Raw genomic sequence first — 68101 nt, forward strand, 5'->3', positions numbered from 1 at the left:
AAGCAAAAGATTTTGAAAAACGCTTCATTATGTGTGGAAGGAAAGAATCCTTTCTGCGGATGCTTGCTCACTTTTCCTTAACCAGCCTGAGACCCTATAAACAGTTTAACTGCTCTGAAGGCTTCTGTCCGCTCTCCTCAACTCTCTCCATAAGAAAAAAAAATGCTTACCCAAGGTAAATTGATACTAATTAATAGGTTTTTGGGTAAATAATTGAGAGTAAAAATGAAGCCTTCATAAAGTAGGAGTACAAGTTATTACGAAACAGAGGTATCAAAATGGAATCCCAAACCTACAAACTACTTGGAGACAAAGGCAAAAAGAAGAAAAAAAAATCATAAGCCTGTTCTGCCTTTCCACGCGGTACCCAGAGCTCCTTAGAGGCTGCTCAAAAGGACACATTGTCTGGGATGACTGAAGAAGTGGCATCTCACCCACGAGCCGCCACAAACTGGCCATCTCCGGTTTACCGGGCTAGTTTTAAAAGCATCAAAGTCTTGGGTGGGCAAGTCGAATGTCCAAAACCCCAGTGAAAGTGTAAGTTTTCACTCGCACTCATCCTGCTTGCTTTAATTCGATTAAATGCATCTGTTTACTAAGTCCTTGTAATATCTTGGATACCGAAAATTTTAAACTATTAAAACGTCACTAGGTTAAGAAAAGGGAAACTACACTCAAGTGCCCCATCCTTGTGAGGCTGGGCTTCGGCCGAAGGCTGAGCTGGGGCATAGCAGGAAGTGGCCGGCCGCATTCCCATTAGGCAAATCTTGGGAGAAATCAGGAAAAAATAACTGTATAAGGCTGATACTATAAACATCCTGGTATAGCGAGAGCCTTCCTAGGACTTATTTTTCAAATATCTGACCGCGGGCATGGTGCGGCCCACAGGCAGAGACCAAGTTCTTCCTCTAGGAAAGCTGTCCATCAGCATATTCTTCAACAAAGTCAATTCCCAGGCTTCCGTTTTGCTAATGTGAGCACGCTTTTTAATATTATTTACTTTGAATAATATAATGTGATAGCGAGTTGAAAGAGACTTTAAAAACCTGAAACCTGAAAAATACCCAATAGAATTACCTGAGTGCTATTATTTTCCTTGCATAAAGCAGAATTTGATTTCTGAATTTGCAACCAAATTATATGTAAATCCTTGCCAAGTAGAGAGAGGATAAAAAAGAGTGTGTGTTCTTGAATATTATTCTGACTCACCCAATTTCTTGTTTTACCAAATAAAAACTGGGAGGAGGAAAAAGGCATTAAATTAACTTATTACTGTGTGTGAAAGCCAGAAAAAAAAAAATCAGCTAATAAAAAGGTTAGCAAGCCGCTATGATTATACAATGATTTCAGGTGAAAATTACAAAGCTAATATCCTGGCATTTAGTCACTGCCTTCAGTAATGATACAGTTGTCAAATTTGTATTTGTGCCAATGGAACAAAAGTTGTAAGTGGCATAATGGAAGATAATCTCTTTTTCTTTGTGGCTTTTTTAATTCAATGTTTTAATCCACCCATTTAATCACACAACATATATCACATTAGTTATAATATTTATAGTGTTTAGGAAAGTAATTATATAGTGTGGTTGTTGGGTGTATTGGTTGTAGTATTTGTGTGTGTGTGTGTGAACATATCTCAAAGGTATGAAGCATTTCTAGAGTTTGCACTTGGGAATGGTTTTACATGAGAATAGTAACCAGATATTTATTTTCAAAATCCCCGTTTGGTTGTTACCAGGCTTGCTCATTATTTTGGAAAAACAAGATTTGGTATCAAAGGGGCCTGGTACTTACAGTGTTTAGATCTCTGCCTTCAGCCCTGTCTGCGAAGCATTTCTGTTGTTTTAGAGTCCCCAGCGTTGCTAAACCACAAAATGTCTTTAATATGTTTTTTATAAAGTAGTTGAACCATACAGTAAGGATGGGGAAAGGGGGAATTTATAATGGCAGTTAGTGGTTGGGTTCTTCCTTGGCGTGGCCGGAGCAGGAGGGGGTGATAGCAGGATCTGGGTGGCTTTGGGGGACTGCCCTGCACATAATCATCTCGTGGGAATGTGTCCTCTTACTCCACACGTCCTAGTCAGGGCTGGGAACTGTAATAGTGAAGAAAATTATAAAGGACAAGAGAGATTGGTTTTCTCTGCCGTATTGCTAGAACGTGGGTACGGCATTCCTGAGTCTCAGGCTGTCCTTTTCGGAGTCCTTTTCCGAGGAAGGAGGAGCACAGAATTCCTGGGCTTCCCAAGCTGGACCCCATAGTCCTGGAAGCTGGGAGGGCCACGCTGGACCTTCCTCAGGGAAAGAGTGAAACCCACCCCCTTGAGAAATCACCCCTGCTTGGGCTCTCTCGGCTTGGTGTCAGCAGCCGTGGAAAGTGAAAGTTGGTCAGGATTTCGGTGAAAAGATTAACCAGAAAACATTTCTACTCCACTTTCTAAAAGTGAATTTTCTCATGGGGGCGGTGGGGGGGGGAGCTATCCCTAGAAAGAAGAGGCCACAGTAAGATTCTAACACACAGGAAAGTAATTTTGGAAGATTTCTTAATGGATCCTGTTTTTTCCCCCTCCCCAAATCGTATGTCATACGGTGGTGGCAGTGATGTGTGTGTGTGTCTAGCACAATTTAAGGCCAAGGTCATGGGGGTCTAGAGAGCCTCCAGGGTGGGTCAGTGGGCAACAGAGGCCCTGGCCGAGCTGCTCCAGCTGCCCCAGCCCAGCCTCGCCCCATGGCCAGTGCCCCTGCCTGGGCCATCCAATCCAAGGTGGAATGAAGTTTCCTGGGAAGCAGGGCACACGAGGAACTTTTGAATTTACCAATGGCATAAAAAGTATATATATTTTTATGACAACGGGCAAGTTTCAATTGGTTGACAGAAATGGCGAGATGTGACGTCAAGGGACACTGGTTAGAATGCCAAGGCCGGCTGGGGGGGGGGCGGGGAGACAGGCACAGAGAGACACTGGGATGGGGCCCAGGAGGCCTTCTTTCTCTCGGGCCCCTGTCGCGGGCATCCGGGGACAACCAGGTCCATCTGGCTCCGAGAGAGGGCATGCCCAGGCAGGGGGATGGGGTCCGAGCACAGCGACCCCGTGTCGGCGTCCCCAAGCGCCAGAAACCACTCAGGCGCTCCTGCGGAGCAGGCAGAAAAAGCAGCTGCGGCCTTCTTGTCATTCTAACCAGTGTCCGGACCCTGGAGCCCGGCTGGTCGCGACCGCGGGAGAGGGCGCGGGAAGGAACCGCGCGGCCCGTGGGCAGCAGTGTCGTCGTCCGGCTCCAAGATAGCAAAGCTGCGGCCTAGAACTTCTCCCCGCAGCTCCTGCGCCCTGGGCCGGGGGAGCAGGAAGTTGTTTCTGCGGGGAAGGAAGAGAGCGAGGTTGGAGCCGGGCAGCAGCTCCGGGCACGGTGCCCCCGCCCATCCCATGCCTCCCCGGGCACCGTGAAGGCCCCCCCTCCACCAGGCACCTTGCGCCCCCCCCCAATCTCTGGGCACAGTGCGCTGCCCCCTCCACTTCACAGGATCCTCTGCACCCCGCCTCCCACCCCACTGGGCACCGCGGCCCTCCCGCAGCCGGGCGGGCAGTGTTGGGACGAGCCGCCGCGGGGTCCTCCTGGTGCGCGCCCTGCCCCGGGGGAAGCCCGCTGCCACCGTCGACCCCAAGCCCTGCCCCGGAGCCTCGTCTAGAACTCCACGGCGAACACTAGCCTCGCAGGGATGAGCCCGGAGACCTGGCCGCACTCCGCGGCGCGCACGGGGCTGCGGTCAGGCCAGGGGCCGTGGGTTCGCCCCGGGTCCCCAAGCCGGGCCCGAGCGTGCGCGCGCGCGCCCCGCTGCCCGCAATCATGGCAGCCGGCGCCTCGGAGCGCAGCCGCCGAGCGCGCTCCGGCAGCCGCCTCGGTGCCAGGGCGGCGGGGGCGGGCCGCGGCCGGGGCGTGCGGGCCGCCGGGCGCGAAGCAGAAGGCTGATGAGTCCCCGCGGCACGGTGCCCCCTACCCCGCGGGGGCAGGCGGCCGGGACCGCGCGGGAGGGGAGCCCCTGGGGCGGCGTGCCCGCGGGGGCGCGCACGCGGGGCTGCGGGCCCAGGCGCGGGGCCCGGGCGGCGAATCCGCTGCTCGCGCCGCCCGCCCCGCCCGCGCGCGCCGGCCCCGGGAGGAGGGTGCGCGGCGGAGGGGGGGAGTCGGGGAGGGGCCGCGCCCGGTCCTCACCCGCAGCGGGCACGGCCGGGGGCCCCGGGCGGCCTTGTTGGTATTCCGGGCACAGCCGAAGCCCTGACCTCCCCGCGGAACAGGGGCGCCCGGGAGCGCGTCACGGCCGCTGCCCCCGGGCGGTCTCCCCGGGCTGCGGGGCCGTAGGCGCCTTGCTCCCCCCCAACCCGTCCCCTCCTCTCCAGGTCCCCCGTACCCCCTCCCCCGCCCTGATCCGGCGGCGAAGGGGTGGGCAGGGAAACGCGCTCTCTGGGACAGGTGCCAACTCCGAGACAAAAGACATAAAATAGGCGGCAACGGGGGAAGCGCGGCCGGCGCGCTCGGGCGGGGACGGAGGCGCCGCGGGGGCCGCATCCTCGGTGCCGACCCGGGAAAGTTTGGGAAGTCGCCGCGGCGGCTTCGCAGCGGCGGGGGACACACGGGCCGGGCCGCCCTCCGCGCCGCGCTCGCCCTCTCTGCGCCGCTGCTGAATAATTCATGGCGCGGCCGCCGGCCATTAGCATGCACCGGGCGCGCGGCGCGTCTGTGCCCAGCCGCCGCCGCCGCATTCGGCGCCCCGGCCGCACTAGACGAGCGGCCGCGCGGAGGCTGGGCCCGCGTTGTCCCCGCGCTCGCCCGCCGGCCCGCCGGCCCGGCGGCTTTCATTGTGCCCCGGGCCCGCGCCGCCCGGCCGTCCGGTGACCGTCCGCACCCCGCAGCGCGCCCGACGGCCCGGCGCTGGAAGTTCGGGCCCGCGGAGCCCGGCCGCCCGCCCCGGGATGCACGTGAACTTGGAGAAAGTCGCGGGGCGCGCCGGCGCGGACCTCCGCTGCAGGGCGTGGGCGCCCCCGGCCCCGCGCGCTTTCGTTTTCGTCCGGGACAAAGGTCCCTCGCGGCGCAGGTCGCGGACGTGGAGATCGTGTCCTGCGGGCCACTCTGCGGGGAGGTCCGGTCGTTCAACACAGGGAAGCCGGAGCCAGGAGAAGTGGAGCAGCGCGGTCCGAGGCGCGGTGCGGGACCAGGGGAGTGGGGCCTGGCCGTGCGCTTCGCCCGCGCCGTCCCGGAGCTGTCCCACCCTGCCAAGAGTTGTGGGAGATGACACCGCTTTGCTCTCTGCCTTTTCGCCGCGTGAAGGAGAGAATCACTTGGAACCCACGACTCAGACCGATGGCCGAGGGCCTGTGCAGCCGTGGGCACGATAGCGCAGCGCCGGCTGCGTCCGGGCGCGTCCCTCCGGCAAGGGCAGAGCGCCCCTGTCTCGATTGGGTTCACTCTCGATTCTTGAGGCCGGTAAGTGCATTTCTCACTTTCGCTACTTAGTGGATATTTAAATATTAATGAAGGGATTTCTAAGAAGAGCTCTTCTGTAGGTCAGGCCTTCCACAGACCAGGGGACCCGGGAAGGAGGTTGTTCTTGAACCTGAAGCCGCACCAGCTTGCAAGAACTCCATGGCCGTCATTAAAATTCTGGAACTTGGAATTTGTGAAATACAGCTTCTGATCTCAGGTGTGTGCAGGCCATTTGCCAGAGAGAATTTTGTTGAACACATAAAATACCGTTAGCAGGCATCTTACATAGAATAGAAGGAAAAGAGAACACATCTGTTTTTAGATTAGATGTGTTCGGAAGGGTTACTTGGAAGCTACAGTCCAGCAGTGCTTCTTATTTTTTTCTGCTGGTCAGGCATTTATGGAGAGCTGGCTTAGGGCGGCCCTCGGTCAAGCACTGGCCGATTGGGCCGGTGGAGTGAAAGCCCTGTGCGTGGAAGCTGCTGTTTATGGTGGCATAAAACGAAAAACAACTCATAACTTTTCATAATAAATCCCCCTTTATAGGTGGGTCACACACGGGCCCAGCCGGCAGCCCTGGGGAATTTGTGGGGAGCAAGAAAGGGGGTGGAGGAATGCACATTTGCCGTAATTACAGGGTTTTAAGGTAACACTGAAATTAATTTCTTCCAAGTTGGGCTTCAGAGGCCAAGGCAGTCTCTGCAGGCCAGCACTATGTTCATTTTATTTTAGTTTGTTGGTTCTAGCTATTCGGGATTTTCAAATGCTTGTTTGTACTTGCGTGTACCTATCCTGTTAAAATGAAACCTGTAACTGGGGGGGATTAACCCGGTTTTTAATATGATCATATCGCAGGTGTGATTTCCCCTTTACTCTCCCCCATCTTATTGATGTGGTTTGGACAACCTTGCTGGGTGCCTTGACCACAAAATAATGGGGAGGGGGGCCTGTTTCCATAACACCCCGGAGTGTGAGCTGGCACTCGGAGGCCGTGTTTCCGGGAACGTGGACAGAGGCCTGAGTAGCCCAGGCTTGCCTCATGCCTCCCTCTCCCCGGGCTTTCTGGTTTCCAGATCTGAGGGGAGAACCCAGAGGGACAAGGAGACCACTTCAATAAGGTCTTGCCCACCTGGCAGCGAGGCTGAAAGTTTGCTTCGTACTGTAGAACTATCCTCGCCATCTTTTTTTGCTAGGCCATCCTCTGCTCCCTCGGTCCCCTGTTTTACATTTGTATTTATGACTTTATCAGAGGCAGTTAGCAGACATGAAACCCGGGGGTGGGACACTGGGGAGTGATCTCAGAAACCGGGGCGCAGCTGCGGAAGGCATGCCAGTTCGGCCGGGAGCTGCTGCTTGCCGTGGCATTGGCGGTGACGGGTTAGTAATTACGGAAAGCCCAGCTTCTGTCGGGGCCTTGCCTGTAAAATGCGGGAGACGTTTTCCCAGGTCCACAGATGACCCGTAACGTAGCACACGATGGGCAGGGATGGTGTGGCGTTCTGCAGACTGTTGGGCATCCCCCAGGATTAAAACAGACCCCGAAACAAGGGACATTGGTTGCTCCCTCTCCTCGGGCCTACGGGCCGGACGCCGGGAGCAGGGAAAGGCCTGAGCATCGAGGAGCCACCCCCAGGGCCACTCAGTGGGGGATTGCTCTTCGTCACAGCTCCAGAGACCCATCGCCTGCCCCATGTGTGCCCCGGGCAAAGGGAATGTGGCGGGGCTGAGAGTCCACTGCCAACATCGGGGCCTGCCCCGGCACCAAGACATCCTGTCCTGCCTTTGTCCTTGTCCTTAGAGCCAGCCCAGTTCCACTGGAGACTCCCGGTGGAGACCCGGGTCCCGCCAGGGGCTTCTTACTATGTTGGGATGTCTCACCCGGATCAAAATGTATTTTTGAGGACGAGGACACAAGACGAGGTTCTGAAAATGAAACTGGCGCCTGTCTGGTTTTTATCACTCTGGATTTAAGGGAAAGAATGTGCTAAGCAGGGGACAGGGTCTTACGGACCGTGGCGGGCTGGCGGGAGGATGGCCCTCGTGTTCTTGTTTTTGTTTTTAACCAGGGCCGGGCCCGGCGTGGCCCCTGGCCTGCACTGGGGCCTTGCCGTGCCCTGCCTCTGGCCACTTGAGGCCCCCGATTCTGGCCTGGGCGTCTCCAGGGTGTGGGTGAAGCTGGCCGCCCAGGTCTCACACGCCGCCTGAACAGGTGCAGACAACATCTTGCTTGGCTCCGCGGAAACAGCAGGGAGCTTTGCGGCAGGGCTGCTTTCGGGTCCCTGTGGTCACCGTGGCTGACGCCGTGCACGGGTCTCACTTGCTCCCATCCTCGCCCCGGCGTGGACGAGGCCTGACCGGAAGGCAGCCCGTGGGGCCCAGGGAGGGGCCAGAGGGCTTTGCCCACCCTGACGGGCACCCTGCCTGGGTGGGTGCTCCTTGGTGTCCGGGGAAACCGACATGTGCCCCAAGTGAGGGACGGTGCTCAGGAAGGGAAGGAGGCCCCAGAGGCCGGGCAGGAAAACATCTTAAAAGCATCACACCTGGCTGTTGTTGGGCTGGGAGGGTGTATCTGCATGTCTGGGGAGAAGAGAGAATGCCCTTGCAGAAATCCCATGAAGGGGGGGTGTCCTAGCTCACGTCCAGGCTGCTCCCATCCGGCCCCCACCCCTGGCTCACCATGGGACCCTGGGCAAGTGGCATCATGTCCTGGGACTGCACCCCAAGCTCTAGAGCAAGAATAAGAATCCCAACCTCAGAGGGTCATTCGGAAGGTTCAGACAACATTATTTCCGCAAACCACGGTTCCTGGCACGTGGCAGGGACGCCATAAATGGCTGTCGTAATTGTTTTCGTTGTAAGTAGTAATCGCCATTTTTATTGCTAGTTATTATTATATTTTTGAGTTTCTAAGAAGCAGGGAACCTAGTTTTGGTTTCATTAGAAAGGACACCTGAGAGTTTACCATCCCCACCCGCCAGGTGGTAGCGAAAGTGAACCTTGATATTTTCAACGTAGACTGTCAGGAACTTGCAAAGCCAGGGCTTCCCTTATCACAGGGACTTGGCTTAGGGACGTGCTTACGGAGGAGGTGCCCCTTCCTCGGCACCTAGGAAGTCGAGACCTCCCCAATGATGGCACCCGAGGAGCCCACCTGGGCGCTGGCCCCAGGGGGCTGACCAGGGAAAGACAAGGGCAAGACATCCTGACTCAGGGGTCCAGAGTGGCCCACCCCAGCCGCCAGCCTCCTTGCGGGCAATGCAGGTAGCAGTTGGATGGGAGGGTTTAACCACTCTGACGAGCTAATTGTTCTTTGGCCCCATACAAGCGAACGTTTACCAAAACGCTTGCTTTGGGAGAATTTTATCTCTTAGCTGATCATCCAGGAAGACCCAGCAAGATTGCCCTTTCTCAAAACATCTTGTTGGAACAAGAAAGAACCCCAGATGGCACCAGCCATGCTTTCTGATGTTATGGACCCGAGGAGGGAGAAAAAGCAACAATTGTCTCCGGGCAAAGACAATGGACCTTTTATATGAAATATTTATTTTCAGGGCTGACCAGTGTCCCGTTGGCTGGGCCAGTGGAGTGCCAGTGTCTGAGCATCACAGGTCCTGAGAACTCAGTCAGGGATGAGATTTACAGAAAAGGAAAAAAAGAAAGTCCCCTGACCTGTGGTTCTTGGGAAATTTCAGTGGGAATGTCTGGCTTTTTTTTTTTTTTTTTTTTTAATCGAGTGGAGTTTAAACTTTCACAAGTTTATTTTTTCTTCCTCTGTGATTTCTTCTGCAAGGCCACAGGGGCATGTTGGCAAGCATTGGAAAGGTAGCCAGGTTTTGGATTGTGGGCTGGATGAAGCCTCCCTCGGGCCAGGCCTGTCGGCCTTTGTCTGCTGGGAGGTCGCAGAATGGAAGTGAGACAAACTCACTTTGTCTGAGTTTAAGAAGAGGAAGGGTCTGTCCCCAGGGGGTGGGGGGAAAGCCACCAAGAGCAATTTTGGACAATATTTGTGATTCTCTGGTGTCCTTCACTCCTCCCCTAATCCCGTTCTCCGATGAACTTGGGATCTGGCCTGACTTGGGGAAGCCACACATGGTCTCTCAAACACCCTTCCGGCTGGACAAGCCTGGCGGCCCAGAGTTGTGCCGGATGGACATTTTCTGAAGAAATAGAAGGAACAGGATTTTTCTCTGAGGCCTACTCAGGAGCCAGCTCCATCTTCCCTGCTCTGTGGCTGCCGGTGGGCTGGAGCTGCCGACCCTGGTTCCTGCTCAAGGTCCAGCTTCAGTGCAGCCAGGAAGGCGCCCTGGGAAGCAAGGCCTGGATCCCAGGCTCACGTTAGGGACTCCGGGAGGAACAGATCAGGCTGGGGCACGTGATGGAAACATCGGAGAATCAGTCTTCCTGCCGTTGGGAAGGCCGTGGTGGACAATCGGCCGAGACCCCCCCCCCCCACCAGCTTAGGGGGTCCTCAGACTGGTAGGTGGAGGACAGAAGAGGGAGTGGCCCCGATCAGGGTGGACGAAGAGGGACCCCTCCCTGTCAGGCTTCCCCTTTACCCCAAAGACTTTGTTGGCAGATTATAATATCTGGCTTCAAAAGTGAGGTTTTGTTTTTAAAATTGCTGTTGCATCTTTAAAAAAAAAAAAACCCTGGAACCTCTTAGCTGTGGTCTGTTTCACCTTCTGCATTAACCCAAAAAAAAAAAAAATGCTATGAAGAGAGTTTTCTTTGGGGGGTAACCGTAACAGTCTCTGAGGCCACGAGTAGAGCTGGTAAAATTGAAATGGAAAAGACTGAAATCTCCTGACATGAGGCAGAACAACCCTAAAACACAAGCTTTTATTTACTGGGTTTTTTGTTTGTTTGTTTGTTTTAATGGAGAGGGGTTTGAAAGTAAAATGCTGCAAAGTCTCACTGTGAAATTTTGGACGGGAAACTTGTTTCAGTCCGATTCAGGACTCTTGCCTTTAGGGATGGCTCAGAATCCGTGTGGATGGATAAATGGGGCACCTCTGCAAACGGCCGGCCAGGCCCACTGTTGAATCAGTGGCTAAGAGGTTTTCTGAGTAGATATATGACCCCAGAGGTGATGGTTATTGCTAAATGAGCCTGGCAGTTGTGGTGAGAAAATGTGTGCATGGGATATACAAAGTAAAGGCCAAATTTTCTTTTTCTGTTTTTGGAGTAATAGAATTTCCCCTTAAGATGAAAAAAAAAGAATGTTGTCCCTGTTGCCCCGGTTTCTAAAGGCAGGGCTGGGTTTTTCTGTGAATCGCCCTTCCTTTAATTCTAGGATTTCAGATGGTTACGAAGAGCATTTAGCTGAAATATTTACCTGCTGATTTGGGGCTCTTAAATCTAGATTCGTCTTTCATGTGTTTAAGAGCGATATTTACATTCAAATCAGCCTTTTATAATTACATTTTAAATTATAATGAAATGATGGAGCCGGGGCTTCAGTCTTCCATATGTTTTAACAGTAAGAGACGCTCTGGTGGGTTGCATATCACATCACCAGCCCTGGGCTCCGAGCGGGCGTGAGCAGGCACCGGACACGCAGGTGCTGGCCTGCAGGGCCACATGTGTGTCCTGAGCATGTCAGGGTCCATGCATGTCACCTGCGGAGCCCTCCCCGCCCTGCCAGGAGGAGAAGGGCTTGTGGATGGGGATTCTGGCCCCGGCACTGTGGCGTGACTGCCAAACCTCACAGCATGCAGTTGCATCCGAGAAGGGCCTGGTTTGGGCCTGGCTGCCCACCCGCCCTGGCTGATGTCTTGTGTCCCGGACCCCACGCTGGCCCGCAGGCCTTGGGGCGGAGGCCTTTATCTCCTGGGCAGCCAGCTGGGCACAGCAGCGGCCACTTCTGGTCGTGGTGATTGTGTGTGTGTGTGTGTGTGTGTAGTGTGTGTGTGTGTGTGTGTGTGTAGTGTGTGTGTGTGTGTCGGGGAGGCCGGGTGAGGGATGGTGCCCACCTCCTCCTCTCAGGGCGGCCCCCAAACGGCCCCGCAGTTTTCAGTGGCTTTCCCCACGGAGCATGGGGGACCCTCTCCTCCCGGGGCCGGGCTGTTGGCAGCCGTGCCAAGCCGTTCCTGGAATGGAATTCCCAGCGTTCCTGGTCGGGCGCGTGGCATCGGAATCCTACCTGCTTTGTCTCTGGCATCAGCTGGTGAGCTAGTCACGTGGCCGTGTGCGTGAGACCAGAGCCCGAAGATCAGAGGGCTCCTCCCGGCCTCTTCCTTCTCGCTCCCCCCCACCCCCGGGCCTTGTGCTTTGGGCACGGCCGTCTCTGCACAGGCATAAAGCAGTATTAAAATAAAACGTACTCCGGGCAGCCGGGGCGCGGGGGGAGCTCCCAGCCACAGAAAGGCCCGTAAGCCGGGGAGCAACCCAGGGCCCACGAGCGAACTCCGGCCTCGGCGGCCCAGCCTCGGTCCCTCCACGCGGTCCCCTCCACCCCCAGAGCTGGCCCTGCCTGCCCGGGGACCCTGCCCACACTGGCAGCCTTGTGGCTCGCCCTGCACAGGGACAGCCTGGCGGTCATCGCCTCAGCTCCTGGCCACAGAAAGGGCCGATGGAGAGACCTGGGCGGCCTGGCCAAGCGGCCACGGCCCGTGCCTGCAGGAGAGGGCCGCCGGGTCCGAGAAATCTCCAAGTGAGAGAGCCCATGTTAGACGCTCAAGCCCACTGACCCAGGCCAGGCACGGGTCACCTTTCCTCGCTGTGGTGGAGGATTTGCCTCGGTGAAACTGGTGGATTTGTGACGGTCTGAATAGGGTGTGGTGATGGGCCTGGAGCCCGACCCTGGGCCCCTCGCCGCGGCCTGGCTGTGTGCATTTTTCATTGTGTCGTCACAGCAGCCCTGAGTGGCTGGAGCTGAGACCCCTGTCCCGCGTACTGTTGGGGAAACTGAGGCCGGGAGAGGTGGCGTGGCTTGCCCGGGGTTAGGTGGCCAGTTGGACCCAAGGCTGGGTTCAAGCCGGTGGTCCGGCTCTCAGCCTGACGGCATAACCTCCCAGGGCCTCGGCTAGAGTGGGCTCGCTCCAGGGGATCCCGGAGACCAGAGCCGGGGCGCTGGCTGCCGCCTGCCCCTCGGCCGGGCCCGGCGTGGGAACAATGTGGCCTCTATCCCCGGAGCAGCCCGGCCAGGCAGGCGCCTCGCAACATGGCGCCCAGGGCCGCGCCGCCTGTCCACGGGGAGGGCTGGCGCCCGGGCCCGGCCCGGCTCCCGGCGTCCTCCTCGGGCCGGCCGCTGAGTGGCCAGACGCTCCTGCTGCCCCCTCCCTCTCCCGCTTGGCCAGCCGCCCCCCCCCCCCTTCCCCCGGTGGTGGGTTTGGGGGTCCGGCCCACCCGCCTCTGCCACGTCTGCCATCCTCCCGGCACCCATGAGCATCTTTCAAAAATTCCCGGTGGGCGGGGCTGAGCCGTAGCGGCCGCCTCTGGCCCCCCCTCCCCGGGCAGCCAGTGCCAGATGAGAGCAGGAGACAAAAGTAGCATTTTCCTCGTCCTCCTGGGCTGGCAGCGGGGCCTCCCCAGCACCACTTGGCTCCTGGCAGCCCTGCCTCTGGGTGCCGGGGTGGCCGAGGCCCAGGCCGCGCCGGCCAGGGCCGAGGAACCGATGGACGATGGTGGCCGGAGACCAGGCGCCTGAGGGCCTGTTGGACGGGGGCTGGCACCTGGGCACGGCCTGCTGGCCAGCGGCCCCTGCCCTCCCCTGCTTGCCGCGGTGACCAGCCGGCCGGGTGAGGGACACCGTTTTCACTTCCTTGCTTTTGAGACGCTCCTCATCCTCCTGCACCTCGGGTAAGTCTCCTTCTTCCCTTCTCTCGTGCTGGAGATAAGCCGAGGGCTCTGCCATCTTGTGCTCGGTGCCTGTTACGTTTCCTTCCCTCTAATTGGTTATCCGAAATTCAAAATTCTATTTCAGACCGCCCCCAGCCCCCCACATCTTCAGTGAAGTGAGCCCTTCCAAAAACTGCAGGGAAAATGCAGCAGCCAAACCCATTTATTTTTAAGGTCCAAAGCTATAGGCTTTAGAAATCACAATAAAAATGAATGTTTGTTATTTCACAGTAGCTGCATGTTCAATTATAATCTGAACAAATGTTTCAGGAGGCATTAATAGGCACGGCCTACTCTCTCGTGCTCAGTTATGTCGGTTTTTTGGGGGGAGGTCTTATTATTATTATCATCATCATTATTATGATTTTAATTTTTGGCGACGCCAGGAGTGGCAGAGGGAAAAACACCAGAAACATCCATGCTCCTCCCAGCAAACTCCTCGGCAGGCAGGGCCAGGCTGGCACACGGGAGGGTGGATTCTGCTTTGAGAAACAGAGGCCCTTTCATTTTGTCCGGCATCTTTAATGCTGCCATGTCCACAGTTGAGCGATCCAGTTTCTTTCTCCCTTTTATTTTATTTTATTTTTTGGGAGGGGGGGAGAAAAGGAAGCTCTTTTCGGCTCTCAGCTTAGTGTGGGGAAAATCTTTTAGGTTGTTTTGGGCTTTGTATTTTAAGCACTTATTTAAGCCCGGGGGTTCCAGCTAACATTGCTGTGCCGGTTCCTAACCCCCCTGCCCACAGACGGCTTATGGGGCGCACATGGGCACGTCCACCAGACCAACCCTCGGGGGCCCTGAGTGGTCCCAGGGCCTGCCTGTGCCCTGATCTCATCCTGGTTTCGCATTTGCAGAGCTGTGGCCCAAGACATCCTGACCATCCAGGGCCTGAACCGTGGCCAGCGGGGCAGGGAGTAGAGTCCCTTGAAGACCTTTGGGTCCCTGGGCCACGCCACCGCTGCCGTCCGGGAGCTGGGTTCCGTGGCTGCCTGAGTTTCTCTGTTGGTCCCAGAACCTTTGCGTTTAAAAGGTGGGCTTTGCAGGGTTCGGCTCCGAGCTCACCTCCACCCTCTGGCAGGCTGACAAAAGCACCGCAGACACGGCCCGGTTTCCCCACGTTTGAGGGTAGCAGCCAGGGTCTTGATTTATGGAAAATGGAAAATCAGGCCCCGAAAGTTCTAAATTGCAACTAAGAGGAGAATTCCCACGTGAATACGTTTTTGTTTTCCTGATTCGGAGGCATTGGGGTCCTGTTTGTGCAGGCCTGAGCAGCTGGCTGGAGCAGACACCACCAAATATTGAAACTGAGCTCAGCGCACACGAGGAGTATCTGCGGCTGCTTTTGTTCTTAGATTCGACAGCAGTCGATCCTGGAGGATTTGGGGCTGCAGAGACAGGCGTATAGAGCAGAGATAATTAAAACATTTTCATGATTATGACAGCCACATTCTGCTGCTGCAAGCTGGAAGATCACTCCACCCAAATATTTAGCAAGCACCAAATAAAACACTGGTGACAAAATAAAAGTAATAGAAAAAAAACAGAGTGTAATAAATTCTAAAGGCAAAAGAGTCAACAGGATAGGGAGGTTGGTGGGGGGGAGAGGGGAGGAAGGTTCATCATTTTTAAAGAATTTATACTTTTAATAGCTGCCCACTCATTTTTAAAATTTTTATTATAATAAAATTATAGTTTTATTATAATTAATGTAGGTGAATAGGTCTTTAATCCTAAATCCTGAAATGATAGGCAGATTTCCTGAGCATTAACTCATCTTATTTTTGGAAAAGGTAGGGGCAAGCAGCATAAAATCAATTAATTTCCATAAATGAGCATTTTCATTCTAAATTAGTATTTTCCACCGAGATTATGTTCATCTAATGGTTTTAATGTATATGGATAACACATTTTCCAGCATACACCTTATATAGTTGAGATAGTTATATGTGATCAATTATCATCTTAGTTTTTTAACTCTGGTAATAATACTTTACCTCCCCCAAATCAGTAAAATTCCACAGAATCTTTTTTTTTTTTTTTTTAAATCAGGCAAAAATATCAGCATTCTCCATGGCACCCAGTACTCCTCAGCAGTATTTTTTTTTTTTTAAGAAAGTACCACACATAGCAGTTTTCACATCATCGCTTCTATATAAATTCCACTATAGACTGAAATTATACATTCTCACAGCACAGATGGGCTGGTCTGTCATTATGACTGCCGGGTCCTTGTTGGAACACACAGCATATTTCAATTGTGGAGTCGACAATTTCGAAGAACTGAGGTCAAAATAAACAAGTTGCATTTGTGTTTAAAAGCAGTCTTATTAAATGATCTTCTGATCCCCTGAAAAATTTGATAGCAGAGCAACCATCACCTTTATTAAAGTTTAATTTAAAATTTGGTCTTCATCTGCATCTTTGTAAGACTCCAAATGCCCTATGGCAAAGGACCTTAAATGTTTTAATTAATTACCAATTTTTATCTTTTTTGCATCATGAACAGCCTAACACTAGATTTATATTAAAAAATTATGGGGTTTGGGACTTCTGATTTTAATATCTTCATAATCTCTGTAGAAGAGACATTAAACCTTTTGTTCTATGTACTTTCATGAAATTATTTTGAGAAGCTTCTGAAAAATCAGATGATAAATATCTTGCACGGTCTCAAGGTACATTTAAGTCCAAACTAAAAAAAAAAAAAAAAATTCAACAGGTAAACTACAAACACTAGCTATAAACTTAAAAAAAATTATCTCGCAAGATAACAAAATGCAGAATTTATTGGTCCATATCAACACACGTGAGGGCAGAGCAGTTTTACAGCCACAATAATTTGCAAATGATGGTAACTGTTTATTTTGTGAATTTGCTCACGTTGTGAGGTAATCGGTTCTGAGGGTTCTTTTTCCGCCCCCTCCCTGTCTTGAAATGGTCACTTCTGCGTGTCTAAATTCTGGATTCAGGCTCTGCAGCTCTCAGCCTCCAAGGCTCTTCCTGGCCAGGAGCAGCTCGCCCAAGTGTCTGCCGTGCTGAATGAGAGAAGGGTGCTTCCCTCTGCTGTGTCCTGAATGCGCCCGACGCCCTTCCAATTGTGGAACTTCCAAAGTAGAAGTGCTTTGTTGCGGCTTGTTTATTTTAAGGAATGTACCTGTTGGCGGAGATGTTGGGGAATAATAGGAAAAGTGAAATGTTGATGAAATTTGCCAGAGCCGTTTGGGAGCTGCTCTCTGTAGCCGCTGTGCTCTCGGATTTTTTAACCATTTCATCCTTTCTGATGTTGGTCTTTGACTCTTGTCTCTGAATCAGAAATGTGTTTATTATCAGCCCCGTGAATGTGGCACTGCTCTGGGGCTCTCAAAGATGAGGCACAGTGAAGGATCCCAGCCTTCCCGGGTCAGAGCCTCAGAGCGATGGCGTCATAGTAACGACAGTGGTGGTGGCAGTGGTAGTCATGACAATACTCCACCGTGTGCTTCGCACCATGCCAGGCTTCTTCGTGTTTGGAAAAGAAGGGTGGGTGGAGGAAAGCATGAGCTCCAGAACTCATGGCTGGGGTTCAAGCTGAGTCATTTTTAGTTGCTGGCTGTGCTGATCAAGGGTGAGCCATTTCACCCCTCTGTGCCTCAGTTTTCTCATCTGTAAAACGGGGACAGCAAGTGCCCCCCACCTCACAGTAACACACATAAAACGCTTGACGCGACACTTATTTCATAGAGAGCACCCCATAAATCCTGTTCATCCTCGATTTATTTCTGAGTTTCAGAAATGCCCGCAAGGTGGGGGTCATCATCGCCATTCCTCCAGGGGAGGCACTGAGCCTTAGAGGGTCAACCAGCTGATGATGGTTGGGATGGATTCGAGCCGCCCTCCAAAGCCTGTGTGCCTTGTGCATTAAGTGATAGTGTGGACACGCATGTCTACGCGGCAGCCCGACGTGGATGGCGTGCCTTTGCCAGTATGTGTGCACCTTGACGGTACTGTAACACGTGTGCATACACACGGGTGTCCTGTGCTCCCTGGGCCACCCTGAAGATGCCTGGCCGGGCGTTCCACTGCCCGCTGGATGGGCCGGTCTCCCAGCGCTGGGTGGATAGGCACCCAGGTGCATGAAGCTGGGCCGGCTGCACTCTGGGCCTCGGCCAGGCACCCTCGTTCTCCTCGGAGAGGCAGGCCATTCCGGATGCCGGCCATTTGCAGACCCGGAGGACTGGCATCGGGCCTCCAGCCCAGGAGAGGAAATGGCGGCGGGGCAGGCCCAGGACGGGATCGGGGAAGGCGGCCGAGGGCGGGAGCGGCCGGAAGGCCTGGGGTGGGCGCGTCATCGTGCCGGCACCCTCCTCCGGTGGCAGAGCCAGCCTTCCGCGCAGGTCTGCATGTGTGTGCGCATGTGTGTGCACATGTGTGTGCCTGTGTGCGCGTGCGCCTGCGTGCCAGGCTCGGGCCCCTGAGCCGCACATCCGGGAGCCTGAGCGCGCCGTTTCCCCCACCCCAGGAACACGGCGGGGACTGGGCGCGGGGTTTGATGAGACGGCGTGAGCCCCCAGCCCACCTTTGGGCAAACAAGGCCTCGATAAGGATGGTTCTTACTGCCGGGCCTTGACGCTTCATCTTTAAAGTGGGGCGACAGCGTCGGCCTCGGGGCGCGGTCACACGCGGCAAGTGGGAGCCTGTCTGGAGGCCGGGCGGCTGGCCTGTTTCGTCCTTCGCTGTGGCCTCGAGGGAAGAGCCCGGAGGCCTGGGCGCCCAGGTGAGCTGCCTGCCCCTCTCGGCCTCGGTTTCCCCGCCCGTGAGGCAGAGGTTAAGTCCTACCCACAGGCTTCTTGTGGAGGAAAACGATGTCACCTGCCATTGACGGGAGCAGGTTTGTGGGGCCCGGGAAGAGGGTCCTGCCTCGGGTTCCTGTGACTCTCGGGGGACTCGATGGGAGGCAGAAGCTGGACCCCCAACCCCAGAAGGGAGCCGGGGTGGCTCCGGGGGTCCTGGCTGCTGCAGCGTGTGTGCAGGAACCTCTGGCCCAGTTTCCTGGGCGCCGGCCCTGCCCCGGGATTCCTGCGGTGGGTGTGCCCGCGCTTCCGGCCGCCGTGGGTGGAGGGATCCTGGGGGCAGGCGGCCAGTTCCCGCCGTCCCGCCCGCCAGAGCCTCCAACTTGTGCTGCTTCCTTCAACTCGATGGGACGAGGGGTCCCACCTGAGCCCGCCGCGCCGGGTCCAGGCCAGCAGCCCCCCACCGTGGCGGCCGAGGCCTCCAGCGGCTGCGTGGGGGACTCGGGGTGTGGAGAGGGTGCCCTCCGGCCGGCGCCTTTGTCACCGCGAACGCGCAGTAGTAAGTCGCCAGCACTTCCGAGGCTCTCGGCACCGGGTGGGTGGGTGTGCCTCGAGGGTCTCAGCTTCGGGCCTGGTGCTCCTGCCCGGCCCGTGACCAATGCCAGCGGGAGGCCCAGGGAAACAACTTCCAGGTGGTGACTCCTGGGCCCGGCAGCGTGGCAGGCCACCACGGCCCCCAGCCTCGGCGGTGCCACGAGGGACAGGCGTGTCCTGCAGTCCGTGTCCAGCTGCCAGGGGAGGGGTGAGTGAGACCGGCTGGGGCAGGACCAGTGGGGGGACCCGAGTGGCAGAAATCCCCTGCCTTGGCCCACTGGAGAGGGGCGGGGGCCGCACTTGTCTCCCCCGTGGGAGGCCAGCCGATGTCCGATGTTGCAAACAGGACTCAGCTCTCTGGGGTTGGGGGGAGCTCACCTTCATTGACCTACTAAGTGCCAGGCCCAGGGCTGAGTACTTTTTTCTGTTTTAATTTTTTCTTTATTTTTTGTCCACACCATGTGGCCTGCGGGATCTTAGCTCCCCGACCAGGGATCGAATCCGTGCCCCCTGCAGTGGAAGCACGGAGTCCTAACCACTGGACTACCAGGGAAGTCCCCAGGGCCAAGTACTTTAATCAACTCTTTTTAAACATCCATTTTTAAATTTAATCTGCCCAGTTCCATTTTGTTTCAACATCCAATCAGAGCCAGCATGTGCCAGCGCTGTTCTGGTGCTGGAATAGGGCACAAACAAGACACCCGTGTGGAAGGTGGGTGTTAACGGTTCTCTCTCTGAGAAAACCAAGGCTCAGAGAGGCCAAGGAATGTCGCCAGAGTCACACAGCTAGCAGGTGACACAGCCTGCACCCAAACCCAGGTCCGTGACTGCAGGACCCACACTCTCCCCGCCGGCCGGGGAACAGCGCGCACAGGGTCCCTCTCACAAATGCTGACCTCGGCACGTTCTCCCCACATCACCATCACCAGGAGGACCTGCCCTTTGGCGTGGAGTTCTGCCCCAAGGGAGAACCAGGATTTGCCTCCATCCATCCCCCCCTGAGGAACCATACACTGTGGTGGTTCTGGGGGCCCCCAGGACCCGTCTCTGCCTGGGTTGCTGTTTCTCTAGGATCTCGGGCCTGCCGGTTGGGCTGACGAAGCCCCCTAGCGCCCTGCTGGGCAAGGCTCCAGGCCTTTGTGCTCAGAGTGCTGGCCGGGCGAGGACAGCGCGCAGTGTGGCAGCAGGCGATGGCAAGGAGGGAGCCGTGGGTCATCCTTCCTCTCAGTGTTCCTACGGCCCAGGGTGGGAAAGTGTACGAGGTTGTAGGCCCAGGTGATCTCCGAAGCTCTACAGAGAGTTTAGCACTCAGACACCAGGAGTCAAACCTTTGGGAGATGCTGTAGAAACCCAAAACAGGCAAGACCATTTTGCACGCTTGAGCATTCTCAAAACGGTCCTTTCTGCTCTGTGCCAAATCCAGACCCTTCCGTTGTACGGGGAGCCTGCTGTGTAGACCAGGAGCCCAGGGGTTTTCTCAGGTTTTTCTCCTTGGGGCTTGTTGCAGGCACCATTCAACGTCTGAAGGACCCTGACCTCTGTCCTGTGGAGACGCACTCACCTTATCTTGGGGTCCGTGGACCGGCCGGGAGTTGGGTGTCATCGGCACCTGCTGAGTTCTGCTCCATGGCCGCGTCCCAGGGTGAGGGGGCTCCCACAGGTGAGGGCAGACCAGAGGTGTCGGGGTGCCGTGTGCAGGACAGGATAAGCTCTTGTGAAAGCGGCTTTCTGCTGGCGAACAGGCGCCCCGTCATGTGTTAAGAGACCCCGCTGTCGGTCCCCGTCTGCCCGGCCCCCTGTGTGGTACTCTGTCCCTGATCCTGCAGCTTCCTTGCATAGCAGGGTGGCCCAGCGCCCACTTGATTCTCCAGGGCACCTCTCAGAGAGGGTAGGGAGCCAGCTCTGGGCGGCCCCGGCTTGGGGTGCGGGAGGGGACTGGCGCCACCGTCCAGGGGCCAGATGGGGCAGACCTTGTGGCGCGCCGGGCCCCCAGCTGGAGGGCTAGAGCCGTGAGGGCTAGGGTCTGTCCCCAGCTCCCAGGCGCGGGGGGCGTCACTCAGCAAACATGGGCGCCCTCCAGGAGGCCCAGGCCCAGGCTGAGATGGTACAGGTGGAGAACAGAAAGTTAGTCTGGAGCAGCCAGTGCGAGTGCCCAAGGAATCCGGGAGGCCCCCAGGAGGTGGCAGACCCACGGCCCCAGGCTTGTTAGCGAATCCAGCCCCGGGCCTGCCACGTCCCAGGGCCGTGCTGCCAGGCGCCGCCCCTCCCACCGCCCCACGCCAGCCCTGCACAGGCCACATCTGCTGCAGCAGCCCTGCCAGGGCTCCGCCTCCATCCCCATGGAAACCACGGGGACTGGGGGTCCTGCTGCATTTGGCCCGCTGACTGGTTTCCATTAGAGGCAGCCTGCTTTCCTTGAGACTTGCCCCTGAAGTTCAGGGCTCCTCCCAGGGGTTTCTTCCTGCATTTACTGAGCGCCGGCCTCTCCTGTGCCAGGGCACCCAGTGGTCTAGGCCTGCCCATCCTGGCTGACATCCCTCAGTGGGGTGAGTGCCCAGAGTCCCACCCAGGGCCGTGGCTGCTCTTGATCTTAACAGGCTACAGGCTCAGACCTCGTCTCTTCTCACCCAGGACCACCAGCTGCTGAGGTGCGCACGCTGGACCTGAGTCAGGGGCCCCGGTCTCCCGTCCCAGCTGTGCCATAGAGTCACTAGGGGACCTTGAATGGGCCCCTTCCCCTCTCCTGGCCTCAGTTTACCCCTCTGTAAAATGAGAGGGTTGAAGTGTTTCTCCAGTTCCTTACAACGCCACAAAAGAAGGAGAAAGAAAATGAAGCTGCAGCAACGCCAGCTCTTCTGGAGTCTCAGTTCAGGGATTTTTGTTTTCAAAGAGGGATTTTTTTTTTTTTAAAGGAAGGAGCCATGGAATTTGACCGGAGATCAAATTTGAGAGGCCAACAGCCAGCCAGATCCCGCGGACCCACAGTGGGGAAGGCCGGGCTTGGCTGTGGGCGGCTGTGCCCGCCAGGCTCCGCTTGGCATCTGTTGGGTGCCCAGTGACCTGGCTGTGAATGCAGTGAGCAGAGGCATGCACCGTGCCCCTGACGGAATCCAGAGGGCTCTGGAAAACTACCCGAGAGGTTTCCGGAGGTCAGAAATGTGGGCAGAAAATGAGATCCAGCTTTAAAAAAAAAAAAAAAACCCAGCTGGCTCATCGTCCAGGGAGACCGGGAGCCTGTGAGAGACCTGGGGGAGCGCCGACGCTCGGTTATCTTTGAAGAGCTCGCCCAGGGCTGATCCGTGGCAGCTGCTGCAGACCCAGCCCGACGCCCTGGTGGAGGTGCCGTCTTCCCCCACTCCTCCTTTCACAGGAGAAGACGGGTGACGCTAGGGGACATTTTTGCCCAACCTGCCCAGTGGGTGCTTTGGCTCCTCCCATGAGAACCGTCAGCTCCCACTTATTGTGAAATGTCACAGGTATCGTGGGGGCTGGCTTCTGCTGGGTCCCTGCAACTGCTGTACTGGGGACACTTTCCAGCTCATGACAAGGAGCAGAACCTCAGGGGCGACAGGCCTTCATAGCAGCAGGGAGTGGTTTGCTGGGTGGTTTGGGCAGATTGCTTTCCTCCCTGGGCCTCTGTTTTCTCATCTGTAAAATGGGGGTAGTGACACTGACCTGCCAGGATAGTGTGGAAGTTAGGTGAGACTTGGGGTCAAGGCTGGATACGTGGTAGGTGATGGTGTCAGACTGCACCCACCCCACATCCCCATCGTGAATGAAGCAGGCAGCACATCCCAGGATGCCGCAGACCCACGGCGGGGCTGACCCTCACCCGGCCCGTCTCCAGGGAAAGTGGGGACAGGCTGACATTTCTCAAGGTCACCTGGAACCCGCTGCTGGAAGGCCCTGGGTAGCCAGCACGATGGATGGTGCTTCCTCTTCCTCATCTGAGCCCAGGGAGCACGAACCTCCCTGCCGGACGCCGCCTGGGTTTGCTGACAGGTTGTGGTGGCAGGAGAAGCAGCCGACGGGCCCTGGGGACATCGTCACTGCAGCTCAAAGGGTAGGCTGGTAGCATCTTCCGTTTTCTGTCCTGGGCAGGAATGGAACTTTGTCCCGGGAGCCACTGCCTCTGTGCACCCCAGCCCGGCCTCCCCAGTAAAGTAGGCCGAGGGCGTGAGCTCGGAGAAGCAGCCTGCTGCGCTGGCTGAGGTTGATTTAGACACACAGGGAGACTGGGATAATGTAGGAAATGATGGAAATTTCCCCAGGGAAAGAAGGAAGCGAAGAAAGAGGAGCTTAAGTGCCCAGATAATTATAAAGCCTGGCATGGTGATTTATGGCGGGCAGGCGGGCTCCCCTGGCCGGCAGCGCTGCCCCCTCCCGTCTCAGCCCCTTGTGCCCAGAGACCAGCAGGCGCCTCCCAGCACCCAAATTTGGCCGTGTGTCACAGGGATGGAGCCCCTCGGTGTGCTGGGCCCTGACGTCAGTTATTGGAGCGACCTCATGGAACTCTTGATGTGCCCCCCACCTGGAAAGCTGAGATCTGGGAGGCTGAGCCCCTCACGCAGCTCTAAATGGTGGCGCCCAAGCCAGACTAGCCAGTGTCCTAAACCCCAGACCCTTCCCTCTGCCCACAGCTGCGTTTGGGGCCTCAGGCCGGCAGGGCCTGGGAGGCGGCCCATTAGAAAGGTGACAGGTCAAAGCAGGGTGGCAGCTATCACTGTCGGTGCCACAGGAGGGGGACAGCCAAGACCACAGAGTTGGGCAGAAGTAAGAAGGTGCGTTTCCTGGCTTGGATCTGGGGCCGCCCTGTAACTAGATGAGAGACTCCAGGCAGGCTGCCTGGACAGTGCACCATTTTGGGCCTGACCTTGGGTGGCTTCCAGTGGGGACTTTCCTCTGCTGTGACCACACCCATCCCCCCCCCCCTAAAATTCCCAGGGGATGTCCCCACAGCTGCTGACCTGCCCAATCATCCTCGACTCCCCTCCCTGCCACACCCAGACCGTCCCAAGTCCTTCCAGTTCTGCTGTCTTTCAGCATCTCCCCGACGCCCTCCTCCACCTGCCGGATGGTGCCCGTTGTCTTGCCCACGCTGGCATGTGCCATCACAATGCAGGCCTGTGCCCCATCTCCCATCCTGCAGGCTCCCCTCCAGCTCCTGGCTGCAGTCCAGCCTCCCCTTCATGGGACTCGAGAGGCCCCCAGCAACCTGCCCTCCCCCTTCCACGGGGCTATCCCCCACCTCTCCAGACTGTGGCACAGACTCACCTCCTCTTGGAAGCCCTCCCTGCTCTCCACGTGCCCACTGCCCTACAGACCCGTTGCCCTGGGAGACTGGGCGCCTTGAGAAGGACAGGCCAAAAGCACCAGCTCGGCACAGGGCAGGCTCTTGGGGAACATTTCATGAATGAACAAAACAGAATCCAGAGACTGAAACAGAAGAAGAGAAGGCTGTGCACCAACTCCCTGAGTTCTGCACTGCACGTAAGCCATCAAGCGCGCCACTGCGGCCAGCGGGTCAAGGCGCTCGGAGAAACAAGCGGACAGAGTTTACTTTTCCACCTCCACCAGATACATTCCCTTTTAGGTCAAATCCGGGGCTTGTGAAACCACACCTTGTCACAAACGGGTGTGATGGCGCCAGATGGACAGGCCCAAGCTCTGCACCCTTATGGCCGGGAGGGTGGACTGCGGGGTAACGCGGGGCTGAGGGGAACCACGCTGCTTCCTGGGGGTTCCAGCTGGGAAGACCAGCTGGTAGCGGTGCCCATGGGGCTTGTGGGCCTCTTCCCCGAAGATCACTGGGTATGAAAGGCAGGGGTCCGTCGGCCCATCAGATGTCATCGGTGGGTCTCAGCACATTCTGTTCAGTTAGAGTAGGTATTTCCAATTCACAGATCTCCTGCCTGGTCCTGCCCCTACGTTGTCACAGCTCACAGGGGTCCTCTTCCTCCAGGGGGTGATGACAAAGTGCGGGGCCCTCTCACCTCCCCGCCCCCGGTAGTGGCCGGTTCCTTCCAGGTCAGCCCTGGGCCTGCAGCCCCTGGGTGGGACCCGCTGCAGCCCTCGTCTTCCCGTCGGTCACCTCCACGGGTTGGTGGTGAACAAGCGTGTCGGTGCCCAGCACCCTCCCAGGGGCCTGGCATCTGTCCCGCTATGGAGGGTCGGGAGCAGCTTCCATTCAGCCCTTTTCAAAGTGTACCTTGGGGAGATCACGGCTGACCAGCGTGCAGGGGCCTCGGTAGCACCCGCAGCTCTGTCGTCGGCCCGCTGCGAGGTCTTGGACCAGTCCCTCCCCCGCCTTGGACCAGTCCCTCCCCCGCCGTGAGCCGGTTTCCCCACCTGCTGCACCGTCTCTTTGATCTCCACCTGTCACGTCGGGAGGGTCTCTGGAAGGTTCAGAGGGGCCAGGTTTGGGGTAGCTGCTTTGGGCGTGTGAAAGTGTTCCTGGGCTTTGAGTTGGGATCCTCCGCCTTGTGAGGAGGTCACCTGGTGGCAGGTTCTGTGGCCGTTCAGAAGGACACCCCGGGGTGGAAGTGCTTCCAGAAGGGCAGAGGCCCCTCCGGGAGGGAGCTTTGCTGTGTGTTGGGTTCCCAGAGAATGCAAAAAAATGTTTGCTGCCTCTTTCTCCTTTTTTCAGTTTTCCAGAATCATGTTTAATGAGCATCTATTCTTTTTGCAACAGGAAAACAAAATTTAAATTACAAAACTAACCACCTGGCCAGAGTGAAACTGACCCACCCAGATTCTCACTGCATGTTCTCCCCAAAAGAGAGACGTTACACAAGGCACAGGCCATCACAGTGGGGGCAGCACCGTCGTCCTGGTGCATTTTGTCCATTTAAAAGGAGTAGAGGCCACTTGGGGGGAGGTGGTGCTCTGACGCGGTGTGTCCCCCCCGAGAGGCGGCGGGGCTGCGGCTCTGAGGCAGAGCCTGTCCTTACGTCTGGACATCTGGACGCACATTAGGGATGTTCCGAGTCTGATGCCTGGAAACGAATCTGTAGGGAAAGCAGGCCTCTGTTTTGTCGTCACGCTAGAACCAGGCCATTATTTTGCCGTTCCAGACACCGTCCTCGTCCGTGACAGACCCCATGTAGCAGATGCACGTCTGGCAATGGCTGGCTTTTCCAGAACCGACTTGGAGGTTAGCCTGGTGTCGGCGGTTGCCTTTTGTGAGGACCTACTGTGTGTGCCGGCCAAGCTCTTGGGAATTCCGCGTTCATTCATTTGCTCTGATGTCAGCTTCAGGCGGTAGGTGTAAATGGCCCCTTTTTAAGATATGAAACTGAGGTTCAGAGAGGCCAGGTTCCTGAAGACCACACAGCCCGGAAGGTTCTCTGTGGCCTGTTTGGCTCTGGACCGCGGGCTCCTCCCCAGGGCTAGCAGGTCTGCCACTAGAGGCTGTGTCGACGTGAGCTCACCTGCACCCTGACTGCACTGCCTGCCCTGGTAGCCGTCGGCTCGCCAAGTCCCTACTGGAGCTATTTTGGCCCAAGTGAAGTGGCAGAGCTGGGGACCTACCCCTGGTTTGTGCATCTGGCAACTCAGGGAGGCTGGAGGACGTGGACCAGAGGCTCGCTGGCCGACTTCTGACTCCTCCTGACCTGTCTCGGGCCCCTCGGAGGGCTTGGGGGCCTGGCACAGCATCACCCAGGGCCAGGTCCCAGTGGTTCCCGCGGCATCTCTGCACGTACATTGAGGGGTGGTCTGTGCACGATTCGTTAGCAACTGGCGTTTGCAGGGAGGATGTTTCTCCTACGTGCAACCTCTGAGAGAGGCCAAGTTGAATGCTGAAGACCAGCGTGGACAAGGCAGGGCTGAGCCCTCTGGGGGTGCGGGTGGGCTGTGTGCCGTGGGCCTGGGCCCTGCAGCTTGGCTGACATCAGAGTTCCTGCTGGCGGCTCAGAGCCTCCTGCCCGAGGCCCGCCCTCAGCTGTGTCCACGCAGGCCCCAGCCCTGGCAAGTTGGCCAGCTGTCAGACAAGAGGCTGGGAGAAATGCCTCCAGGCACCAGAGTGCAATGACTTGTCTTCTGTCCTCGAAGTGCCCTGGGGGGTGGTCAGCAGTGGACGCAACCGTCTGCTGAGCCCCACTGCGCGTGGGCACGGCACGTGCCTCGTCTGTAATCATGCGTGTGAATCTGAGGAGGTGGCATCGCTGTCCCTTTATTACAGACGAGGAGACTGCGGCTCAGAGGGGTGAAGGGGCTTGTCCAGGGTCACAGGACAGAGCTGAGATGGGAACCCAGCGGCCTCCGGCCACGCTGTAGATGGACGCAGGAATGTTCCACAGGGCAGGGGCAAGGAGGGGCCGGGGTGAGGTGGGGATCAGCCTCCGGGGCATCCTGCTGGGCCCAGTGCCGGTGCCAACCTCAGTGGGCCAGAAACTTCCAGAGGACAGAACCGCCTCTGATCAAAGAACCGCCAGATGGCCCGGGCCAGCCGTGCCATCCAAGTGGCCACATTGTGGGGCACGGGCTCTGAGCAGTGCCGGCCCCTGGGTGATTCTGGGGCTGGGAGAAGGGAACGTTGTTATGAGCCAGCCTTGGGTTTGGGACTTTTATTCTTGTCACCTGTGATGTCACAGCCCTACGAGGTGGACAGGCTGCCCCACATCACAGGGTAGGAAACTGGGCCAGAGAGGGCGGTCCTGTGCCTGGAGCCACACAGCAAGCAGAGGCAGCGGGTCTGGCTGACTCCCGCTCACTCCCACTCCCCCACAACCTGCCTCATAGATCCTGGAACGTGGGGGGCTGCCGTTCGGGGTCCACTAGTGACCCTGAGACAGGCTGAGGCCCCTGGCCACCCTTCCAGCACACGATGCGGGCCGGCCCATCGAGAGAGGGCGGCCTTGGGAGGCTCAAGCCGCCCCTCGGTGGCGCGATGCACTCTCAGGAGAGCTTTAAAGGCTCCGAGGGCAGGTAATGCGCTATGTCTGACCGGAGAACGCAGGGACTGGGGGCAGGCAGGGGGCGAAGACCTCAGGCCGAGGGAGCTGGTGTTGCCCAGGTGCCTCTTTGTGCCAGGTGCCGGACCAGGGAGCCCAGAGGGCACTCAGCCTGGTGGTTCCGTGGCTGCTGTTGGGCAAGTGGGTGAAAGGATCCAGGGGCACTGCGTGTCCTGGAGGGAGGGCATCCTGTAAATGCTGCTGTGAGGTCAGACATGGGGGGTGCTCCCTGGCCCCAGAACGGTCCCGTGGCCGGCTGTCCCAGTGAGTTTTCCAGCCATGGCCACGTGTGGCTCCTGTGACTTTCAGGTATGCAGCCAGGGCCCCAGAGCCGCCCCTGCCCCTGCAGCCGGAGCTCCACTCACCCGTCAGGATAGAAACCCCATCCCCGCCGGGTGCGCGCAGCGGGCGTGGGGTGGCCGGCGGAGCGGCCGGCGTCCATCTCCCCTTGCTCTCCTCTGCTGAGCGTGGCCTTGTGCTGTTTCACCTCCCCCCGCTCCTGTGCCCTGGAAGTCTGATTTCTGACGCCAGCGTCAGCTAGAGGAATACTGACCTAGGCTATTTGCGAAAGGGGGGCCTCAGCGGCTGGGCCTGTGGGCGTTCAGCGTGCTGCCCAGTGGTGCCCCCCTTGAGTGCCAGCCGGGCTGTGCTCGCCGTCCAGAGGGAAGAGTGGGTGAGAGTGCCGTCGGCTCCCCTGTGCTTTTGGAGGGTCCCTGGTCTGTGGCCTCTCCTGGGTGGGCCCCAGAGCTGTTGCCCCGTCACCCAGGTGAGGGGCCGTCAGAGGGATCCTCACCGGGCAGCGGGGGTTTGTTCAGCCCATGCCACTGTTAGGAGAGACAGGGAGGGAGTCCAGCCGTCCAGGCGGGGCTGCGCAGCCTCAGGGCCGTCCCTTCTTGATGGGCCGGAGGGCGGGGGGTAGGTGCTCCCCCCTGATATAACAGGACGGTGATGTGCTCACCAGAAGCCCGTGCAGGCTCCGTGCGGTGGTGGCAGCCAGGCCTGGGCTGACCTCCTGGCCCCCAGCTTCTCTCGGAACCTGCACAGCGCTCTGGACCGCAGACCTGGTGGTCCCCGTACTACAGTCGGGGAACCTGAGGCCGCGAGAGGCGCTGGGCAGCGTGTGAGGGGGAGGCACCCCGAGCTGCGTGACTCGGGGTCCTGAGCCCACACCGCGTGTAGACAGGGTGCAGTGGGCTTCCAGGTTCCCGTCTCCGTTTCCAGAAGATGGGGTTTTGCTGCAAGCTCGACCCAGCGTCCGGGGCAGGGGGCTCGAGCACATCCTTGGGAAGCCGCCAGCAGGTCCCCTCTGGCCTCTGAGCACCTTACGAGTCCCATGCGTGTCCCAGAGACCCTGCCCGGCGCCCGCACAGCTCCCACCCGTCCGTAGGGAGCTCGGCCCCGGTCCCCAGGTGACAGGGATGTGCTCCTGAGAGGACCGGCGTCTGTGGGAGCCACACACCTGCGCCTGGGCGCGGGCAGGAGAGCGTGGGGTCACCAGCACGCGCCCGGGGACTTGGCGCCCGGACCGACCTTCCTCCCGGCCACCCCGTCACGCGGGGCCTGGGGCAGAGGCCTGAGAAAGGAGCGGGGCCTGGGTAGCTGCCCTGACCTGTGAGTCCGGCCGAGGCCCAGCAGAATTCCCGGTCATGGCGGGTCAGACCTCCGTCTGGATTTGCTGTTTCGTTGTCACGAAGGACGGGCCATCCCTGCTTTGGGAGAGCCTGTGCGCCTTCGGCGGCCTGAGCCCGGGGCAGGGCAGGAGCACCGGGCCAGGCCTGGGAGCTGCCGTCGGCCGAGTGGCGGCTTCTGGGCCTGCGCTTAGCCTTCGGGGCCTTGGTGTTCATGGTTGCTCGGTCCTAGGGTGTGCCCTCACTGGCTCATTCGGGAAAGACCCAAAGTCACGTTTGCACCTTCCGTTCTCAGGTATTGGGCATTGTTTGAAGAGCGAATGGGACGTTTCCATGCCTCCTGGGGGCCGGGCACGGTGCTAGCCCTGAGGGTCACACCGCTGCCTAAGAGGTGGTCCCTGCCGCGGAGCTGCCCGCCTGTGGGGAGGCAGGCAGTGCGAGCATCCGTGAGCTGATTTCAAGGGACCCCCAGCCTATCGCTAGAGCTGACCTATTGCTCCCGATCCAGGAGGCCCCCCTGGGGGAGGTAACCTAACGGATGGGTGGGAATTAGGCCTTTGATGGCAGGCCAACATTCTGGCCCCAGGGAACGGTGGGTGCCAAGGCAGGGCCGGAGTGAAGGGGGCAGGGGTGCCATGAAGCGGCGACCTCGCTCTGCCAGGAGCAGGCGCCTCGAGTCTCGCCAGCCCCTTCCTCTGCAGACGCTGGAGGATGTGCGTGGCAGTCAGGGCTGCAGGGGAGCCGGCGGTCGGGGTTTGAGTGTAAGTCCAGCAGCAGGGGTGGCAGCGGGGCAGCCAGACGGTCAGAAGAGGTTTTCTTTGCGGTCCTTCGCCTCTAAGGCCCTTAACCTCTGGGCGCCGAGGCAGCTCGGCGGCAGCAGGCAGCAGGCTAGGCCCATCTGCAGATGCAGCACGAGGGGGTAAATGAGAGGTGTGGGGAGAGGCCGCACTGAGCCCCGCTCCGTGCTCGGGCCGTGAGCCACCAGACCTGCTGAGCTGACTCCTTGGTCACTTTATTTCTTGCAGAACATGGCTGGTCCCAGAGCACCCCCAAGAAAGTGCACACCTGTCGTGGCCTTCAAAAGACGCTCCAGGACCACACGGCCAGGTGGATGGTCTTTGCCCTGCGTCTGGGTGGTGAGGCAGCCCAGGAGGTGAGCAGCCTGGCCGGGAGGGGAACATGGACCCGGTCTTGGGAGACCCCAGCACCAGCCCCTTCCTCGCAGGCCCCAACCTGCAGCCAGCCGGGCCCACCCTGCCCAGAGTTCCCAAGGGGCGGGCTCGGCCTGGCCCCCGGTAGGTGGAAGAGATCCCGCTCCGCCACCCAGAGCGAGGGAGTAGAGCAAAGGATTCCCTGTCCACTCTGGTCCCACCAAGCCCCGCGCCTGCCCTGTGGCCCGATTATGGCGCCGGCCGGCTGGCCTCCTGGAAGCCGATGGAATCAGGGAGGCCCCACCCAGTTCGTTGGCGCAGAGACTCCCCTGAACCAGCTCTGTGCTAGGGTGCTCTCAGCGCCCACGTGGGTGCTCTCAGCGCCCACGGCCCCCAGCCCCCCTCTGACGAGCTGGCTGGATGGGCTTCTTTGGTGGCCTGAGCCTCGGTTTACCCATCTGTAAGACTTAGGCAGGAATACCTCCTAGCAGAGTTTGGGGGTGCACAGCGTAGAACACCCGTGGCTTCGGTGAGGGCCTGGGGGTGGGACAGTCTTTGCCCCCGAGAAGCAGCAGGGGTTTATAATCCACCGAAAGACAGAAAACTCCCCAACGTGGCGCTCTCCTGGCCCCCTCTCCCTTCGCCGGAGCTCAGCAGGGCCCGGCCTCATCTGTTCGTTACTTTGGGTTTACTGTGCTGGGTGCTGAGTGAGAGGAAGGGGTGGGTCGAGGCAAAGCCAGCTCCTGCGCCATGCAGCATGGGAACTTGTGGCAGCCTCCGCTCCAAGTGGCTAGGGGGCTTTTATGGCAGCATCGCTGAGGCAGCCAGGAGGGTTTCAGTGGCCCAGGAACCCAGGCCTGCTGTGGCCACGTGGCTTCGGGTCAATTTCACAGGCTTGGGGAGGGCATGGAGGTGGCCCTATTAGCAAGGACACTGCCAGAGGTGGCTGAGTAGGGAGAGGCGAACGCTCTGAGGCCTCAGGGTCTTAGCAGCTCCATGGGTGGTCGTGCGTCTGTTTGCACATCACCGGGACAAGGTGCCCCCCTGCCAGGGGGTATTCCAGACCCCCGAGGTCCTCTGTCAGTGTTACGAAGCATCTCCTGGGACAGCATCTGAGGGCTCATGGGAATGACCACACGGTAGCAGAAGGCTAAGCCACAGCCTAGGGTCAGACTGCCGGGCCCCAGCCTCACCCCACCTTCCCTGCCGTGTGATCGCAGGGAAGCCATGGCCCCTGCCTGGGGTTCTGTTTTCTCGTTTGCAGAAAGGGCGTCCCTACTTCTCCCTGCCTCCTTACCAGACACCAAAGAGCAGAAGGGGATGCCAAACCTGGCTGAGAAGCGGGGGTCTGGCTCGGGACCAATCACAGCCCACCACTTGCAGAGATGACGCCTGCTACACACACGGCCCTCACCAGTCGTATAGGCAGGAAGGGAACTAAGGCGTTATTTGTTTTCTTTTTTGTTTATGTCTTGCCACATTAGAAATATATATGTGAAGCAGCTTAGAGCAATATTGACAATGCCGAAGGGTAGAAATAAACAGCCGAGGAAATTGGGGCAAAGGGAAAATCGCAGGTAGGCCTAGAGAATCCATGTCATGTAGGCGCCTCCCAGTTCTGTCAGTTCAGCTCTGAGCTTCCTAGCAGCCGAAGCAAAGAGGGAAAGACTATCCCTTGCAGGAAGTGCTGTTTAGGGAGTCCTGTCTTCCGTAGTGATGCTGAGAGAGAGCTGCCTGGTGCAGACACTCAGGGTTACCCCAGAGGCCCCGATGAGGCCGGGGAGAAAGAGAGGGAGGGAACTCCCTCATGCTCAGCACAGCTGCACCCCTCCATCATCCTGCGCATCTCACGCCTTGTTTCATTTAGTTCTCCCAAACCCTAGAAACCTAGGTTGAGAGAGCGGCAGTGAGGACCCCCAGCCCTCTCTGAGCCTGACTTTGACCTTGTGTCTCTCCGTCCCCGAGATCTACATTCTTGCAGCCACGGCTGCTGCCCCTTGGAGAAGGTGACCCCAGAAAACCAGGGTGTTTCAGCCCCAGTGTTTGGGGCACAAAGTCGCATTGATGCAGTGGTCTCCTGGCTGGTAACGTGCCCCTGCGAGGCTCTGAGGGGCCCCTGAGCTGTGCTGGGCCTCACGGAGTCTTAGGGCAGGGTGAGCCGGAGCCAGCAGGGTACAGATGCAGGGCGTGCACCCCGCACACACCCGGGGGCTCCTTCCCAAGACTTAACCAGCATCACTCTCTCCTCTCAGGTCTCACCCCTTCTTCCCGGCCACCCTGGTCCCTGGCTGACATCTGGAGCTTGGACGACTGGGCCACCCTCAGGTCAGCGCAGCATTTCGAATGTTGAAAATCAGAGCTCCCCACCCCCTCCCTCCAGACGCCACCCTGGGCTGGGCACGCCTGAAAGGACACATGCACATGTGTCGCACACACATGTGCACACACGTGCACATGCCCACACGGCCTCTGGAGGATCGCTGGGCGGGTTCTTCTCGCACATTTGCTCGGGCTCAGCTGCGGGCGCTCCCCCCGCAGCTCTGCCCTCCCACCAGCCTCTTTCTGCGGCCGAGGGACCAGGGTCAGTAAGGAGTCAGGGGCTCGCCCAGGTCTCACCCCAGGAAGCTGGACCCATGACGTCTTCCCGGCTCCCCCCTGCACACAAGTTGAACGAAGCCCCCTTTGCAAGGAGGCAGCCGTCGCAGGGCTCCGTGGTAGGAGGGCTTGGGCCAAGCGCTGGGGACCAGTCACTACTGGGCAGAGCTCGGGGGCTCGGCAGGTGAGGAGGTCCCAGCCTGCCCCTCCGCCTCGTGCCCTGATGGGGCTGCGGTGCTCAGAGTCTGCTGGGCCCCCCGTCCACGCCCCGCCCCGCCCCCGAGCGCCAGCCCGCCGGTGCAGACTGTCAGGCCCACTTGGCTGCTTGCAGCCTCCTGGGGAGTCTGTGGGGCCGTGAGGGTTGGGGCCAGACTGGCGGCGTCTCCCTCCCCTCTGTTGCCATGGCCAGGGGCAGGCCTGCCTCCCAGGGCTGTGTGGAGAGGACCGGGACCCCTCTGCCATCTGGGTCTCATGTGTTTACAGGTCCAGCTTGCCCGCCAGACTCCGCAGACGCCGCCCCGGGGCTTTTGTGTCTGCACGCAGGGCATGCGCCAGCCGGTGCCCGAGGGTGGGATGGGACGCGGGTAGGGAGGGGGGAGGTCCCCCCCGGGGACATCAGGGACAGAGGGGAAAGGGGGACATGAGGGGGTATAGCATGGGAAAGGAAGAACAGAGCAGAGGCAGAGAGCAGGGCTGGGCACAGGGAGAAAGGAGACCCAGCAGAGCAATCAGGGACTGACCGCGCGGCTGTGTCTGGGGAGACAGGGCCTGCCGGGCTCTGCCCAAGGCCGTCTAGCGCAGGTGCTTTCCTCGGCGCCCACCGGGAGATCCCCTCAACGCCCCACGGGCAGCAGTGGCAGCCTCCTGGGTCCAGATGAGACGTAGGCACTGAGAGGTGCATCCCTCACACGGGCTCGGGCACCCGAGCGTGAACCGGGGACCAAGCCCCAGGCCCTGATGGACACACGCAGGAGGCCACGAGGGCACGTGCCCAGGAGTGGGGAGGGGCTCCCGGGCCAGGGCGATGGTGGCTGTGTGAAGCGGCCGAGGTCCAGGACATACTGTGCGACGGATGGGAGATGGGGCCCATGCGCACGGTTGGGGCTCACTCGGGGCTCGTGCAGCGCCGGAGGAACCACCAGGACGACCACACGGCCCGGTCACCGCGAGGCCGAGCCGTGCCCGGGGCTGGCGGGGAGGGCCGCCCCTCCGTGTGTGCACACCGTCCTCGTTCCACCCGGGACCGTCCTGTGCATCCAGAAAGGGGAGCTCGGCGGCTGGGAGCAGCCCAGCTCCGGCCTCGTCTGGGGTTCTGGAGGTTCTGTGGGGGCCAGGCGAGCCCTCTGGGGTGCTGGCTTGGGCTGGGGGAGCAGTGAAGGGTTAGGGGGACAGTGGCTTACTTGGTGGGGTTTGTTTTTGCACCGACTCGTAATTGTTCTCCTGTGAGTCTGCCCGGACTCGGCCCAGGACGGGAGAGGTCTGGGCCTGGGCGGCGCCCCGGCCTCTTTCCCTGCCCCGGTGCCCTGGTGCCTCACCCACGTTGGGCAGCAGACGGGAGCCCTGTGGGCCCAGTCAGCACCCCGTGCTGGCCAGTTTTCTGAAGGGAATGGTCCCTGTCCTCTCTGGCGCCCTGGGTTCCTGGGATAGAGGCTACCCCGTTCGTTCTTTAGGAGTTGGCGCGAATGTGGGTTCACGGGAAATCAAGGCTTGGGCAGTGGGCCCATCGCCCCATGGCAGAGCCACATTCAGAAGCTGTATCTGCTGGGCCTAATATGGCCCCGTGTGTGTGGCCAGAGCCTGGAGAAGGGGCCCCACGGCGATGCCAAGACGTGACCCCCATCTGCTCTGCAGATGCACACGTGGTACCTAATCTTTTCACCCGTGGACAAAGGGGGCCTCCAAGCCCAAGCCCAAAGGGGCAGGAGTTTGTTCTAACGTCAAACATCCAAGTGTCCTTTATTTACCCAGACAGAAAAATTAAGGCCTTAAATACGTGGCGCTTGGTCTTTTTGGTCCCGGTGAGAATACTGACAAAACGCAAAAGGATGGCTTTCGCTCAGGGCTTACCTGTCGGCTCTGAGTAGTGCTCTCTGGCTGGGTGCAGTGGACCCCGGACGGGGGCAGGGATGCCCACCCTGAAAGCCACACCTGGACGAGGTGACTTTGATTAGTTGTCTCTTGTGAAGCACTTCCTGTCCTGTGGGCCGGGCCCCAAGCCCACGCTTTTCCCACGCAGGTCACAGTCTTCACGACAGCCCCGCCGACGGGCATCTTTCAGTGCCACTCTCCTATGGGGGCTGAGGCTCAGGGAGGTCAAGGGCCAGCCCCGGGCCACTGAGCCAGGAGCGAGCTGCCCAACAGGGGAGGTGGAAACACCTCCGGGCTCTGGGAATGCGTGGCGCCCCCGAGGTGTCGGGCTGCCACACATCCTGAGAGGCCGCCTCCCTGGGGGGCAGGCTGAGCGGGGGCTGGGGGAGGGCTGGGATGGCCCCCGGCGTGGACCAGAGGGTTTATAAGGGGTCTCCCTGCTGGAGTGAAGCCAAGAGGCCCTCAGACCCAGCGACACCGGGGCTGCAGCCCGGGTTTCCTGCCCCGGCCTGAGCTCAGCTGGGCGCTTGCCGTCAGACGTTTCCCCTGTCGGAGGCCTTGTTCCCCAGACGTTACTGAGCTGGAAGCTCAGCTGTGTCCAGCCCTGGGTGGGGAGAGCAGGCTCCCACTGTGTCCCCCGGGCCCGGCTCTGAGCTGCCCTTCCCCAAGAACACTGTGCCCGCTCAGCCTGGCTGGCCTGGGACAACTGGGGAGCCAGAAGGCCCTTGGCCGTCACCCTGAGGAAGGGAAATTGAATGTCTCAGATGGGGGGCTCCCTGGGGTTACCCAGGACAGGGGGCTCTGGTCTCTCCTAGTAGCTAGTAGCTGCGTGACCTCAGGCAGGTAGATGGAGACGTCTCTGGGTCTTCGTTCCCTCATTCCTGTAACGCCAGGGAGGACGATAACGCCTGTGCTGGCGGTGTGACCGTGGGGAAATAACTTAGCCTCTCTGCGTGCATTCCCTCACCCCCAGATCAGGCTGTAATGAGGACTGACGGAGCTACCCAGTGCGACGGGCTCAGGTCAGCGCGTGGGGAGCGTTCCAGGGGGCAGGGGGTTTGCCCCTCCCCAGTTTCCGACGGGGAGTGCGTGCCCAGGAAGTGCTGCTACGTGTATTTGCAGCAGTGTTGGGCCAACAGGGATCCGAACCCCGAGCCCTGTGGCTGGGACGCTCGCTCTGCCCCACTGAGCTCCCCACCCCGTGGGGCAGCCCGCAAGGAGCAGCCGCTCCTGGGAGAGGTCTTGGGTGAGGACGGCTGGTTGGTTCGTGCCTGGGGCGTTGTCAGTACAACTGTGGTCACACAAGCGAGGGGGCCAGCGGCTCCAGCGCCCCATGCCATGCTGTGTCACCAAGGCTCCCCCACCCTGTAGAAAAGGCACGGGCTCCCCGCTAATTCCACTCTCTTGTTCCTTGACCCAGGCCCCGCACCGGCTCCTGACCTGCCCGTCTCGGTCAGAGCGCAAGGCCCAGCTGTGCCCCCCGGTGCGTGAGTAGCGTCTCCGCTGACGGTTGCTTTTCAAGGGCCCCACTGCTGCCCGCGGCCAGGGCCAGTGCACGGCGACCCCCTGGGCCTGTCTACCCGTCTTTCAAGTGGGATTGGTCTTGATCCTGGGTTTTCGCCCTGCACAGGCTGGGAGGGGTGGCCGTGGCTGGACCCAGAGCATTGTCTCTGGTCTCCGCCTTACATCTGGGGTTCTGAGTGAGACGCTGTCTGTCTGCTGGGGCCGTGCGGAGGGGGCTCCCCAGAGGGGACGTGAGGCGGGCAAGCAGGACAGGAGTCTTGAGGCTTGGGAAGTGGCCGGTGCTTCTGGGGGTCGGGAGGGCTCCGGCCCTGCGTCCCTGGGGTGGGTCTTCCCCGTGTCCCTCGGCAGCCGCCCCTGTGCCCCCTGCACTGGACAGAAAGGAGGTGCCGGCCTGGACCACGGGGTGGGCTGTGCTGGGATGGCCCCGGAACACAGGACGGCGCCTCGGGCCACCTGGTCGGAGGCTGCCCCGCCCTCAGGCCAGTGAGGACACATACCCCGTCAGGCAGGAGGGCGTCAGGGCCGGTGCCTCGGGCATAAGCCTTCCTAGGGACCGCCCGGAGCCCCCCCGAAGGGCTGACAGGGCTTCTGGCAAGCGGGTGACTGGCAGCTCGGGCGCGAGGACGGTTCTGAAGAGGGTGCTGCCTGCCCCTCTCCCTGGCCCGGCCTCCAGGCCGGGGCTGCTTCCCAGGCGGACTTCCGCATCCTGCGGGGCCGCCCTGCCCTCCTCGCCGCCTTTGTCTTCCCGGCGCCGTCCGCCCTCTCGTGTGCGAGGCTGAGGGCCGGCGCGGGGAGGGGACCGCTCCCCGCTGGCCCCGCGCGGCCTCGGCCATGGCCACCCCGGGCTTGGCACCCGCCGACGTCTCGGTGAGGCGTCTGGGAGCCCCGACCCTGCCGCCCCAGACCTCCCCGCCAAGCGGGCGGAGACGCTGCAGACCACCCCTAGGAGAGCCGTTGTGAAAGCCGCACCCCCGGAGGGAGTCCCTGGCGGCCAGTGTGGACAGTTCTAGAAATGACGGGGCGGGGGGAGTGGGCCCCCGGACACGCCGCGCACGGAGGCAGCCCCGGGCCTCTGCCGGCCTTCGCACCCCGTTTCCTGCCTGAGGGCCTCGGGGCTCCGGGCCGGGCTCCGGGGCTCACGGTGTTCAGTCGGGCTTCCAGTGGCCCCTGTCCTTAGGAAGCGGGGGCGGGGGCTTCCTGGGGGAGGCGGCGCTCTGCAGCTGCGCTTCCCCTGGGGCCTGGGCTGCAGATCGGGGTGCCTGCGCAGACCAGACCCTGAGACCTCAGGCCCCCAGAGCGCCGGCCAGGCCGGGAGCACCATCCCCTCCGTCAGCGCGGAGCCCTCTGCCTCCTGCCGCGCCCGCTGCTCTTGAGCCGGCACGGCGTGAAGCAGCACCGCCCGACAGCACCCGGCGATCGCAGGGGAAGCGGTGCGCGGAGCAGCCCCGGGGCGTCCAGGGAGCCTGGGCTGCAGGGCCTGGAGGGCGGTCGAGAGGAGACGCCACTGCCCCAGGAGCCAGCGCAGGGCAGGGCCCCGCGACAAGGTCCTCCGAGGGCCGCCCGTGTTCGCGGAAACGTCCGCGTAAAGAAGCCGGGGCTTTGAGGAAAGTGCGTGCGTTCACAGGGACTGCGCCGGTTTCTCTGGCAGCATGGGGCGCGCCAGGTGGACTGGGGGCAAGTTCTGCCCTGTGTTCTCTGGGTGACCAAGGTCAGGTCCTCGCTGGACAGCACACGTGTAGAAGAGCGCACAGTAGGGCCTCAGGAGCGGGGTGGCTTCCCCAGACACCTACGGCCCAGCCAAGCCTTCCAGGCTGGGACAGTCATGGGACGAGGCCCAGGTTTTTCCCAGACAGCCTCGCCTCGCAGTTCCCGGAGAGAACATTCCGTCACCATGAAGTGGGGTTTGCTCGGCTCCCCGGCCCCGGCCCCGGGAAACCCAGCCAAGGACAGGATGGTGTAATGCCCAGACCAGAGTCACGGGTCCACACGCCAGGCCAGGCCCAGAGCCTCCCGGGGGGCCAGGGGGCCCCGCAGCAGAAGGGCCCTCCTGAGGGGCTGCTGCCAGGTGGGGCTGCCCCAGAACACGGTTTCACGCCGGGCATTTTTAATGATGTGGTTGCATCTGGTCCCCCGTCTCTCCCTCCCTCTCCTCGCCTTGTGACCCAGAATGCGGCTTGAACTGAGAATATTTCCAGATAAATACACGCCTTTGAGGTTAAAACTGTTGCCTAATGGTTAAGCACCAGATGGACACACCCACAGGCTCAGAAGGGCTCTGCCTTCTGGCTTTTCCCTTTAGACTCTGAGCAAACCCTGCAGCGGTGAAGAGCAGCTTCCCCTGGTGATTCCCCCCCTCCCCCCACCGGGCACAGAGGCACCTGGACCTTCCTCCCGACAGCCCTGGCATCCTTGCCCTACTTTACAGAGGAAACGGCGGAGGCCAGAGGTGCTGATTAACTTTGTCCGAGGCCAATCGCTGGTTGGGGCCAAAGCAGGGGTCAGAACTGTGGCCTGGCAGCTCCCAGAACCATCTATCCCCACCCCCACCCCGTGCCCATGGCCCCCGTGGGTGCAGGTATGTCTGCAGAGCAGGGCTGGATCCCGTTGCCTGGGCCATCCGGGCCTCCCCGGCCAGCACCAGGCCCCCAGCTTCCTGGATGCTAGGACTCTTGTGGGCTTTCAGACTCACACATCTGTGGGCAGTGACACTCGGCTCCAGGTACGTGTCTGGCCCCTTCCCTGGGGAGTGGACATTTCCCATGCCTGGCCACCTTCCACTTATGAGCTTGGAGCTCTCTGGGGACAGGAGAGCAGGGAGCCAAGGGCGGGGCACAGACTCCCGGGATGGGAGACCCCGACCCAGAGCACATGGGCGTCTGTCTCGGGGAGGCTGGGCAGGAAGGGAACCAACAAAAGAGCACCTTGGGCCCCTGGGAAGGAAGGCAGGCCTGGGGTGGACCCCAGGGGGCTGGGGCAGGGGCTCCTGTCTGGAGGCCCCACTTCCCCACCTGCGTGGCCTGCGCCGCCTAAAGGTGTGCAGGGCCATGGGAAGAGCCTGGGGTCAGAAATCTGGATTCCGGTTCTAGTTTTGCCCCTCTGTCTCTGAGGGGTGCTCTTGGCGGCAGTGAAGCCACTGGGCCCCGTGCTCAGCTGAGCTGTTGGAACCTGAGGCAAAAGGAGGAGTTAGTAACCATCCGTTGTGCCCTTATTTAAGTTTGATATTCTTATATCATGGGCCTTTCTGCATTTTTAAAAAATTTTATATTGAAACATTTGTCTTGATTCCTGAGTTTTGGTGCCCCATTCAGTGTGTGCCCGGCCCTGCCCGGGGCGTGATGGGCACACAGCCCCTGCCCGGCCCGAGCTGGCCTCTGCCCGGTGCGCACGTCTCGTTAACTTTATGGGCCGTGTTCGCAGGGAGACCCGGCCCCCGGATGCCACCCCCATGCCTTTTTCCCAGACTCCACTGTTGGCACGGCTTGCCGAGCAGAAACACCGGCCGCTTTATGGGGAGAAACCTAATCGGGGCAGCAGTGGGGGCCAGCCACGGGGGGGTCCCGGCTCCCGGTGGCCCCAAGCCAAGCCCGAGGTGACTGCAGGGTGACACCGTCTGTCTGCCTCGCTCGCTCCAGACATCCGCCTGGCCCTGAAAAGGCCACCTGCCCACTGAGGCCTCCCACACACCTGTCCCCGGCTGGCCTGGCTCCTCCCAGCCCGGGCCTGCCCGGCGCCCTGCCCACAGGCAGACACTGGGGACTGGGGCTGAGCCGGCGGTGGCAGATGGCAGGGCGACTGCCCACTGCTCGCTCCCCGCAGCCCTGCTCAGGGAGCCCTCTTCACGCCGCACTGCCTGCTCCTGCCACCGCCCCGTCCAGGCTGACTGGGAAGGGTCCCCTTGGAGCTCTCAGACCCCTGCCATCCCGCCGGAAGAGGGGAGGTCTCTGCCGTCCCTCCCTGGGCCAAGACCCGTGGTCGCTTCTAGGACTGTGGGGCGGGGGGGGCAGCAAATCATGTCCCCTGACACATGGAATTGGGGCCACCTCCCAGCTCAGAAATGTCTCCACGATCAGGTCACAGACCCAGAAATGTCATTGCTCCTCCTTCCCCCCAAACCTGGGTTGCTGGCTAAAGAAAGAGCCAGGTTGTGTGGGAGCTGTGCCTTGGTGGACAAAGCCAGAGTTCAGGGGACCCTGCCGGGGGGTACGGTATCTGCCTCCTGGTCACCTGGATAGGCTGTGAATGTGCAGGAGCCCGCCTGGCCCTCATGGAGAGAGGAAGTCCCCACCGTCCGTGGGCACCTTCACGGGCACCGCTCACGTCAGCTACATGCCTGCCGCGGGTCCGGGTGTCCAGGTGTGAGGCCTGGAGCCTAGGAGCGCAAGGCCCAGTCCCAGAACCAGGGCAGAGCGAGGATTCGTCTGGGCGCCACTGCCCTCCCCAGGCCTCCTGATGGGCAGTAAGAGAGGGGCACGTGTGTGGGAGCACAGGGTCTTCATGGCAAGGAGAGGAACAATGGGGCGGTCCCTCCTGGCACAGGACAGGCCAGGGCAGGGGCCGAGAGGTGCGGGGAGCGGGGGGCGGCAGACGGGTGGGGAGGGTGGGGGAGGGCTGCCCAGGGCGTTTTTCTGCTCTGGGAGGCTGGAGGGGGACGTGAGGGGAGCCAGGCTGGGCGGGGCGCAGAGGCGCGGCAGCACAGAGACGTGAGCCCTGGTGATGGACAGTCTGGCCTCTGGAGCGCTGAGGGAGAGGGGCCAGGACAGGACCACCGCAGCCAGATGGGCTACTCTTCCCGTCCCTGTTAGTGGCCGGGGACACTGAGGCTCGGTGTTTGGCCCGTGGCAGGGCTGGACAGACCCAAGTAGGTCTGGCTCCAAGTCCAGCGTCTCGGGCTCGGCCTCAGAGGCTCTGCAGCTGGCCAGCAGGCCGGCTGTGTGCTCGTCTTACACCCGTGTCCCTTCCCTGGTGCTGGTCCCGGGAGGGCACCTGGCCGGAATGGGCCGGAGCCAGGTGGGGTTGCAGTTCACTGAGTGAGCGCTGGCTGAGGCCTCCGAGACTGGGTCCTGGGCGCCCCTTCCCCGGGGTTTCTGCTCTTGGGACGATCCCAGGCCTCGCTTGCCCCGGGGCAGGAGCTTCAGCCTGTCGGGAGCCTCCTGTGAAGTGGGGAGTCTGGCTCCTCCTCCTGGGTCCCACTAAGTGCCAGGTGCCCAGGAGGTGGGCACACGTCCCTTCTCCCCTGGGCGCCCCATCCTCCAGGCCCCAGAGCGTCGGGGCGAGCCTGGTGGGGCGCTGGCCACCCAGCACGGGAGCGCCGGCGGCCCTGGCCATTCAAGGACGAGGCCTGGGTCTTGTTCACCTCTGACCCAGCATCGTCCAGCACAGGCAGCCACAGGGGCCGTTCTCTCCAGGCCTCCGCACAGGGTGTGTCCCCAGGCGAGAGGCCATGGTGAGACAGGCTGGGCTGAAATGCGGGACCTGGAGCAGGCGGCCGGGCGAGTCCGGGAAGGAGGCACGGAGCAGCCGCCGGAGGGGCATAGCTGCGGCTCTTCCAAACCTGACGCCTGTGACTTTCTTCTAAAACCCAAACAGGTCAAGAAGTGGCACTGAGATGGGAGCTTCTGTCCGAGGCCAGCCTTACTCAACGGTGAGCTGAGCGTTAGGGCGGGGCCGTCCCCACTCGCGGGGGCACCTCACCGCCGCCCCACTCTTCCCAGCCCAGCCAGAGCCCACAGGAGGCCTCGCCCTGGGCCCTCTGCAGGAGACAGGCCCACCCCCGGCCTCGGTGTGGGTGCACGGCCACCCCTGCTGAATGCCCAGAGGACTGTCACAGGACACAAGACAGCACGGGTGACATCTGCAATGCACGCCCTTCCTACCATCCTTTCTCTGGGAAGTAGGAAGTCATGGGGGAGTTTATAATGGGGAGGGATGTGGTCAGAGCTGTGTCGCACGATGCACTTGTGACCTCAGGCTGGACGTGGCCTGAAGGAGCCATGGTCTGCCGCAGGGTGTCTGGATGGAAGAGGAGCGCTGGGCCCTGTCTCCCTCTGCACCGTGAGGACCCGTCGCCCCCTTTTCTCCAGCCCTCCGCTGTGATCCTAATACACAGATGCACACGGGTGAGTCTGGCCTGGAACAGAAAGGCTGAATGAGGGGAACCCGTCACATCTGCTTCTCCTAGGCTGGGCTGGGGGTCCGGGGGTGCTTGTGGTGACAGCCAGGGAGAACCGGGTGTGTGTGTGTGTGTCTGTCTCCCCCCTCTCTTTCCCTGCCTCTCCCTACCCCGTGGAGCCCAGCTCGGGGCTGGGCTGGGGCCCTCGTGGGGTCAACACTGCAGGCTCTGGAGCTGAAGCCCCGGCCCAGGGGAGGGCAGGCGGGTCTGAGTAGTGGCACACGCGTGGGTTCCAGCCCGGTGTTAACTACGGGCGGCCTGGCAGCCACTCGGATCCCCTGGGAGCAGCTGCTGCATGGACCCCGCCTCTCAGTGAGGAAGTCCAGGCCCACGAGGGCAGAAGAGGTGTCCGGAGAAGCACAGCGAGGAGGCCGGCCCGGCTTCGCAGCCAGCTCCACTTGCTGGGCTGTCCTGCCCCGTGCCGCCCTCAGCCTGCTAGGGCCAGCGGTCAGAGCCAGGTGGTCCCTGCAGCCTGAGGCCGTTGGGGGTCTCAGGGGCTAAGTTGGGAGCCAGAGCCCGCGCTCAGGGGGCCTCCTCAGAGCCACTCTGAGACAGTCGGCAGCACCCGGGGCTGGGCGCCGTGTCCTCGGCCTCCCCAGCGATGAGGCTCACGGCAGCCGGTCACCCCACAGGGCGGCTGCACCAGGCTGCCCGTCCCCAAACCGAGCCAGAATCTGCCTGCCTGGACCACGCATCGTTGCCAGGATCGGGGTGCGTCGAAGGAAGGCCCTTGGTCACCCTCTCCTCGCTCCCCGTCCTAGAGGCTGGCTGGCTCTGCCTGGAGAGTCCTTAGGGACACCCTGGTCCTGTCCGCCAGCCAAGGAGTCCAAGTGGAGGCCGGGAGACGGGACCTCGAGACCCTCTCGTGAAGATTTCCTTCTGGGGCCTCAAGGACAGACAGGGTGCCAGTGAGCACAGGCCAGCCAGGTCTTGGGGGGCAGGCAGGCTGCGTTGGGGTGTTGCTGGCCCCACTCCCAGGTGACTGCACCTAAGTGTCCCACGCTGGGTGTGGGCCCTGGTGTCCTCGTCACTAGCGGAGGGTTCTGGGACCATTTCGTGCCCCTCGGGGTTCAGGAAGCAGCAGCTGCCCTGTTTATTGGGACTGGGCACGAGGCCCCCTCTGCAGTGGCGGGCGAGGCCACGCCGGGGAGAGCCCGAGAGCAAGCGCTGCCCCCTGCCGGGGGCCCATCCGAGCCTCAGCTTCCTCACTACGGATGGCATCAGTGATCCTAGCTTCGCCAGGCCTGTGAGGACCAAATGGCACAGTCCAGCCTTTCCTGAGAGCCAGCTTCCCTGTTGGAAGGGAAGAATATTCTATAGCCTCTCCTGAGATGGGAAAAGCCCAGGTCACCCTGGATGGCGGGACCAGACCAACCAGAGCCCACGGGGAGGGAGTCCACACCTGTCCAGTGGGTGGAGGTGTGTCCTGGGGCAGCAGGGAGCCGGGGGTGGGCGGTACTGTCAGAGGTGGGGGCCAGGTGGGCATGCGTAGCCCCTTTTGGACATGGGTTGGCCTCTAACAGATGACAGCCTTCCTTCCAGTGTCACCAGTGCAGGAGAAGTCCCTTGGGGACACCATGGCCAGTCCTGTCCACTCCTGTCCAGATGGGAGTGATCCCATCACCTGTTAACGCTTTCCCAAAAGCCACATTGCACTTCTCCCTCCCTCCCTCTTCCCTCTTTCCTTTTCCCTCCCTGGTTGGTGGTTTTCTCCTGTGGGGCTGCTCCCGGGGTATGCGGGCCCTCTGCTGACCCGCCTGCCAGTGTCCGTGCCCTTAGCGCCCCAGCGCAGCCCTGACCCCCGTGCCCTGCTGCTCTCCTCCTTCCCCCTCCAGGAGATGCCTCTGGGAGCCACGACGTCCCTCCACGCGCCGAGACTGACGGCCCTTTGGGGTGAGGTAGTAGGTTGTATAGTTTGGGGCTCTGCCCTGCTATGGGATAACTATACAATCTACTGTCTTTCCTGAAGTGGCTGTAATATCGACAGTGGACAGCATCCAGGACCCTGGCTGGTGGAGGGGGGTGCGGTGGGCAGGGGGGGTGGGGACGCAGCCTCGGCAGGGTGGGCACAGTGGCTGCCGGGTGGTAAGAAGTCTGACGGGCCTAGGTTCCACTTGCTGTGTGACCTGGGGCGGGTCCCTTGACCTCTCTGGGCTTCAGTTTCCTCATCTGTGAAATGGGGCAGATGAGGGTTGAAGGCAGTACCGTGTGAAGTGTCCAAGGAGGGCAGGGCTCAGAGTCGACCTTTCCCTCTCCCCACGCTGTGCTGAGAGCTGACCGACCCTACGGGCAGTTTGGGCAGCCCACCCCTGCCCCGTCCACATCCCCCTACCCCGCATCAGGCTCTTGGGCGGCCCCCAGCCTGGACTTTGCCCTCAGATGCATTCCTGTGGCCGGCACTGGGCACCAGGAGGAGTAGCCTCGGGCCCCGGGGGGACTGGGCCAACTGAGGCTTGGCTGGCGTTGCAGAGCAGCACGTCCCCCGAGGCCACAGCCTGGCCAGCTCGGCCTCAGGCCTCTGGGCAGCGGAGGGACGGAGGCCAGGGCTCCCCTCTCCCAGGCAGGGAGTGAGAGGAATGTCCTCGAGCCCACGGCAGCCCTCGTGGGCACGAGCCCGCTCCACCCCCAGCAAGCGCAGCGGGACTGGCCTGCGTGGGGACCAAGGCGCCGTCTGCACGTCCCTCCTCCCCTGCGCCTGCCCAGCCCTCCAGCTCGGCTCTGGTGGCTGCAGACCACCAGGAGGGGCCGGGGCTGGGCCGGGGGCAGCGGCAGGACGGCGGACCCTCCCAAACCCGGGCACCGGCGGGGTGAGGTAGTAGGTTGTGTGGTTTCAGGGCAGTGATGTTGCCCCCTCGGAAGATAACTATACAACCTACTGCCTTCCCTGAGGGGCCCAGCGACGTCCCACGGGAGGGCCGCCCCCGCGCTCCGCAGGGGACGCGGCAGATGACTCGGGGGCCTGAGCCCAGGCCAGGCGGGTGGGAGGCTGCCGTGTGCACACCCGGATCTCAATAAAAGCTGCTGTCATGGGAATCTGGAGTCTGCCCGTTTGTTCTGGGAGCCCAGGGGCGGGGCGATGGAGGGCGTGCCTGTCGGTGTCGGGCGCGTCTGCCGTCGTCTGCCGTCTGCCGTGGGCGGCGTGGGCGTGGCCTGGCGGGGGAGCCGCCTCTGGGCCACCGGGGGTCACCGCACCCTAGTCTGCTGTCCCCGCAGTCTTAGGGCCTTCCTGATGGATTCAGCCCTGGACCCGGGCCCCCAGCGCAGCCTGCACCCCACTCACACCCGCTTTGCGCACAAAGCTGGGGGACCCAGGCCCCAGAGGCGTCACTCGGCCCGCACACTGGTGAAGAGGCCCCCTTGCAGGTGGCGTGGACCCCAGTCAGCAGCTCAGAGTACAGTCCAGGGCGCGGTCCCCGAGGCCACCCCAGACCCAGTGCTTGACCGGAGCCCGGAAGTTCCCGCCTGCCACGCGCAGCCCCCTTAGGACAGTGTCCGGGGTAGCCCTTATTTCGGGTGTCCATCCTGGGCTGACCGCCATCCCAAATGTTCACCCACGTTTCTGCCGGGGGTCTTAGGCTCTCGTGCTGGTGGCTGCTGAAGCCCGTCCCCACGGTCACAGCCTGGGTGTCAGAAGAGACCCATCTGTGTCTGACCCAGCGCCCAGAGCACCCTCCGGGGGAGGTGCTGCCACGGCTGCGTCCGCCCCCCGTCCCTGTGCCCACAGAGCGCAATGAGGTGCCACCTGCCCCAGCTGGAGCCAGCCCCCCCGTCACCCCACAACCCCCTGCAGGCTGGCTCTTGCCAACGACCCGGGTTACACAGAACGGAACACGACTGCAGCCTCCAAGTGCCCACCACCTGAGGGGACAGACAGGGCTCGGACAGGTCCAGGTCCCAGGCAGTGGTCTGGGACAGGGACCCTGTGACAGAGGCCAGAGGAGGCTCCTGATGCAGCCAGGGTCCCGGAGGGAGGAGAGGTGGGCTGAGCTGGGCACCTCTCAGCCCTGAGTGCAGCAGCCTGAAGCTTTGGAGGGACCCTCCTCCCCTCCCACCATGATGACTGTCCCCAAGCTGCTATCTCTGCCCAAGCCCCCACCCATCGCAAGCCTCCTGCCTGGGTTCTGCAGGCCCACCCAGCCCGGCATGGCCACGCCTGTGCAGTCCAGCACCCCCTCCCCAACCTGACACCCATCCGTGGCCCACCTGCCCTTGAGGAGCTGCTGCTGCACCGTGGGTCAGGGGCCACGGGAGCCCAGAGCAGGGGTCCCGAGGGGCAGGGAGAGCTTTCTAGAGCAGGGGCCATCTGAGCTGGGTCTTGATGGCTGTGTAGGAGTTTGCAGCTTGCAGTTTGCTGGCTGTGTAAGTCATAAAGAAGAGACCTTTGCAGTGGAGTGCCCCATCTTCTCCTCCCCCATCGTCCTCTGGGACCAAGGCAGGTGACAAACTTGGGCACTGTCCACCTGCTCTTCTTCGCCCTGTGGTCAGTCAGTGGCAGAATCTGGCCACTTGTGTCCCCTGGACATCATTTCTGTCCCTCACGTCTCTCCATCCCCACTCCCAATGCCAGACCTCAGAGCCTCTTGGAGCAGCCCCTCTGCCATTCTTCTGGGCACAAGGGGGCACTGGGCCCCCCTGTGAGCGGACCTGCCCTCACACCTGTGTACACCCTCACCTGGACCCCTCCCCGCCCCTCCTGCTGATCATGGCTCTGAACGCACAGCCCCTCTCCTCTGAATCCCACAGCTCAGCACTGCCTTGGGCCACGGTAGCCCATGTATATCTGAGCTGACCGTGACCGTTTATACCCCTAGTTCAGCCTTTCCTCTGGCATTCCCACAGTGCCCGGCCCTGTAATCGGGCTCATGTCCTGGTGGGGAGCAGTCCGGACACACAGCCGCCACTGCCATGGTCAGTGCCATGATGGGGGCCACCCAGGGTCTAGAAGAGCCCCGAGGAGTCCTGGACCCAGCTCTGCAGTCAGGGAGTGGCTTCCTGGAGGAGGTGACACCTGGTTCACCCTGTGACCCTCTCCACCTTCCAGCCAACCAACTTCCAGCCTCTCCTCTGCCACCAACTGGCCGACCCTAGAGACCAACAGGACCCCAAATGTGGGCCCGAGGGGCATGGGGGCAGGGTGCTACCCATCATCTGGTCACCAGTGACGTGCGGAAGCAGTTTCATCCCAAAACAAACTGGATGAAGTCAGTATGGTCAAAGCAGCTAATTCGTTTGCGGGGCCCTGCGAGGCGGCAGAAAAGGCCCAGCTTTGGGGGCAGAGGCCTGGGACAGTTGCTCTACTCACCAAGCCTCGATTTCCCCATCCTACGTCGTAGGGGGCTGTTGGATGTCAGGAGACAGCGGTTGAGAGAACCCAGCTGGGGGGCGGAGGGGTGTGTGGGAGGCACTGGGGAGGGAACGCGAGAATGGCAGGGGAGCCGGCCGCCAGACCTGAGCCCTGGCCCGAGGCTGGGCGCCTGGTGCCACCTGCTGCCTAGCCAGGGAGTGGCTCCTGGCTCGGCTTGGGCCCTGGGTCTGGTCAGCAGGTGAGCAGGGTGGAGAGCAGGCTGGGGGGCCCTGAGGACTCGGCACCCCCAGACTGTGCGCTCCCCAGGCAGGCCAGGACCATGGTCAGAGATGTGGATGAGTCAACTTGAGAGCGGCTCAGCTCAAGGCCAGGGAGCGAGCGAGGGTCCAAGACCTTGGAGGTGGTCCCCGTCCCCAGGCATGCAGAAGCCGGGCCCCCTCGGCCCCCTCCCAGCTGAGACGGGCCACCGAGGTGCCGCTGGTGTTCTGCAGGAGAGAGGTCTGCATGTCCCTGCTCCTCCTAGGAGGTGACTCATCAGAGAGACTCGAGGGACTTCTGAGGTGTCCAAGGTGGGGTCTTTGATAGGCCGTGGGCCTTAAGGTCCACAAGGGCCACCTCTGACCTTGGACCCCTGGGGAGGGATGGCAGAGCCAGTCCAGCATCTAGACCCTACAGACCGGGGCTGAGCCAGGGCCCGCCTGGCCATGTGGGCACGGAGTGACCAGGCCGTCACCCAGGGCCAGGACTAGGGTGAGGTGGCAAAGGCCCAGCATCTCAGGGGCCCTCAGTCTCAGGGTGACATGGCACCTCCAGCCTGCCCATCAGCACGGTGGGCACAGAGCCAAGACCCACATACTATTAGGGGCCCATGAAGCAGTTTCGCTTCAGTTCCTTTCAAAGTTTGAAGGAAAAATGAATACAATATTGACTGTATATTATATGTAATATACAATATATGTAACGAATGTATATAATAATTTGTACTATATAACATATAGCATCCATAATAATGAAACTAGCTTGGATTATATTCGTTTTTGCACCACCTGGTCATAAAACATGTTCTGTAATCTGTTTTATGGAAGAAACACCCAGGAAGGCAGAGTGCCCCCAACTCCCACCCCACGAGTCAGCCTGGGCCCCGCCTACGAACGTGGCCACTGTCCTGCCGCCCTGAGAGGCTGAGCGCCTCCTTCAGTTCCGTGTCCTGGGAGCCTCACTGGCCCTGGGCCCAGCCCTGCTCTCATCCCCCTTAGTCCCCCCTTTCCTGGCCAGCCAGCGGGAGGCCTGGGCCACGGCCAGCTGGGCGGCCCCTGCCATCGGGCTCTGCGTTTCCCGACAGCGACACCGTGTGGCGGCAGCGGGAAGAGGCGGCCGTGAGCTCTGAGGCGCCACCCCCGCCCGCAGCCAGGGCGGTGGAGGGGGATGACCCCTCCTGGGCCGGAAGCCTCGGGTTCAAGGTCAGCCCAGGGGAGAGGGCCCCAGCAGCGCTTCCTGCTCCTCTGGTGTGCGGGGCCTGAACTGCAGACTAATAACTGAGCGGCATTCACCCCGCACCCCCTGCCGGCTCCTCCACGCTCCAGGTGTACCCCTGCCATGGCCCCAGGTGACACAGCTGGCAACCTCCTGCTCACTGCCAGCACCACTGCCCCCCATCAGCGCCCCCTCCTCATGGCCACACCCACAGCAGACCCATGAGGACAAGGGCCCCCTGCCAGGGCTTTAGACCCACATCTGTCCCCAGGCACCGCCTGCTGGCCCGAGGCCAGGCTTTCTGCAGGAAGGGAGATGGTCCCCAAGCCTGGGAGGATGGGGCGCTGGGTAGTCTGGAAACCCCGAGCTGGGGGTGGCCCGGGCAGAGGAGCCCGAAGGGGAAGCTGGGGCCGCAGTGAAGGCCTCAGACACCAGGCGAAGAAGGAAGGGTCTCGCTCTTGCTGCGCGCCCGTGGCCGCCGCCCGGCAGAGACTTCATGCCCATCAGTGTCATTTAGCAGAGATGGGTCTCCCTGATGTTGTCCCTCCTGGATCAGGCAGGGCCTGAGGGGCCAGGGTGGGCTGGGGGCCTGGGGACCTGGGGGCGTCCCTGTGTCAGCAGGCTAGAGGTGCTGAGCTCAGCCTGTTTCTCTCTAGAAGGGGAGGGGGCGGCACCAGGTTACACGTGTCAGACCTGGACAGCTGGAGGACTGAGATGGGCCAGGAGGGGAGGGCCTTCAGGCCTGGCCTGCTCAAGGGGCTCCAATCCCACCATAGCCCCAGCTGTTCCAGAGCCTGAGGCTGTCTCCTTCCCTCAGGCTTCCTGCTTGGTGGCCCAACTTCACCGTCCACACTGACAGCAGCAAGTGCCCCTGACCCCAAGGCTCCCGTAGCCTCCTGGGCTGCCCGTTGCAGAGGCGGCCCCAGCTGCTATGTGTCTACTTGGCCACCAGGACTCTGTGGAAGGGGTGACTTTTGCAGGGAGGGCAGCAGAGGGCTCCAGCCATTGGTGTAAGTAATCTTGAGTCAGCCCCCGCTGGGGCACCATGTGCCAGGGCGACGTCTCTGGTCCTCAGGGAGCGGCTGCTGTCCTGAGCCCATTTCATAAAGGTGGACGTTGAGGCTCGGAGAGACACAGTGACTTTCCCAAGGCCACACAGCAGCTCAGAGCAGAGCTGGAATGGCGACCAGTTTGTCTACTCCAGGGCCTATAGCTGTCCTGCCACCCCCACGGTGTCTCCTGCCCGTGGTGGGGGAGGGGGAATGGAGGTGCAGAGAAGAGACGAGTTCTGGAATCCCTTCCCTGTAGCCAAGGAAGCAGGCCAGGCCCAGGCTCTCCCAGGTGTCTTGGCCACCGGCCTCGCACGTGAGAGTCCACCCTAACAAGAGCAAAGTGGCCGCCTGTGCACCAGACATCTGGCCCCTCAGAAGGAAGCGACTCTCTGTCCCCGCCCCCGTGACCTCGGCTCGAAGATGGTGGGGCCAGTTCCTGGCGGGCCTGGACCCCAACCCTCCACCTCCTTCCCAAATCCTGGTGTCTGGTCCTGCCTCTGGCCAAGCCCCAGGGGGGCAGTGCAGCCCAGCGCGGTGAGCAAGGCGTGCTGCCGGCCGTGCTCTCCAGGGGTGCAACAGGAAAGGGCAGCGTGTCCTGAAGAAGCCCTCAGCCCCTCCCTGCCCTCCCTCTCCTTCCCCTCCTCCCCTCGTCGCGCCCTCCGCATCATGAGGCCTCCTCCCCCTTCACATCTCTCCCGGGTCAGCCGAGAGGTCCCCGTGGCTCCGCGTGGGTGTTCTGTCCCCGCACGTGTGGCGGGGAGGCCCGAGCAGTTGGCCTGTGCTCTGAGGGCATCATGGCCCAGGCGGCGGCTGGTGGAAAGGAGGTGAAGACCTGGAGGGCGGAGGACAGGGAGGAAAGGGGGAGAGAGGAAAGGCGCCTCAGCAGGGAGGGTTTTGGGGGCGGGGTGGGGGTGTCCTGGGAGCCCCTGATGGCCAGGCTGAGGAGGGAGGGCAGGAACCACCTGGAGGGAAGGCACGGGGGAGGAAGGGCCCTGGGGCCAGCCTGGGCGGGCGGGGGCCCTCGCGGGAGGAGGAAGCGCCCGCAGGAGGGTGCCCAGCGGCACAGCAGGTGGGGGACTGGGTAGGAGCGAGCAGAGCCCCCTTCTCAGTGTGGGATGTGCTCAGAGAGGGCGGGGGCAGGGCAAGTGGGGCGTGACAGTTCCAGGAGCGAGGAAGCCCCTGTCTGCTGGGGTCTCCAGAGGCCCAGGGACCCCAGCACCCGAGGACCCAGCCAGATGGCCCACCGCGCAGAGGGGGTGCACCCAGCAGGGGCCCCCGTGGGGCTGGGGATCGGGGGAGGTACTCTGCAGGTGGTCTGTGGTCAGCCCCAGATGGAGGCACCCCCCAGGGGCCCACGTGCCACAGCTGAGGGTGGCACTGGGGAGGGCCCTGCCACCATGGAGGGGGCCCAGGGTGTGGCAGAAGGAGCACAGGATCGGGAGACCAGCCGGCAGAAGGGTCCCGGCTCAGACACACCCCAGCTCTGTGAGCAGGGGCAAAGCCCTGGCCCTCTCTGAGCCCATCTCCTCACCCAGGCTGAGGACTAGAAGACTGGCCCTCGCAGGACCTGCGGGGTCCCGGCCAGGCGGGCAGAGCAGGCAGGCTCCGTGGGACGAGGAGATGAGGGTCCAGCGCTGCTCGACGGGACGGAGCCCCCGACGCCTGGCCTCCCCCAGACGTCCGAGAGGCTCCCCAGACCCCCAGGCCAACAGTGACCACACTGTTTCCCTGTGTCTCTCTGTTCTCTCTCCTCCAACCCACTTTGCTTTTCTCCACTGAGCTGTCATAACCCTACAGCCATTGGTCTTTGCAACCGGGGAGAGCCACGGGGTGTCTCAACCATAGGTGCGCTGGGTGCTGGGCGGGTCTGAGGAGGCGACCTTGCTCCAGATCGGATGCTCTCAGAAAGGGGCGTCGTGATAAACTTTGTGGGCAGAGGGGAGCCTGGAGCTGGCGGGGGCTGTGATTCACCAGGGAAGCACTGGTCACTCCTGCAGCCGGGAAGGGGGAAGTCTGAACATTTTTGTGGCCTGGAAGAGGTCCACACTGCCGTCTGTGTTCGCTGATTCCCCGGGGGGTGTTGGCGTTTTGTGAAGCTGTTCATGTCCACAGGAGGACGGCCAGGCCCAGCTGATGTTCCAGGCTGCTCCCGGCTGCCAGGACCCCTTTCCTTCTAAGCTCTACCCAGCCCCACTCCCGTGTTCCTCATCTATCCGGGTGTGGTCCACCCCCCGCCCCAGGAGGCTCTGAGCTCCGGGGACCTGTGTCATCTTGTTCCTGCAGTATCCCCAGCACCTAGCCCAGTGCCTGGTGCAGGGGGTGTTTAATAAATGCCCACTGAAAGAACAAATGCATGAGAGTGAACACAGGGTCTGGTGGGGTGGAGCCCAGCGCCGCGAGGGAAGCTGGCAGGAGAGGTAGTACCTGGGCACCCTGAGGGCTCAGGCTGAGGAGGGGACTGGCTGTCCCCTGAAAAGGCCTTGAGATGCTCTTGGACTCCGGATGAATATGTCCAGAGCTGCTGCCCACAGTGTCCTCTTCTGGAGTCACACTGCGGTGAGCCCATTAAAGGCTCTGACAAGGCCTGCAGAGAAGAGACAGACCTCTTGGATTTGGTTTAGCTCGCAGTTTCCCAGACCGGCCTGACTACAGCATCCCAGCTGGGCAAGTCACACCAGTGGCCGTCCCACAGAACAGCTCTGCATTTGCCAGAGGTCTCTCTGGCTGCCATGAGAGGAGAGAACCCCATGGAGGCAGAGCCCTGAGAGGTGCGGGGGGAGGGGCGTGCCCAAGGACCCAGGCCTCCTGGGCCCCAGGACAGGGTTTAGAGCTGGGCGGTGAGCCGCGATGTTCTGAGAAGCCCCGAGGCAGGACAGGACCTGATGCTCCTGCTGCTTCTGTGCTCAGGGAGGGCAAGGCAGGCAGGTGGCCAAGCCAGCTGGGCCTCAGGACTGGGCAATACCAGTCCCATCCACCTGTGGTCACAAGCTGGGGGGTGTTTCCCCCTCCATCTCAGCCAACAGTGGGCTCTGAGAAGCGTGCTGGGGACAGCGGGGTGGGGTCTTGGCTTGGCCGGGGCAGACAGACCGGGCCCACTGGCAGGGGCTGCACAAGCCCAGCTGTGACTTGAGTCCCTGCGGGCTGCGCCTGGGTCCCCATGTGCCCTAAGTCACTTTAGCCTGGCCACCCTGCCAGGGGCCCTGAGCACAACCAGAGAGAAATTGGGCACTGGACCGGCATCAGGAGCCCTGCCTCCCCGAGGGGCCCACAGAGCTCCTGGCCCCCCGTGAGCCTCAGTTTCCCCATGGGCCTGAACTTGAAGGTCCAGACCGCTTTCAGCTGTGTGCTCAGGATGGGTCGGCTCTGGTCCAGCCTCTGAGGTGAGGCCCGGGGTGACCACCAGGTGGCGCCCTGCACCAGACGAAAAGCGCAGCTGTGGCTGGAGAAGGGCGGCCTGTGGAACCCCAGACCCCCCATCACCCCCCTCTCTGTCACCAGCGGCGGGGGTTCATGAGGCCTGGATGGGACCCCCGCAGTCCCGAGGCCCAGTAGCCTGTGAGGTCAAGAACAAGGGGGGCGGGCAGCAGATGGGTTCAGCATCAGCCCACCAACACCGCAGGAGCCCCGGCCTCTTCTCCCCTCGCAACATCCCCCGGGGGGATACAGCGCTCTAGTGGCTATGGGGGGGTGGAGGACATCCCCCCTTTCGGCCACCAGGAGGACTGCTGCCCCTTGCCCCGTCCAGGCACTGGACAGGGGTCCGATTACTGGGCTGGGGTCCGACCCCACGTCTGTCTGCACTCACCCCCGCTGTGGCATTGGACCACATACCTCTTCCTCTCTGAGCCTCAGTTTCCCCATCTGTAAAACAGAGAAGGACCACCTCTCCCCCTCCCCTCTGCCCCTGCCCCCTCCCCCCCGCCCTGTGTGCCAGCCCCTGCAGATGGGGGTATCCCCAGCAGGGCCGCCCTGTGAAGTGGAGGGTGCCACCTGTCCCAGGCTGCAGAAAGCTGTGTGGCCAAGGTCACACCCTACAGGGGCTGGACTGCAGGAGAAGGCCCAGGATGAAAGCCCCGGCTGTCCACCACTTGCCGGGCGGCAGGAGGCCCGGGGGCAGGGGTGGGGAGCGGTGGTTTCATCTGATCCCACAACAGGAGCTGAGTCCGATTTCCCATCCCTGAACCCTGGACCCGAAGAGGTCAGCACCATGTCCAGGGTCACACAGCGGTGCCCCTCGGGGACAGGGGCCTCCCTCACGCGCCTCTGTGCCCTGTGAGCCCAGCCACGGGAGTAGAGTGGGCAGTAAACACTGACTGGTGTTACCAGCACGGTCACTGCTGAGTGGCCCTGGGCAGTCAGCACCCTCCTGGACCCTCAGGGAGCCCCACCCCCAAAGCAGTCCTGGGGGTGTCACTCAGCCGTAAGGAGGCCCCCCAAGGCCTGGGCTCACAAGGACAGGCTAGTGGCCGCGTGGGCAGGGAGCATAGGGAGGGCACGGACAAGTGGGCAGGCACTACCCCTGGGCAGCCGAGCAGGCGCCGTCCCTGGCAGCTGATGGGAGCCGGGCGCACGGAGCATGGGAGCCACGGGCTATTTAGCTTGGCTGACCCGTGACCCAGTGAGGGGGCAGGCGGCCCAGCGGGTGAGATTGCCCCGTTGGTAGAGGGTGGGGACGGCTGCTGGCCTGGCCTCAAGGGAGCCTGGTGGGAGTTGGGCCGGGCCCGGGTTGGTGGCCAGGGCGGTGCTCAGCTAGGCAGGCTTGTCTGGGAGGCCATGGGCCATGCAGCCTTGCTGGGCCTGAGCAAGGTGGTCCTGAGCAGGCCAAGCCCGGGCCGCTGTCCCACCTGGCACAGGGCTGGGCCCTAGACAGGGCCTGCCACCCAGAGAGAGCAAACTCCTGGGGCCAGACATCCCCCAGTCCTCCATCACCTGGGTCACAGCCTTGACTTGATCTCCCCCTGCTCTGGGGGGCTCACTCCCAGCAGGAGCAACCCTGTCCCACCAGCTTCCTTCCGGCCACCGGAGGCCACTGCCACCTGGAGCACATGGCACCCAGCCTCTTCTCACACTAAGCCTCTGCCTGGGACGCCCTTCCTGCTGTCCCTTCATCCCAGTCACCTCCACTGGGCCTTACGTTACGGCCACCACCCCAGCTTCTGTTAACCGCCAACTACGTGCCTGGCACTGTCTTGTCATCTGATCCTCCTGTGGGTGTTATTTTTTTCCCCTCCATCTCAATGATGAGAAACCTGCCCAAGCCCCCAGAGCCTGGAAGGCACCCATTCAGGAGTGCCCGGGGCCCCAGGCAGACTTGCACAAACCCCAGCACGCCGAGCCTCGCCTCCACCAGCCCTCTCTGGAGGCAGGAGTGCAGCCTCTCTCACCTCTGGGGAACCTTCCTGGCAGCTGTCTTTCCTCTCTGCTCCCACACTTGTACCCAGGCATCCCCAAGTCCTGGCACCTCGGGCACTTGTGGCTAGCTGGCAGTGGAGAGGGAGTGGTTCAGGGTCCAGGGCAGCTTCAACTGCAGACCGGCCAGAATGGAATGCTCGTCACCTTGAGGGATCCACTTGGTGGTGCAGCCCTCAAAACGATCCTTCGTTCAATACATTCCAGCTGGGAGACAGACCGGGAATGGGAGGATTAGGTGAATGATGCCCAAGGCCTTGGAGGCACAGCGCAAGAGGGAGGACCACACAGAAGAAGTGGTGTGTGGGAGAGTTCATGGAGAGCTTCCTGGGACAGGTAAGTCCTGAGTTGAGTTTTGTAGGATGAATAGGAGTTTGCCAGCTACAGAACACGAAAAGGAATGAGAAGCCCCCACATTCACACTCTGACTGTATGTGTGTGCTGTTGAGTCCTGTGCGAGTTGTGCCGCATGGTATACTGATGGGGTGGGAGGGCCAAGGACTCTGTGGGACCCACATGCCCAAAAGGGTAGGTCATTTCTAGAGTCAGTTTCAGAATTAATCAGGAAGCTTTAGTTGCAGGTAACAGAAACCCAAGCCAAACTAGCTTAGGCCCAGAGGGGACTTATAGCCTTATGTAAGAAAAAAATCGAGGAATTGGACCAGCGTCAGGCATGGCTGGTTCAAAGGGCGTCCTCAGGACTCTGCCCCCGCTCCATTTCTGCTGACTGCTTTTCCGTGCTTCCCCAGTCCCAGCAGGCCCCCCTTGGAAAGGTAGAGAAGGCCAGGCCTTGATCGCCTTCTCCACCCCTGCCTCCCCCACCCGTGGAAAGCCCTCTCCCCTCTCCAGCAGTGAGTCACGAATGCTCAGCCCTGAACCACTGGCTGTGCGTGCTCCCCGGCCAGGTGGTGCCCGGGGTGGAGCCAGCCGCACGGCGGGCGGGGATGGAAGAGGCAGAGGATTCTTGGTGGGCGGAGCCAGCTGCTGCTCCATTGAGATTAGTGCCGGGTGGAAATGGGCTTCACCTGGGCTCTCGCAGTGACCTTGACCTGCGGAGGATGGAGGCGGCCCCCAGGGCTGAGTCAGCTGGAACTTCCCATCTGTCCCCCTGAGCCTGTCTGAGCCCTCAGCTCTGCACAGCGACCAGGGGCCAGGGAGCAGCGCCCCTGGAGGCCAGGCCAGGGTGGCACAGGCAGCGACCTCTGGGAGGGCAGGGAGAGGGCATGGGTGCTGGCTGTCCTGCTTCACTCCAGCCACTTGTGGCTCCGTGGAACCTCCAGCCACGCCTCTGGCAGCCACCAGGTAGGCAGGCACTGCTCGCCTCTGCTCCATTCTTCAGGCCGGGAGCCGAGTTCTGTGGCCCAAAGGGGCCTGGAGGCCTGTCCTGCACACAACTTGAGCTGCCCCGTATGACCTGGGCCCTGGCCCTGCTCTCATTCCTAACCTGGCTCCACTGCCCTAGCCCCCTCCGGGACGGGGCGAGCCGTTCACTGCAGATGGGCACCTTCCCCAGTGCCCACCCCAGGGACCCAGGGGCAGCGTGGTTGAGTGCGCTGTCTGGGGAGGGGGGCTTGGGCGGGCAGCAGAATTCAACCTTGATGCTCAAACCAGGCCCGGGCAGAGGCCCGGGGCATCAGCCCGCAGGCCTCGCCACCGAGGCGCCCACTGCTGCCCCGGCCTCCCTCCTCCTATGGGCCACACTCCCTGCGGGTGCGCTCAGGCTGTGACGTCGCCCACACTCTCTGCTCTGAGCCCGCACCTGGCAGGGACCCGAGTCAAACGTGGGACCCTCACCCAGCCCCGCGGACAAGAGGAAGTCCGTGTCTCACAGGTTCAGAGAGAAAGGTCATGGGGTGCCCAGAGCCCGGCGCAGGGCTCCCCTCCCTGCTCAGGACCCGCCCCCGCCCCGCCCTGTGGATCCCTCACCCTCAGCTTCAACTTCGACACCTCAGTGCCGCCAAGCCCGGTCACTGCTTCCCTGTGACAGGGCCCCGGCCTGTTTCACCAGCCACCTTGCCTCTCGCTGCACCTCCTGCTGGGAGAGCCCCACCCCCGCTGGCGCCTCCTGCTCGTCCCCCCTGGATGGGAACCCGAGCTCCTCTGGGGGCTTCTTCCTCCGGTTCCCAAGGTTGGGCCGGCAGCCACCGTGCCGCGCCTCCTCCCGAGCGCTTACATCTGCGGCGCCGCCGTCTCCGGGCAGCTCCCTGAGAGCAGGCCTGGGTCAGGCCCAGAACAGGTGTCGGGAGGCTGGGCACCCCAAGCTGCAGGAGGTCCACCTACGGCCGCCGTGGCCGCCTGTGACATCCCTGCCCCCCTGACCATGGGCCTGGAAGGCTGTGAGCCGAGGGCAGCTCGCCTCCCAGCCCCCTGTGGTTTCCCCGGCCGCAGCACCAGCGTGGGTGGGAGCTGCCCTTCCATCTCGAGGGTGAGGGAGAGACAGGGGGTCCTGGCCAGGCCCCACCCACCATGTGCACTCGGGGAGGCCTGACAGGGAGTGACCGGAGCGCGCGGGACGCCTTGGCCCAGGCTGGAGCCACAGGACCCAAGAGGTGCGGAGACTTCACCTTCCTGCCCTGTTCGCTGTTCACCCCCAACAGCTTCCCGCTGTGCTGGGACCACCAGGCCCGGCCCTGTGGAGTCCAGACCGTTCCACCTGCCCCCTCCCCTCGAATGACCCTCCCCCGAGGCTGTGAGGTCACGGGCCCACCCCAGCCAGGCTGTGTGTTCTCAGGCAAGTTGCCCACCCTCTCTGGGCCTCAGCTGTAGTGAGTAGTCACACGGCCTAGAGCGATGCTGGGGCTCAAGAAAGCAGCGATGCCCCAGCAAATGGGGAGAAGCCCCAAGTGCCCCCTCCCCTGGGAAGTCACGTCGGTTCCCTGGCCGCAGACCACATATATGGTTCCCTCCTCTTCTCCTCGTGCCCCCAGCACCATGTCATTCCACCCCCCTCCTCCCCGGCAGGGATTGGCCTGTCCTGGAATCAGCTGGACCAGAGGGGGCGACTTAGACAGGGCCAAGGCCAGGGCTTGGCATGGTGCTGGGGCCCAGGTGGGCTTTGAGGGCCAGTTAACTCACTCAGTGGTGAGGGGAAGGGGATGGGAAACTGAGGCACGGGGAGTGAAGTACCCAGTCCAGGCCAGTGCTGCCCCCAGGCACAGTGACCCCTGATGGCTATTTTTTTACCCCAAGCTGGCGCCAGCCCCGAGATTCCTGACCAGAGCCTGTCACAGCTGGAAGGCTCTTGGCCAGAGCAGGGGCTGGTGCCCAGCTGCCTGAGGTGACCCACAGCTGAAGAGGCGCACCCTCGGCCCCTCCATCACTGCAGGCAGAGGAGAAGGAGGTGCCCCCTCCACTTTATACGACTCAATTCCAGTGCTAAATGCAGAAACATGGCTTGGCCGAGCGCCGAGTTCAGTCCGGGCCGGCTCCCAGGGCAGCAGGGCGGCCCAGCCATGACCCAGGGCCTGGGAACACAGGCAGGACCCGGCCAAACCATGGGGCCTCCGAGGGCCAGTCCTCTCAGAAGGCTGGCGACCTTCCCAAGGGTGGACAGCCAGGCAAGGACCATGTCTTCTGACCCCTCGTCCCCTCCCTTCCTGGAAGCCCTCCTTGGGCCAATCTCCTGACCGACCACCCGGCTGGACCTCCCTGGGTGCACAGGACCCCGGGCCCCCTGCAGGCCTGGCTCTAATCTCAGGCTCTTCTGTGGTCCCCAGTTCACAGGCAGGAGACAGAGGCTGGACAAGGTCAACCCAAGGTCACACAGCGGTGACTGACAGAGCTGGGGCTGGACGCATCTGCTGGCCTCAGCCTACAGCCTCTCCCTCCACACCCCCTGCCCCGTGCTAGGGGGACGGTGCCCTGTTTCACAAATGAGGAAACTGAGGCCCGGGGAGGATCAGCCCCTGAGTTCACACCCTGATAGGGAAGGTCACGCTGTCTGTGGCCTCAAAGCCGGCGCTCCCCACCTGCGCCCCCTCCCACCCGGCTGCAGGGGTGAGTCTCCAGATCCCCCCCAACCCCTGCAGGGAGAGGGTTCCTCTATCTGGGGTGAATCAAGAGCGAGGGTTGTAGGACGTGTGCCCTCACCGGCTTGGGGGTCGGGAAGGCTTCCTGGAGGAGGTGACGTGACCACTAACCCAAGTCCTCAGAGACAAGGAGCCGAGACAAGGCAAAGGGTGGGGGTGGGGAGGGAAGTGTGTGGTGTCCACGGGTGAGGGAGCACCTGGAGGGAGCAGGGCCTGGAGGCAAGAGGTAGGAGGGTGGGTGGGTAGGTGGGCCGCAAAAGGCCTGGGGCACCCTTGGGTCCTCGGAGGCCACAGGGAGCCATCGATGGTTTTAGCCAGTGAGTAACAAGATCAGGTGAGCGCTGTGAAAGTTCACCTGGCTGCCGTGTGGATTCTGGATTAGAGTCCCCACTCCGGCTCCTCTGCTGGGTCCACCCTCCGGGTCACCAGTGCTCGGGGGGAGAGGAGGTGGGCTTGGCTCTGGAGGAGCCCACCCTCCCTGCCCACACCCCTGATTGCCCCACGCAGGAGCAGCCAGCCGCACCCCATGTCTCCCTGGGAGGGTACAGGGCAGGGGGCTGCAGGGCCAAGCAAAGGCCCCGGGGCAGGCCCACCAGGCTGAGGGAGGTGGGTGGGCCCAAGCAGGGGAGCCACTGGGGGCCTGGGGTTTCCCAGACGGAGCTCTGTGCTCAGTGTGGACCCCGGTGGGAGGGGAGGAGCCCCAGGCAGGGAGCGGGGAGGAGGGAGGCTCGGGTGAGGCTCAAGGCCTCATGAGCGCCTGTCGGGGACGGGATGGAGACTCCCGCAGGCCATGGAGGTCACGGGGGCACATGGGGAAGAGTAACCCAGAGCCACGCCTGCCACGGGTTGGGGGGCTTCTCCTGAGCCCTCCCTGGGTCCCCAGGCCTATTTTAGGGACTTCGGTGTGGAGCATCGCGGGAAGTCCCCAAGCTCATGGAAGGGCACATGAGGGGAAGTGGGGGGACGTGGCTCGGAGACCCGGAGGCTTCTAGAAGGAGGAGCGTGGCTCTTGGGGCGAGGTCCCAGCTTGAGGAGGCATGGCCCGTGGCAGGTGTTGAAGGTGTGAGGTGGCCCTTGGTGGCCAGGGTGGCCCAGGATGTGGGCCCGTGTCAGGGGCAGTCACATCTGGCTTCTGGGCTCACAACAGGCTGGGTTCATGCCGGCGCCCAGCCCCAGATGAGTCGGGGTGCCAAGTCGGAAGGCCCCTGTCAGCACCTGGGCCGTGTGTGTCCGGCACCCGAGGCCTCAGATGCAGCCGCAGGATCCAGACCCCCCGGCAGCCAGGAGGTCCACAACCGCCGCCACTGGACAGTGAGATTTGCACGTCCTCAGGGGTGGCGTCCCAGCTCCAGGTCATCTGTGGGGCTGCGTGTAAAGCCCCCGGGCTCCCCTCCCCTCAGAGGGGTCTCAGCCCCTTGGTCTGTGGATCTCCCAACAGACCCCACCTGGAATTTCATCTTGTAGTTGACGTTTCCTGCGTCTGGTCTGTGCTGGGTGGAGCTGTGGGCAGTGGCCGTCTATCTGAGAGCAGCTGGCAGAGGGTCCTGGGGACACTCAGGGTCAGGGGGTCATTGGGGTGGGGATGATGTGGACAGATTGTCATGGGCACCACCATCCCCTGGAGCCACCAGGACAGAGGGCCTCACTCAGTGTCTGTGTGACACGTCCCTGAGGCTGAAGGCCAGGCCAAAGTCCCACCATGGTCGGGACGAGCCGGGGCCAGAGGCTGGGTCTCCACTCCTCGCTGGCCCTCTCCCAGCAGTAGGCCACGGTGTCTGGACTGGGCCAGCGTGAGGCCGTGGTTTTCTACCGTTCTGGGGAAGGCAGCCCAGGCCCAGGCTGTCAGCCGCTGCACTGGGCACCCAGGTGTGGCCAGAATGCTCCAGGCTCCTCCACCCCATCCAGCAGGGGGGAACCAGGGGCTGCGGCTCCCGAGGGGCAGCTGCCTGGCAGGCTGGGGTGTCTGAGCATCTGGCCCCCAGGGAGAAGGCCTCCTGCCCCACAGACGGCAGCCCCTCCTCAGCCTGGCATCTGGATCGTAGGTCTCTCTGGGCTCTGAGGGCTGGTGGGTGCCAGCCTGTCCCTGGGGCCACACTGCTCCAAGGAGGGCTACGGGCGAGCTCCCAGAGGGAGGCCCCGAGGACTGGCTCAGCTCCTGCCCCCCGCCTCCCACTCAGGGGCCCAAACACTGCTGGTGTCTTCACCCCAGACCTGCCCCTCCATCCTCCTTCCAGGGCCAAGGGCCCACCGTCCACCCCAGGGCTCTCGCCAGAGCCCCGGCCCATCCTGGGCTCCTCCCCCAGTTCCCTCCTCCTGTCCTGTGTCCCCACGCCCCCTGCCCCCTAACCCCTCTCTCGGAGCCACCCATGCCTCAGCCCGGGAGGCTGGCCCCTGGTGCCCCTGCCCCCAGCTGCCCCCTCTCCTTCAGGGGCAGGACTGCACAGGGCTTGGGAGCCCGGACTCTGGACCTGCTTCAAATCCCAGAACCACCAGTCATAGCTCTGTGGCTTCTCTCTGCCTCAGTTTCCTCAGCTGCAGAAGGGGGTCACCGGCACCCTCCTGTAGGACCAGGTGGGGGTTAAATGCCCTCCATGGAGCCTTACCCTGCCCACCCCCACCCGGGCCTTTGCTGGCTGCACTCTGCCTAGAAGGTTCCCCCGACCCGCCAGCCCCCGCAGTCCTCACCTCAGCTGCATAGGCCCACACCTGCCCCCTGCCGGGCCAGGCTCCGCTCCCTCCATGGCTGCCCGCCTCCCCCAGGCCCCCAGGCCTCTGCTCCTGCAGCCCCACGATGCCTTCCCCTCCCCCGCTTTCGGGACCCCTGGCTTTGGACTGCCCAGCTGACCTTGAGTGCACTCAGCCCCAGACCTGGCGCTCCTCGGGGTCAGCGTTACCTCCCTTCCGCTCCCTCCCCCTCCCTGTGCTCGGAGCCCCTGAGATCCCCCTGCAGGGCCAGAGGCACATGGGGTCCTAGACTTTCTCCTGCACAGACATGGAAGCCGGGGCACGTTTCAGGCAGCGGAGTGAAAGGATCAGAGGTGCTTTTAGAGGAGGGGGTGCGAGGGGCAGGGGGCTGCAGTTGGGGCTGTTTGGGGAGTGGGGGGAGGGCGGGGTGGGGGGGACTCTACCTGGGCGAGGAGGGGACGGGGGTGGGGAGCTGTGGCTGGAGCTGGTGATGGGTTTGGCGGGGCGGCCCTGTCCCGACGCCTGGCTTGGACAGACTGGCCGGCGGGTGGCGCTGTTGGCCAAGATGGGGACCCTGGAGGGGTGTCAGGCTTCGGGGCAATCTGGGGGTTCCTGAGAGGCACCCCGGGGGGCAGCTCAGGAGGGAGGGCCGGGCTGGGGGCAGACCGGGAAGCACTGCCCCCTGTGGGGTCCACGGAGCCAGAGCAGGGTCGGGGGGTGGGCCACCGGAGAGGAGGAGGGGGAGTGCGCGGAGCAGAGCCGGAGCAGAGCCGGAGCGAGAGGGCGCACGCCTGAGGCCCGCGTGGAGGCCGGGGAAGGCGGCGAGGCGTGCGGAGGAGCAGGGCTGGAGTGGCTGGCGTCGGCCGAGGGGAAGCAGAGGTCGGCTGCGCCTCCCGACTCGCAGGTGGGCCGTGGGTGGGACTCCAGGGGTGGAGCAGGCGCCCCTCGACGCACTGTGGGGACAGCAGGCACCCTGACCCGCTGGGCACCCACACCGCCTGCCCAGCCTTCTCCCAGAAGCCGCTTCCGAACTCCCAGGCAGCCCATGAGCCCGGTGACAGGGCTCGGATCAGGGAAGGAAAAAATATATCCTTTGTGCCGCAAAACGGCTGCCCTTTCCCACAAGCCGTCACAATTCTGCCTTTGTTCCCGCTGAAGCAACCGATAGAGAAACCAACAGTGTTCGCACGACGGTGGGGCCTTTAAAAGAAGTCCCCCAGAGCCTGGGGAAGGGGGCCCCCAGAGGCTGGCCTGGACCGGGTGGGCACGTGCGAAGGGAACACGGAGCTCCCCCAGGAGGGGCAGCAGCTGGACCTTGGATCGGGCTTGGACCCAGAACACACAGCAAGATGCCCTCGAGTGGGAGAAGTTGAAAAATAAGCAACGGAGCCGGCCAAAGTCGCTGGCAGCTTGGTCCTGGGAGCATCCCGCCCACGACCTTGGCTTTGCTGAGCCCACAGTGCGTGGGTGTCAGGCGGGGCCAGGCCCAGGCCAGCAGCTCTCCCTGGGCCTGTCTTTGCATCCACCTCCGCCGCTACGTCGGATCTCCAGGGCCCTCTGGATTGCCCGAGGGAGAAAATGAAAAGCTCACATGTGTGCGCACAGAGACACGAACACCCACAAACAGCCTCACACACAGAGCCTGTGCAGAAGTGTATGCACACTCACACACAGAAGTGAGCACACGCAGAGGTGTGCACATGCATGTACACACGTGCACAGGCACACGTGCACACAGAGACCCGTGCACACAATGCACACATATACATGCACGAGCATATACTCACGTGCATGCCTGTTTGTGCACGGGTGTGCATGCACACGTGCATTCATGCACGTACTCAGGTGGCACACAAATGCACACAGTCACACGTATGCACGTGCACACACACGCAGACAGAAATGCATACCTGCTCACACACACACCCATACACAAGCATATAAACACGTGCGCGGTCCTGCACATGCGTACGTGCTCAAGATGGCAGGCGGGGCTTCCGTTCCACCAGTGACTCAGCTGTGCAGAGTCCAGGGGCTTTCTGACCCTCGTCTTTCTCCTCTACTGGATGAGGAAGTAGAGCCCTGGTCTTGGAGAGCTCCCCACCGTCCCCTGCAGGCAGCACACATTCCGCTGAAGGTCAGGTTCACTCCCTTGGTGCAGCTCCCGACTTCCAAGGGCAGCTCCTGGGAGGGGCGCAGGGATGAGCAGTTGTGGTCGTGGCGCCCCCTCGCGGCTCCGGGCTGGTCGTGCGCATCCTGGGCAGAGGGGAAGGACTCACTCAAGGTCAAACAGGCTGCCTAGGCAAGGATCCTTCTATTCTGAAATAAGTACCTCTTACATGATATATATATATTTTTTTAACGTCTTTATTGGAGTATAATTGCTTTACAGTGTTGTGTTAGTTTCTGCTGTATAACAAAGTGAATCAGCCATATGCATATATATATCCCCATATCCCCTCCCTCTTGCGTCTCCCTCCCACCCTCCCTATCCCACCCCTCTAGGTGGTCACAAAGCATCGAGCTGATCTCCCTGTGCTATGCGGCTGCTTCCCACTAGCTATTTTACATTTGGTAGTGTATATATGTCCATGCCACTCTCTCACTTCATCCCAGCTTACCCTTCCCCCTCCCCGTGTCCTCAGGTCCATTCTCTACATCTGTGTCTTTATTTCTGTCCTGCCCCTAGGTTCTTCAGAACCTTTTTTATTTGTTTGTTTAGATTCCATATATATGTGTTAGCATACGGTATTTGTTTTTCTCTTTCTGACTTACTTCACTCTGTATGACAGACTCTAGGTCCATCCACCTCACTACAAAGAACTCAACTTCATTTCTTTTTATCACTGAGTAATATTCCATTGTATATATGTGCCCCATCTTCTTTATCCATTCATCTGTCGATGGACACAGGTTGCTTCCATGTCCTGGCTATTGTAAATAGTGCTGCAGTGAACATTGTGGTATGTGTCTCTTTTTGAATTATTGTTTGCTCAGAGTATATGCCCAGTAGTGGGCTTGCTGGGTCATATGGTAGTTCTATTTTTAGTTTTTTAAGGAACCTCCATATTGTTCTCCATAGTGGCTGTATCAATTTACATTCCCACCAACAGTGCAAGAGGGTTCCCTTTTCTCCACACCTTCTCCAGCATTTACTGTTTGTAGATTTTTTGATGATGGCCATTCTGATGGGTGTGGCTGGCACAAAAACAGAAATATAGATCAATGGAACAGGATAGAAAGCCCAGAGATAAACCCGTGCACATATGGTCACCTTATCTTTGATAAAGGAGGCAAGAATATACAATGGAGAAAAGACAGCCTCTTCAATAAGTGCTGCTGGGAAAACTGGACAGCTACATGTAAAACAATGAAATTAGAACACTTCCTGGGACTTCCCTGGTAGTGCAGTGCTTAGGAATCCACCTGCCAGTGCAGGGGACACAGGTTCGGGCCCTGGTCCGGGAAGATCCCACATGCCACAGAACAACTAAGCCCATGTGCCACAACTACTGAGCCTGCGCTCTAGAGTCCACGAGCCACAGCTACTGAGCCTGCGTGCCACAACTACTGAAGCCTGCGTGCCTAGAGCCCATGCTCCGCAACAAGAGAAGCCACCGCAATGAGCAGCCCCCGCTCACCGCAACTAGAGAAAGCCCGCGTGCAGGAACGAAGACCCAACACAGCCAAATTAATTAATTAATTAATTAATTTTTTAAAAAAGAACACTTCCTAACACCATACGCAAAAATAAACTCAAAATGGATTAAAGACCTAAATGTAAGGCCAGACATAAAACTCTTAGAGGAAAACAAAGGCAGAAAGCTCTATGACATAAATCACAGCAAGATCCTTTTTGACCCACCTCCTAGAGAAATGGAAATAAAAACAAAAATAAACAAACGGGACCTAAAGAAACTTAAAAGCTTTTGCACAGCAAAGGAAACCATAAACAAGACGAAAAGACAACCCTCAGAATGTGAGAAAATATTTGCAAATGAAGCAACTGACAAAGGATTAATCTCCAAAATATACAAGCAGCTCATGCAGCTCAATATCAAGAAAACAACCCAATCCAAAAATGGGCAGAAGACCTAAATAGACATTTCTCCAAAGAAGACATACAGTTTGGAACAAACACATGAAAGGATGCTCAACATCACTACTCATTAGAGAAATGTAGATACATCATATGTTAACAGAGAAAAATGGAGGCTTTGAGCGGGTTGGGGTGGGACGGAGAAATTCTGATTCCGTCTCTTCTCCACCACTCGGCCAATGGATGACTCACGCTCCAAGTGTACACTCAGCGCCCGTGACTTCCCAGTGATACGGGACGACGTAACTCTGAAGGAAACTCAAGTCCTTTCATGTAAACGTGTTAAATCCAAGAAAAAGCCGTGTGTGGCCATGGCGCCCCCAGCCACTCCCTGCCCTCCTGCACCCTCCCAGGGCACGCCTGAGGGTCTTCGAGTGTGGGTGTGACCAGCACTGCCCTTCGGAGGGGGCGATGGACAGATGGATGGGTGATCTCAGGGGGCGGTCCCTCCTCAGCTACATGGGCCGTGGCCAGGGGAGGTTCCAGAAACATGACCACTACCCACATCCCTCGACATTTGCCACAGGGGGTTGTGGAAACAGCAGGGGGCCGGGAATCAGAAGACCAGTAGCAGCTGCGCCACCTTAGCTGGCTCGTCCTTCTCTCGTCTCCCCACCTGCACAGTAGGGGGTTGAACCGGGACACCTCCCTGTGGCCTGCTGCCTGGGTGCCACCCCCAGGCTCCTTCCCAGCTCCTCGGGAAGCTCCCCCGGGGGGAGGCGGGAGAAGGTGGCTGGACCTGCGGGCTCTGGGACACAGATGAGCCTGCCCTCCAGGGCTGCACATTTATCACTCAGAGCCAAGCAGAGCAGCCCAAGCAGGGGGCTGGAGGGCCGCTTGTGCCCTATCAAGGTCAGATTCCTGGGCTGCAGAGGGCATCTGGCCCCTGCCCAAGGCCCACGGCCGGTAAAGTCCAACCCCTTTGTAGCTCTGATGGTCCCACAAGTGCAAACCTCCACCCAGCCCTTGTCGAGTGCCCGGCCTTCCCTGAAGAATGTATGGATGTGACCTCACTGACCCTTCCAGCAGCCTGATGGGTAGGACTGTCATTATCTTCTCTCTACAGATGGGGAAACTGAGGCATGGGGAGGTGAAATGACTTGTCCAAGGCCCCACAGGCAGCAAATGGCAGAGCCAGTCTGCTCCAGTGGCCACACTCTCGACCACTGTGGTGTCACGATAACGCCCCCCAAGATGTCCACATCCTGATTCCCATTATCTGTGAATACGCTGCCTTCTATGACAAAACGGACTTTGCAAGGGAAGCCTT

The 68101-nt window shown here is 61.1% G+C and overlaps 2 protein-coding genes and 1 long non-coding RNA gene across 5 annotated transcripts; 1 reads left to right on the top strand and 2 right to left on the bottom strand.

Annotated features, from left to right (window-relative positions):
* Window positions 1-2801: 2801 nt before the first annotated feature.
* LOC309609083 (uncharacterized protein) lies at window positions 2802-4999 on the bottom strand. Of its 3 annotated transcripts, none has more exons than XR_014233251.1 (2): window positions 3704-4185; window positions 2802-3350 (listed from the first exon to the last, which is right to left on the bottom strand). XR_014233251.1 is itself a non-coding variant. In XM_082350017.1 (2 exons), exons 1-2 carry the CDS (start codon window positions 4749-4751, stop codon window positions 3173-3175), a joined length of 726 nt encoding a protein of 241 aa, XP_082206143.1. In that variant the 5' UTR covers window positions 4752-4999; the 3' UTR covers window positions 2802-3172. The 3 variants fall into 3 exon arrangements, 1 of the variants encoding a protein (XP_082206143.1); XR_014233252.1 differs by having other exon boundaries at window positions 3541-4185; XM_082350017.1 differs by lacking the exon at window positions 3704-4185 and adding an exon at window positions 4204-4999.
* A 6417-nt stretch (window positions 5000-11416) lies between these two features.
* Window positions 11417-44786, top strand: LOC309609082 (uncharacterized protein). Its single transcript, XM_082350016.1, has 8 exons — window positions 11417-13272; window positions 14163-18636; window positions 25745-25931; window positions 30279-30360; window positions 32657-32729; window positions 36508-36570; window positions 42198-42252; window positions 42579-44786. The coding sequence occupies exons 2-8, from the start codon at window positions 18150-18152 to the stop codon at window positions 42592-42594; spliced, it is 963 nt and encodes a 320-aa protein (XP_082206142.1). The 5' UTR covers window positions 11417-13272; window positions 14163-18149; the 3' UTR covers window positions 42595-44786.
* A 6489-nt stretch (window positions 44787-51275) lies between these two features.
* LOC309609217 lies at window positions 51276-64915 on the bottom strand. Its single transcript, XR_014233318.1, has 3 exons — window positions 64681-64915; window positions 55995-57068; window positions 51276-51442 (listed from the first exon to the last, which is right to left on the bottom strand). It is a non-coding gene; the product is annotated as an uncharacterized lncRNA (long non-coding RNA).
* Between the last annotated feature and the right edge of the window lie 3186 nt (window positions 64916-68101).

Source organism: Balaenoptera borealis (assembly GCF_965194805.1).
Source record: "Balaenoptera borealis genome assembly, chromosome: 13".
Lineage (NCBI taxonomy): Eukaryota > Metazoa > Chordata > Mammalia > Artiodactyla > Balaenopteridae > Balaenoptera > Balaenoptera borealis.

Bases quoted from the DNA above. Each gene is read 5' to 3' on its own strand.
- LOC309609082 (XM_082350016.1), top strand. From the start codon at position 18,150: ATGTCACCTGCCATTGACGGGAGCAGGTTTGTGGGGCCCGGGAAGAGG. The intron at 18,637-25,744 runs GTAAGTCGCCAG...TTGCCGTTCCAG, and splicing joins GTCACCGCGAACGCGCAGTA to ACACCGTCCTCGTCCGTGAC. The intron at 36,571-42,197 runs GTGCGTGAGTAG...AAACCCAAACAG, and splicing joins AGGCCCAGCTGTGCCCCCCG to GTCAAGAAGTGGCACTGAGA.
- LOC309609083 (XM_082350017.1), bottom strand. From the start codon at position 4,751: ATGCGGCGGCGGCGGCTGGGCACAGACGCGCCGCGCGCCCGGTGCATG. The intron at 3,351-4,203 runs GTGAGGACCGGG...CCTTCCCCGCAG, and splicing joins CCCGGCCGTGCCCGCTGCGG to AAACAACTTCCTGCTCCCCC.